The 65,000-nt window shown below is 48.3% G+C and overlaps 2 protein-coding genes across 3 annotated transcripts in view; both read left to right on the forward strand.

Moving 5' to 3' along the window:
- The first annotated feature begins 7,428 nt into the window (after nucleotides 1–7,428).
- On the forward strand, nucleotides 7,429–34,602 carry CFAP97D1 (CFAP97 domain containing 1). 2 transcript variants are annotated; one of them, XM_075580130.1, is made up of 5 exons: nucleotides 7,429–7,593; nucleotides 28,916–28,986; nucleotides 29,897–30,015; nucleotides 31,888–32,014; nucleotides 34,519–34,602. In XM_075580130.1, the coding sequence occupies exons 1-5, from the start codon at nucleotides 7,515–7,517 to the stop codon at nucleotides 34,597–34,599; spliced, it is 477 nt and encodes a 158-aa protein (XP_075436245.1). In that variant the 5' UTR covers nucleotides 7,429–7,514; the 3' UTR covers nucleotides 34,600–34,602. The 2 variants fall into 2 exon arrangements, with proteins under 2 accessions (XP_075436245.1, XP_075436244.1); XM_075580129.1 differs by lacking the exon at nucleotides 7,429–7,593 and adding an exon at nucleotides 21,716–21,873.
- A 29,475-nt stretch (nucleotides 34,603–64,077) lies between these two features.
- The window catches only part of LOC142473151 (G protein-activated inward rectifier potassium channel 1-like), a 20,835-nt gene continuing 19,912 nt past the window's right edge, over nucleotides 64,078–65,000 (forward strand). The window contains exon 1 of the mRNA XM_075580325.1: nucleotides 64,078–65,000. This exon is cut by the window's right edge and continues 152 nt beyond it. Coding sequence (XP_075436440.1) covers nucleotides 64,487–65,000 — 514 coding nt within the window. The 5' untranslated portion in view covers nucleotides 64,078–64,486.

The following is a 65,000-nucleotide window of genomic DNA, read 5'->3' on the forward strand; positions in this document are numbered from 1 at the left end:
GGATGAAAAGTGGGATAATGTCAACCTTAACGTCCTTCTGTACTCTTCCCCGCCCCCCCCCCCCCCCCGAGGGGAGCTCGACTCCTACATATACCACCTTTTATATCATCTCTGCAGCCAGCGTGCAGCCCTTTCTAGTACCAGCCAATAACATGTCTAAGGCTGGGGCCATAGAGGGGTGAGGAGTTCCGAGCCACGCTGACGCTGAGGCTCACCTGCTGAAATCTGCGCCATTTCATGCCCATGCAGGCGAGCCAGCGGGCGCGATCGGAGGTGGGGGGGATAGACTGAGGGAGGCGGGGCAGTGACGTCGCTGGGCCAATCGCCCGCGACGCACCGACGTCAACGTCACGGCGCCGACATCACGGCGCCGTGACGTTGACGCTGCTCCGCGCTGATTGGATGTTTTCAGCCGACAGCGCTCTGAAAAACAACTTGGCTGTCGGCTGAAAAATCCAGCGCCTCAGCACGCCTGCGAACGCTCGCGTGAGCCCCCTCTCAAGGCATCCTCATTGAGGATGTAGGGGCTCAGCGCGGAGCGTCCGCATGGCTCAGCGCGGCCTGTCCTATGGACTCGGCCTAAGGCTGAGGCCCCGGTGTCGGCGCTGCACGCGCGCCTGCCAGGCCCCGGCCATGATGTCACCCGGCAGGTTCGCCCTCATTGGCGTAACCGCCGGGGGGGGGGCGTGGTCTAACGCTCCGTCGCAAGTTGTGAGCACAGAATTCCTGTCTTCGGAGAAAATCTGTCCGCGAAACGCGCCGGGCAGGGCAGCAAGTGGGCCCGGCCACATTGAGGCGCGGCCATAACGGGCACTGCAACAGGGACCTAGCCTAAGGGATTACGGGCTACAGTTACTAAGCAGTGCTACGCCATAAGGCACCTTCCATCGTGTCCAAGTAAACAGGGCCCTTTACAGCCCAACCCAGTGAAAGGGCATGAAGGTGTCTTATGGGGTAACACCATTTAGTAATAGAACATTTTCGTGCATCTCATTTACAACTACAGCTCAGCCCCCTTATAATAATGTACCATTGTGTGCATTGTACAATAAAGTATTTAAGACGCCAATAACCGTGTTGTAAAGTTTTCATACATACGATAAATTGGGAGCCACACGTGCACCGCGATATAAGCGGATCCGCGCTGTAACGGATCGCGCTATAACGGGGTTGAGCTGTATTCGCCTAGCGCAGGGGTGCGCAAACTGGGGGGGGCGTGGGCGGTTGCAGAGGCCCCGCACTCTTCCCGAGACATTTAAATTAAATGCCAGGGGACCGCACGAGGCCTCTGTAACCTGAATTTACCAAGCACAGCGTTATAAGGGGGTTGAGCTGTAATAATCATTTTTGACACAGCAGGAGCAGACGGGAGACATTTCATTGGGTTACGCGGTCGCACACGCGTGCAATTAAAAAGGCGCGCGACACGCAGCGACTGTGCCCTGCTTCCCGTATTGCTGGAGGAGAAATGCAATGCCGTGTAATTACACCGTGCCAACGCGACGCCGGGTTTCACCGGATGCAGAAAGGGGGGCGCACACAAGAGCCGATTAAAAATAAACGTATTAAGACCGAGTGGGGCGAAGGGACGGAAGGGGGAAGTCGATTATGCAACAACAACAAAAAATAATCTATAAAAGAACCACGAAGACTAATTAGATCAGGAGGACTAATGTGGAACTAATGCTTTCGTTAGCACCGCGAGCGTGCCTGTTGAATGATGGCTTGGTGGGGCCCAGTGCAGATGGGAATTCTGTTAAGGTTGAATGATATTTCGAAAGCCTGCCCCCGCAGTGGGCCCGCCGCTGAGCAAACCCTCCCGCCCGCCCCAACAGTGAGCAGCCCAGCAACCCTCCCGCCTGCCGGGGGAGAGAGTGAGGGGTGCTCCAGGGGACTCAGGAGGGACTGGAGCTGTGAACTGGGGGGACGGGGACCGAAGCTATGAACAGGGGGGGGGGGGGGGGAAATCGGATCCATGTGAAGGTGGGGACCGGATTCATGTGAACGGGGGAGAGAGGGGGGGGGAGAGAGAGGGAAGGGGGAGAAAGAGAGGGGAATGGGGACAGAGAGAGAGAGAGGGGGAGTGAGAGAGGAGGAGGAGCGGAGAGAGGGAGGGGGAGCGGAGAGAAGAGAGAGGGGAAGCGGAGAGAGAGAGAGAGAGAGGGGGGGAGCAGAGAGAGAGGGGAGCAGAGAGAGGGGGAGCAGAGAGAGAGGGGGGAGCAGAGAGAGAGGGGAAGCGAAGCGGAGAGAGAGAGAGAGAGAGAGGGGAGCGGAGAGAGAGGGGGAAGCGGAGAGAGAGGGGGGAGCGGAGAGAGAGGGGGGAGCGGAGAGAGAGAGGGGGAGCGGAGAGAGAGAGGGGAGCGGAGAGAGAGAGGGGGGGAGCGGAGAAAGAGGGGGAGCGGAGAGAGAGAGGGGGAGCGGAGAGAGAGAGGGGGTGCAGAGAGAGAGAGGGGGAGCAGAGAGGGGGGGGAGCGGATATTTATAAACATATAAAACATGAAATCCCGGGCAACGCCGGGTATATAAGCTAGAACATACACACACACACACACACACACACACACACATATAAGCAAGTGAAAGGGAGGTGCTTGATAAATATACTAAATATATTCCTATAAATGCTGCCAAAAAGTCCTCAACCCCACATATACTGTGTGTGTGTCCAATATATATATATAATGGTTTGAGGATCATTTTGATTCCCTATGTCTTGCTGCCGGGCTCCTGGCTGCTCTCTCGTTGCCTTTGTTACTGCGATTATATCTCGGTACATCAGATATTCGGAGACGACGTCCTAGCGGCGCATTTTTCACCCTGGCTTTGTAACGGCCCTAATGATACCGAAAAAAATCCAAAACGTGTGAGACAAAAGGAGTGTTAAAAAGGAAGGCCGACGACTGCAGAAATAATTCTGTATTATTACTGGGGCACGATCTGGGATGATGAGCATGAAGCGCTTATTCGCACGATCTGTTATTTATATGACTGTCGCGTGTATTACTGCTGTGACGCGCTATGTACATTAATGGCGCTATAGAAATAAAGACACACATACATACCACAATTCCATTACAAAGTATGTTATGCATATGTTTCTGTTTTCGTCTGGTCCATGTCATTTCCATCTTTGTTTTTTTTGCCCGTGATGTCTCCACAGCCAAAACCAAACCCCTGGACTAACACCGTGGATCGACACACTGCTTGGACAGTTAAGGCAGGTGTCATCACGTCCCTCGTAACGCACACACAAAAAAACGTCTGCTACAGCCGTGTATAACGCGGGGGAACGCTTCCCTAACTCCTCCTGTTGTCACCCTTTAAATCCCGGCACAAAACTTGGGCGCAAAGACCTTGCAACAATTTGCCTCGATACATCACGCCCTTGGCCTAATAAACATGCTATTACTATTAGTTCACATTAGCCCAAGGAAGGGGGGTTACATTTGTTGGGGGATCTGATTGAAAAACACAAAGGCCCCTTATTTAAAAAAAATAAGAAATGGTGTATGGCGTCATGGCCGCGCCTCCCCATCACGAGCAATCTGAAGTCCGCGGATAGCTCGGGCGAAAGGCACGCCCGCCGCCATTGTTACTTACTTTAACAGATCTGTTGCCACTGCCAAAGCTATTTTTTTTTAAATCCGATGGTCTGTTCAGAAGATGGAGGCGTCTGACATAGTACGTCCCCGGGAGCTTAAAATGGAGCTCTCGCCAGAGCCCAGTGCAGTCTAAAGGTTACCACTGAAACTTCAGACCGCTAGACATCGCGGAGGGCCAGATACGAACATTACGGGCCACATCCACGGGAGGCACCGTTAACTCCGTGCTAATAGCGAGACGTTATCGAAATCATTAACGGACGCCATTCCCCCCCCCTCCCCCCCGCGCGAGGTTGGCGCATATCCGCAAAGTTAATCCTACGCAGAAACGACGGCCGCCGTTCCGTTGTATGCAGGTGGACGTCCGACCAGTCGCAGCGCACGTGCTGGTGAAACGCGGACTGAACGTGGAGCGTTCATGGCGGCGAGGGAATAACACCATGCTAAGTTAGCACGGCCTTGGGTTAGTACCAAATAACACGGCTCGCGTTCGGTACAGTGTTAAAAAGCCGGTCTTCCCTGCTGCAGTCACATGAACAAAGCTCCATCGCAATCGGCACCGTCACAGGCGCCAAAGGCTTTTGTTGCGTACGTGGCACTGAGGACTGTAAGTCTTGCTACATCCGTGTGGTCTCTTACCCAGAGGGCCAGTGACGTCACGGAGCTGGTTCGCTCTCATTGGGCGAACAGCTCACGTTGACCGGCCCTGCGCTCCCGTAAGCGCCGAAACTAAAATTCTCTTGTTGGGTACGCTATAGGGTTCACTAAATGGCTGTCAGTGCAGCAGAAGAAGACCAAAGATGCGCAGTTCTGTGGGGAAGATCCTGTGACCAGGCAGTCACTAGATACAATTGGTGCACTGCTAGAGAGAGGGCGGGGCTCAAAAAGGGGTGTGCCAGAGCCTGTTTCAGAAGAGACAGGGGGTGTGACTTTGTAAATGGTTGCCATAGAAACAAAAAATGCTTGTTAGATTATAATACATTAAAATGTCAGAGTTGTTAAAAAAATGCTACAAGTATTTTCTCATAGTACAGAACTGATGAATTTTAAAAACGCGCAGCGCGCGCACACACTCACACACACACACACACACACACGTAGGATATTGCTTGGTCTGCAGCTTTAAAGGAGTCATTCCTCCCAGCCACCCCACTTTCATGTAGACGAAAATAGCAGACGAACCTTTGTGGATCTGGGCTTGTAGGGGTTAAACACCTACTTCTGGGGAGGGGGGGGGGGAGAGGGGATTGCTGCTTTAATGTATACAACGCCCTAACCATTAACAAGATCCTACACGTTGTACCACCCCCCCCCCCCCCCCCCACTTCTGTGTCTTGGCCGAGGACTTTGGACAGGGGAATTTATTAGCGGAGAGTTATGCCGAGGGGAATCAATAAGTGGAGGAGCCATTGGTAGGTAAATCAATCGGGTTAAGAGCGATAACACAGGCGGATGAATAGATCGAGAAAAAGAAAATCATTCGGGGAGGGGGTAGTAACACGTACGTCAGGCCCCGGCTAACGGAGGGAAGGTCGGGCGCCAGCTTCATTCATTCCGACTGCAAGACTCGGGCGGCGGCGTCAGAGCGGCCGAAGGAAAAAGAAGGACGTGTCCTACGGCCTGACTGAGTAGGTCCCGTCCTCGCGCTTTAAACAACAATAGGGCGTCCCGGGGGGGGGCTTACAAATATAACGGGAAACGGCGTAAACACTCATCTAAACATAGGGCTTTGTGCCTGTGCTTTCCTTATTAAAAAGTATGTAAACGTCACTGGGTGCTCTCCCTCCATCCACCCCAAGCCCCCATCCCCCCCCATCCATACCTTCTCTCTCCCCCTCCACCCACCATCCTGTCTCTACCCCCCACCCACCCATCATCCCATCTTTCTCCGCACCATCGCCTTCCCCCCCACACTCAGCAACACTCTACCACCCCAACATCCCCTCCCCCCAAATCCCTTCTCCCTCCCCCAAATCCCTTCTCCCCCTCTCCATCCCCCCCAAGCCCCCATAATCCCAAGCCCCCATACCACCCATCCATATCTTCTCTCTCCCCCTCCACCCACCATCCCATCTCTACCCCCCACCCACCCATCATCCCATCTTTCTCCGCACCATCGCCTCTCCCCTCACACTCAGCAACACTCTACCACCCCAACATCCCCTCCCCCCAAATCCCTTCTCCCTCCCTCAACATCCCTTCTCCCCAAATCCTCCCAACCCTCCCACCTTAATCCCACTCCCCACTACTCCCCTCCACCACCCCTCTCCTCCCCCTACTCCCCTCCCTATTATTCTGGGGTGAATAGAGATGACACACACACACACACACACACACACACACACACACACACACACACTAAACAGTGCTTCAACAAATACGATTACATTATTCAATGCAGTACATTAAGAGCTGTGTGTAGGTGAATCTGTTAGTTCAGCGCTATGAAATGTATAGGGTAGGATCTATACTAGGTAAAACAATACTATCTATGAGTCCTATGAACAGATGAATCTATAGCTTGGGAGCTATAGATGTAGCCAACTTTATTACAACCCGTGGTGCGCTGAAGCGGGAGAAGCGGCCATTGCTGCTGTGCACAGGAGAACGTATAAAGACACGTTGTGCGCAGGAGAATGTATACAGTATGCTGAACGCAGGAGAATGTATACAGACAGCTGTATCATAAATGAACGTATACTGACAGCTGTATCATAAATGAACATATCCAGACAGCGGTATATAGGTGAACATATACAGGCAGGTGTGCGCAGGAGAACGTATACAGGAAGCTGCATCATAGATGAATATATTGACAGCAGTATATTGGTGAACATATACTAACAGCTATATATAGGTGAACATATTCCGACACATGTATACAGGTGAACATATACTAACAGCAATGTATAGGCACACATATACGGGGCTGTGATGTATAATAGGTGAACATATACCGACATCAATATATGTGAACATATACCGACCGCAATATATAGGTGCACATATACTGACAGCAATATATAGGTGAACACATTCTAACAGCAATATATAGGGGAAACCCCAACACCTGTATGTATGGGGACATATACAGACACCTGCATATAGGGGGACATATACAGACACCTGCATATAGGGGGACATATACTGACACTTCCATATAGGGGGACATATATTGACCCCTGCATATAGGGGAATATATATTGACCCCTGCATATAGGGGGACATATACGGACACCTGTATATAGGCGGACATATACTGACACCTGTATATAGCGTGACGTATACGGACACCTGTATATAGCGTGACGTATACGGACACCTGTATATAGCGTGACGTATACTGACACCTGCATATAGGGTGACGTATACTGACAGCGGTATATAGGGGAACGTATACGGACAGCGGTATATCGGGGACATATACTGACATCGGTATATAGGGGGACATATACTGACACCAGTATGCGGGGGACATATACTGACACCAGTATGCAGGGGAGCATATACAGACACCTGTATATAGGGGTTCATATATACGGACACCTGTATGTAGGGGGATATATACTGACAGTGGTATATAGGGGGACATATAGTGACAGCGGTATATAGGGTTTCATATACATACAAGAAGCTGTGCGCAGTGGGCGGGGGTAATAAAATCAGACCTGTCACATATACGGCGCGTTGTAACCGGGGTATTAGCCTTGTAACCGGGGTATTAGCATTCCCCCCCCCCCCCCCCCGAGATAAAGATGGCCGCCCCCGGGGGGGGGGGGGGTAACTCACGCGTTGCCCACGTACACCCGCGGGTACACCTCGTTACAGTGCTGGGAGGGCAGGCTGTACAGGCCGGCGGCCGCGTCCGACAGGAGGTCATTCAGCTGCTGCACCGACACCTCGTACTCCGACATGGTGACCCGGATCCTCCCCCGGACACCCGGGCAGCGTGACCCGGACACCCGGCGGCGGCGGCGGGGAGGAGGAGGAGGTGCGCGGGGGGTGGGAGCCGCGGAGGGACAAACCTAATCAAGAGGCGAAGCGGGAAAAAGAGTGTGTGTGTGTGTGTGTGTGTGTGTGTGTGTGTGTGTGTGTGTGTGTGTGTGTGTGTGTGTGTGTGTGTGTGTGTGTGTGTGTGTGTGTGTGTGTGTGTGTGTGTGTGTGTGTGTGTGTGTGTGTGTGTGTGTGTGTAAAAACCTTAACCCCTTACCATAAAACCCCTAATCTTAACCCATTACCCTAAAAACCGTAACCCCTTACCCTAAAAACCTTAACCCCTTACCCTAAAAACCTTAACCCCTTACCCTAAAACCCCTAATCTTAACCCATTACCCTAAACTTAACCCCTCATACTAATAAACGCTATTGCGCTTACCTGTGGCGGCTAAATGGCTGTGGTGAGATGCTGGCGGGGGGGGGGGGGGGGGCTGCGGTGAGATGCCGCACGCCGTGTTGGAATATTCTGCCGTTAAATCCTCTGATAACCTCTGATATTCTACGTTATAACCCAATATATATATGTCTATAATACCTGAACTTCTTCTGCCTTAAATGACATTACCAAAGTGTGTACTGATATTCTACGTTATAACCCAATATATATATGTCTATAATACCTGAACTTCTTCTGCCTTAAATGACATTACCAAAGTGTGTATGTCAACGTCCCTATGCAATAATAATGAGTACTCGCGTGGGACAACATTAGTAATGTCCAAACTTCCATTCAAGGGTATCCCCCTTCAAATAAAGGCATTATAATTGGCTCACTATTTCTTACCCCATGTCTAATTATATTAAAAGGGGGGAGGCAGAGGTAAATATCCGTAAACTACGCAATTAGCAATACATTTCAATATACAGCTCAAGCCCCTTATAACGCTGTGCTTGGGGTCCAAAGAATCACATCGCGTTATAAGTGGATATCGTTAGAAGTAATGTACAAGTGTATGCATTGTACAATAAAGTATTTAAGACGCCAATAACCCTGTTGTAAAGTATTCATAACTACGACACTTTGGGAGCCACGCGTACATCGCGTTATAAGCGGATCCGCGTTGTAGTGGATCGCGCTATAACGGGGGTGAGCTGTATTGATACGTGTATATTATCAGTGGGCATTTCCGTTTAGCAAATGGGGTGGAGGTCACAGCCATGTTCCAGTTTTCAGTTACTTCTAAAAAATTAGACTCGCATAATTATTTGTGCGGTTTATTTGTGTCGCTGCAATTCAGTATGTGTCCGGCACGTGGCGCACTGAATATATTTGCTTATTCCCGCGCCTGTGCGAACTACAATGACACCCCCACCCCAGGACTTGTGAAGAGATGACGGAGCGGTTTCTTCAGTACTTCAGACTTAGCATAGGATGGAAGCAGGGCGGGGGTCTCTCCGGAGCTGACCCACGTTAATTTCAGCTCTGGGGACCCCCTTGCTTCCAGAGATACAGCCCTCCGAAGGCGGGGCGCCGGTATTTCCTGCAAGTTTTGACGCTCCCGCCAACAAGAAGCCGCTCCGTATGACATCACGGCTTGCTATTGGTCCGCAGGGCGCGTGTTCCCTGCTAGCAGAGCGGCTGCCGCCCCCCCCCCCCCCCTTTCTCCCTATGGAGGGAAGTATCTCCAGAAGCAGGGAGGGGTGGGGGTCCCCAAAACTGAAATTAACGGGGTTTGGCTTCAGAGACCCCCTGCTTCAATCCTTCATAAAGTGATGGGGTGACTTCTGACAATAGTAATCAGCAGTAAACATCCTGGCTGTGGTGTCATGGAAACGTAGGGTAATGCAAATACTTGTTGACTTTTTTATGGATTTAGCTGCATCTCGTACAGCCATTTCGGGTGGGGGGGGGGGGCAACACCACGGTTATTCTAATTCAACTCTACAGTTGTGACAAGTATGTCATTTCTGTGTCCCGGGGTCATGTGTTCAGCCAAAGAGAAATGATCAAAGCAGAACCAATTTAATATGCACTCATTTCCCCCCAATCCCCAAGTCACAACTATTCCTCCGTAGCTTAATGTACTGGGATCTTTGATAGACTAGATTTTGTCGGTCGGCGAAAAGTAATTACAGTGTAACCCGGGCCGGGAAAAGAATGAAAAAAACATAACGTAACACCCCCCCAACTCCTCCTACTGACTCTCCCCGAGGTGCAAGCTGGGGCAGAGACGCAGAATGTGATACATCTCATTATAATGTGTGCGCTATGTAACTCCCCCCAACTCCTCCTACTGACTCTCCCCGAGGTGCAAGCTGGGGCAGAGATGCAGAATGTGATGCATCTCATTATAATCTGTGCACCATGTAACTCCCCCCAACTCCTCCTACTGACTCTCCCCAAGGTGCAAGCTGGGACAGAGATGCAGAATGTGATACATCTCATTATAATCTGTGCGCCATGTAACTCCCCCCAACTCCTCCTACTGACTCTCCCCAAGGTGCAAACTGGGGCAGAGACGCAGAATGTGATACATCTCATTATAATCTGTGCGCTATGTAACTCCCCCCAACTCCTCCTACTGACTCTCCCCAAGGTGCAAGCTGGGACAGAGACACAGAATGTGATGCATCTCATTATAATCTGTGCACCATGTAACTCCCCCCAACTCCTCCTACTGACTCCCCAAGGTGCAAGCTGGGACAGAGACAAAGAATGTGATGCATCTCATTATAATCTGTGCGCTATGTAACTCCCCCCAACTCCTCCTACTGACTCTCCCCAAGGTGCATGCTGGGGCAGAGACGCAGAATGTGATACATCTCATTATAATCTGTGCACCATGTAACTCCTTCCCCAACTCCTCCTACTGACTCCCCAAGGTGCATGCTGGGGCAGAGACGCAGAATGTGATACATCTCATTATAATCTGTGCACCATGTAACTCCGCCCCCAACTCCTCCTACTGACTCCCACCAAGGTGCAAGCTGGGGCAGAGACGCAGAATGTGATACATCTCATTATAATCTGTGCACCATGTAACCCCCCAACTCCTCCTACTGACTCTCCCCAAGGTGCAAGCTGGGCAGACGCAGAATGTGATACATCTCATTATAATCTGTGCACCATGTAACTCCTCCCCCAACTCCTCCTACTGACTCTACCCAAGGTGCAAGCTGGGCAGACGCAGAATGTGATACATCTCATTATAATCTGTGCACCATGTAACTCCCCCCAACTCCTCCTACTGACTCTCCCCAAGGTGCAAGCTGGGGCAGAGACGCAGAATGTGATGCATCTCATTATAACCTGTGCCCCTCGGGTGTAGAGGGGTGCATATCAGGGATCATAAACCACCGATCCTTACCATTGGTACCTACAAATGGTAATGCACTTTCAGTATGGCTTTGCTCACTTCGTTTAGTTATAAAAACAAATTCAAACGAAACATCATCTCGTTTTACTCAATTTGCAACGGGAAGAAACCATTGACATATTTTAGGCTCTGATTCAATGTGAAAGTGCCTTACCAGCTTGTGGACTGTACATTTATTTTTCTCCGTGTTTCAGCCTTTTACCTAAAACTTCCCAGCTCGGAAACAGCCGGAAACCCAGTTAGAAATATGTCTGCCCAAGCAGCTGCCCTAATATGTCGAGCGTCCCAGAAAAACGTACCAGTGAGAGCAGTATGCTAGCTGTTCTCATATACCATATGTTGTCATTAAATCAAATGCCACAACATGAATTGCATTCTCCAAAGCCACGTTTTAAAGCTGCAGACCGAGCAATATCGTACATGTGTGATTATTTTTTTTTATAAATCAGTTCTGTACTATGAGAAAATATTGTAGCACTTTTTTTTTGTTCAAACACCTCTGAATGACATTTTTAATGTATTATAATGCAACAAGCATTTTTTGTTTCTATAGCAACCATTTACAAAGTCACACCCCCTTCCACTTCTGAAACAGGCTCTGGCACACCCCCTTTTTGAACCCCACCCTCTCTCTAGCAGCGCACCAATTGTATCTAGTGACTGCCTGGTCACATGATCTTCCCCCACAGAACTTTGCATCTTTGGTCCTCTTCTGCTGCACTGACAGCCATTTAATGAACCCCCACGTGCCGAATCTTCACTGATACATCACAGGAGAACGGATCGATCAGCAAATTTGCTAATTACTGATCATTGTGTGGATTGTATTGATGCGCATATTAAAGGGGGGGGGGTAAAAATAAAATGTAAACGAAAACTTGTACCGCTGCTTTAATACCACACTTTCTTGCTTTTTTTTGCTTCAATAACAAAGTAATCTATCTACATAGTTACGTATGGAATATGGCCAACATTAATTAGCTTAATTAGGGTGCCAGAGACTGCCTACTGTTCATTGCCCCCTATCATATGTTCCATAGTGCTTTGTTTTAACACGGCATGTGTCTACGCTGAGTGTGTAGAGATACAGGCATATCCATAAGTAAATGTGATCTGAACAGCTCCCACCTCCATTACCTCCATGGATTGGCCTGTGGTGCGAGCCCTGCTGTTGGCATCGACAACACAACACAATAGCGTTCGCCCCACAGAGATCTACATACTATTAATCCTTGCTGTATACAGCTCAACCCCGTTATAGCGCGATCCGTTACAACGCGGATCCGCTTATAGGGCGATGCTCCCAATTTATCGTAGTTATGAATACTTTACAAACACGGTTATTGGCGTCTTAAATACTTTATTGTACAATGCATACAATGGTGCATAATTTCTAATGCGATCCGCTTATAACGCGACGTGATTCTTTGGATCCCTAGCACCGCGTTATAAGGGGGTTTAGCTGTATATATATATCGAAACCAACCAACCAAGTCCCCTGGCGCAATATAAAAAGGAATCAACCGCAACAAGTGATTGTTTCCAGTCCTGGATGTTGATACAAAAATGGCAATCCTTCGGGATCCCGATGATGTTACTCCCAGTCAAGAATAAGAGCCAGTATGGAATGGAAGCAAGCATCCAGATCCCCCCCTCCGATTTCGATGCTTAATATGTAGTATGATTTGTAGCGGTCCCTCACTCTGGGCTCTCTGGATACTTTAGTCCGGCATATATTAGCACCGCTGTCCTTTTTTTTAAGGTGTGTACACAGCAAAGGGTTAATAGTATGTGAGTCTCTGCGGGGGTTTAGCCAGATTTCATTATTGTGTTGTGAGGTCGATGCCAACAGCAGGACTCGCACCACAGGCCAATCCATGGAGGTAATGGAGGTGGGAGCTGTTCAGATCACATTTACTTATGGATATGCCTGTATCTCTACACACTCTGCGTAGACACATGCCGTGTTAAAACAAAGCACTATGGGACATATGATACGGGGCAATCAATATGGACCCTAATTAAGCTAATTAATGTTGGCCGTATTCCATTCATAACGTACATGGCGTTGAGCGGCAGCTGCCCTGATCTTGCCTCCCACAGTTACACTCAACTGGCGTGGGAAAGTATCAATTAACGCGTTTAGCTGCGACTTCTGCATTCTGAGACCTCCCACCTCTATCTCTTATTATGTGTAACCCTTATTCACTCCTCCTCCCATCCCCCCCCCCTGCTCCCCAATCTCAGATAGGGTCTCCTTGGGAAGCCAAGGCTACGTGTCTTAGTGTGGTGCGTCCCTGCTGGCAACAGGGGGGCCCTGAGTCTCCCGCGATGACATGGGGGAGAACAGGACAGGCTTCTGGGGTGGTGCCTCCCTCTCACTTACTGGTGCAGCGCCTCCATCTCCTGCAGCCCCCCAGCTGTATGGGGTGAAGTATCTCCAAGAGAATATGCCTTCGCCCTCCTCCCGATACACTTCACTCTCGGGCAGGAGTATAAGTAAAAGTGCAAGGTCTTTGTTGGTCTTCTCTACTCAGCAGCCAGATCACACATCAAGCTGTCTTCCTCAAGGATGTCCCTGACCTCACTCCCAGCCTAGGGCACCAAGAGTGGGTCCAGCTCTTCCCCTACCCTCTAGGCAGGGTAGGAGGTATGCTGTGCACCCTCTCACTCCCCGGTAGGGAGGCCCCAAGCCTGCCAGTCCTGGCAGCTCGGATTGGGTTACCCTTGTCCCTCTCACTCTGGCGATAGACTCCTCTAAATAGGAAGTGGAAGTACACTAAGTATCTCCAGCAGGCACCGCCCTTGTGTCTTCTGATTGGACACAGAGCCTGATGACACTGCCTTCACTGACTCACTGCACTTCCTGAAGTGGGGAAAACCCATGATTACTCCTGGCAAACCTGCCCTTACGCAGGGATTACTGCCAGGTGCAGGGCAGACCTATAGCCCAAACCACACAGGGCTACATATGTATAAAGAAGGAGCGGCTCAGTGCGTAAAGACACTGACAGGCACTGAGTGTGAAGCAGGAGAAGGAGCGGCTCGGTGAGTAAAGACACTGACTGGCACTGAGTGTGAAGCAGGAGAGGGAGCGGCTCAGTGAGTAAACACACTGACTGGCACTGAGTGTGAAGCAGGAGAAGGAGCGGCTCAGTGAGTAAAGACACTGACTGGCACTGAGTGTGAAGCAGGAGAGGGAGCGGCTCAGTGAGTAAAGACACTGACTGGCACTGAGTGTGAAGCAGGAGAGGGAGCGGCTCAGTGAGTAAAGCCACTGACTGGCACTGAGTGTGAAGCAGGAGAAGGAGCGGCTCAGTGAGTAAAGACACTGACTGGCACTGAGTGTGAAGCAGGAGAGGGAGCAGCTCAGTGAGTAAAGACACTGACTGGCACTGAGTGTGAAGCAGGAGAAGGAGCGGCTCAGTGAGTAAAGACACTGACTGGCACTGAGTGTGAAGCAGGAGAGGGAGCAGCTCAGTGAGTAAAGACACTGACTGGCACTGAGTGTGAAGCAGGAGAAGGAGCGGCTCAGTGAGTAAAGACACTGACTGGCACTGAGTGTGAAGCAGGAGAGGGAGCGGCTCAGTGAGTAAAGACACTGACTGGCACTGAGTGTGAAGCAGGAGAAGGAGCGGCTCAGTGAGTAAAGACACTGACTGGCACTGACAGTGAAGCAGGAGAAGGAGCGGCTCAGTGAGTAAAGCCACTGACTGGCACTGAGTGTGAAGCAGGCGAAGGAGCGGCTCGGTGAGTAAAGACACTGACAGGCACTGAGTGTGAAGCAGGAGAAGGAGCGGCTCGGTGAGTAAAGACACTGACTGGCACTGAGTGTGAAGCAGGAGAGGGAGCGGCTCAGTGAGTAAACACACTGACTGGCACTGAGTGTGAAGCAGGAGAAGGAGCGGCTCAGTGAGTAAAGACACTGACTGGCACTGAGTGTGAAGCAGGAGAGGGAGCGGCTCAGTGAGTAAAGACACTGACTGGCACTGAGTGTGAAGCAGGAGAGGGAGCGGCTCAGTGAGTAAAGCCACTGACTGGCACTGAGTGTGAAGCAGGAGAAGGAGCGGCTCAGTGAGTAAAGACACTGACTGGCACTGAGTGTGAAGCAGGAGAGGGAGCAGCTCAGTGAGTAAAGACACTGACTGGCACTGAGTGTGAAGCAGGAGAAGGAGCGGCTCAGTGAGTAAAGACACTGACTGGCACTGAGTGTGAAGCAGGAGAGGGAGCAGCTCAGTGAGTAAAGACACTGACTGGCACTGAGTGTGAAGCAGGAGAAGGAGCGGCTCAGTGAGTAAAGACACTGACTGGCACTGAGTGTGAAGCAGGAGAGGGAGCGGCTCAGTGAGTAAAGACACTGACTGGCACTGAGTGTGAAGCAGGAGAAGGAGCGGCTCAGTGAGTAAAGACACTGACTGGCACTGACAGTGAAGCAGGAGAAGGAGCGGCTCAGTGAGTAAAGCCACTGACTGGCACTGAGTGTGAAGCAGGCGAAGGAGCGGCTCAGTGAGTAAAGTCACTGACTGGCACTGGGTTTGAAGCAGGCGAAGGAGCGGCTCAGTGAGTAAAGACACTGACTGGCACTGAGTGTGAAGCAGGAGAAGGAGCGGCTCAGTGAGTAAAGTCACTGACTGGCACTGAGTGTGAAGCAGGAGAAGGAGCGGCTCAGTGAGTAAAGTTACTGACTGGCACTGAGTGTGAAGCAGGAGAAGGAGTGGCTCAGTGAGTAAAGACACTGACTGGCACTGAGTGTGAAGCAGGAGAGGGAGCGGCTCAGTGAGTAAAGACACTGACTGGCACTGAGTGTGAAGCAGGAGAAGGAGTGGCTCAGTGAGTAAAGACACTGACTGGCACTGAGTGTGAAGCAGGAGAAGGAGTGGCTCAGTGAGTAAAGACACTGACTGGCACTGAGTGTGAAGCAGGAGAGGGAGCGGCTCAGTGAGTAAAGACACTGACTGGCACTGAGTGTGAAGCAGGAGAAGGAGCGGCTCAGTGAGTAAAGCCACTGACTGGCACTGAGTGTGAAGCAGGCGAAGGAGCGGCTCAGTGAGTAAAGTCACTGACTGGCACTGAGTGTGAAGCAGGAGAGGGAGCGGCTCAGTGAGTAAAGACACTGACTGGCACTGAGTGTGAAGCAGGAGAAGGAGCGGCTCAGTGAGTAAAGTCACTGACTGGCACTGAGTGTGAAGCAGGAGAAGGAGCGGCTCAGTGAGTAAAGACACTGGCTGGCACTGAGTGTGAAGCAGGAGAAGGAGCGGCTCAGTGAGTAAAGACACTGACTGGCACTGAGTGTGAAGCAGGAGAAGGAGCGGCTCAGTGAGTAAAGACACTGACTGGCACTGAGTGTGAAGCAGGAGAGGGAGCGGCTCAGTGAGTAAAGACACTGACTGGCACTGAGTGTGAAGCAGGAGAAGGAGCGGCTCAGTGAGTAAAGCCACTGACTGGCACTGAGTGTGAAGCAGGCGAAGGAGCGGCTCAGTGAGTAAAGTCACTGACTGGCACTGAGTGTGAAGCAGGAGAGGGAGCGGCTCAGTGAGTAAAGACACTGACTGGCACTGAGTGTGAAGCAGGAGAAGGAGCGGCTCAGTGAGTAAAGTCACTGACTGGCACTGAGTGTGAAGCAGGAGAAGGAGCGGCTCAGTGAGTAAAGACACTGGCTGGCACTGAGTGTGAAGCAGGAGAAGGAGCGGCTCAGTGAGTAAAGACACTGACTGGCACTGAGTGTGAAGCAGGAGAAGGAGCGGCTCAGTGAGTAAAGTCACTGACTGGCACTGAGTGTGAAGCAGGAGAGGGAGCGGCTCAGTGAGTAAAGACACTGACTGGCACTGAGTGTGAAGCAGGAGAAGGAGCGGCTCAGTGAGTAAAGACACTGACCGGCACTGAGTGTGAAGCAGAAGGAGCGGCTCAGTGAGTAAAGTCACTGACTGGCACTGAGTGTGAAGCAGAAGGAGCGGCTCAGTGAGTAAAGTCACTGACTGGCACTGAGTGTGAAGCAGAAGGAGCGTCTCAGTGAGTAAAGTCACTGACTGGCACTGAGTGTGAAGCAGGAGAGGGAGCGGCTCAGTGAGTAAAGACACTGACTGGCACTGAGTGTGAAGCAGGAGAGGGAGCGGCTCAGTGAGTAAAGACACTGACTGGCACTGAGTGTGAAGCAGGAGAAGGAGCGGCTCAGTGAGTAAAGTCACTGACTGGCACTGCGTGTGAAGCAGAAGGAGCGGCTCAGTGAGTAAAGTCACTGACTGGCACTGAGTGTGAAGCAGGAGAAGGAGCGGCTCAGTGAGTAAAGACACTGACTGGCACTGAGTGTGAAGCAGGAGAGGGAGCGGCTCAGTGAGTAAAGACACTGACTGGCACTGAGTGTGAAGCAGGAGAAGGAGCGGCTCAGTGAGTAAAGACACTGACTGGCACTGAGTGTGAAGCAGGAGAAGGAGCGGCTCAGTGAGTAAAGTCACTGACTGGCACTGAGTGTGAAGCAGGAGAGGGAGCGGCTCAGTGAGTAAAGACACTGACTGGCACTGAGTGTGAAGCAGGAGAAGGAGCGGCTCAGTGAGTAAAGACACTGACCGGCACTGAGTGTGAAGCAGAAGGAGCGGCTCAGTGAGTAAAGTCACTGACTGGCACTGAGTGTGAAGCAGAAGGAGCGGCTCAGTGAGTAAAGTCACTGACTGGCACTGAGTGTGAAGCAGAAGGAGCGGCTCAGTGAGTAAAGTCACTGACTGGCACTGAGTGTGAAGCAGGAGAGGGAGCGGCTCAGTGAGTAAAGACACTGACTGGCACTGAGTGTGAAGCAGGAGAGGGAGCGGCTCAGTGAGTAAAGACACTGACTGGCACTGAGTGTGAAGCAGGAGAAGGAGCGGCTCAGTGAGTAAAGTCACTGACTGGCACTGAGTGTGAAGCAGAAGGAGCGGCTCAGTGAGTAAAGTCACTGACTGGCACTGAGTGTGAAGCAGGAGAGGGAGCGGCTCAGTGAGTAAAGACACTGACTGGCACTGAGTGTGAAGCAGGAGAGGGAGCGGCTCAGTGAGTAAAGACACTGACTGGCACTGAGTGTGAAGCAGGAGAAGAAGCGGCTCAGTGAGTAAAGTCACTGACTGGCACTGAGTGTGAAGCAGAAGGAGCGGCTCAGTGAGTAAAGTCACTGACTGGCACTGAGTGTGAAGCAGGAGAAGGAGCGGCTCAGTGAGTAAAGACACTGACTGGCACTGAGTGTGAAGCAGGAGAGGGAGCGGCTCAGTGAGTAAAGACACTGACTGGCACTGAGTGTGAAGCAGAAGGAGCGGCTCAGTGAGTAAAGACACTGACTGGCACTGAGTGTGAAGCAGAAGGAGCGGCTCAGTGAGTAAAGTCACTGACTGGCACTGAGTGTGAAGCAGAAGGAGCGGCTCAGTGAGTAAAGACACTGACTGGCACTGAGTGTGAAGCAGAAGGAGCGGCTCAGTGAGTAAAGTCACTGACTGGCACTGAGTGTGAAGCAGAAGGAGCGGCTCAGTGAGTAAAGTCACTGACTGGCACTGAGTGTGAAGCAGGAGAGGGAGCGGCTCAGTGAGTAAAGACACTGACTGGCACTGAGTGTGAAGCAGGAGAGGGAGCGGCTCAGTGAGTAAAGACACTGACTGGCACTGAGTGTGAAGCAGGAGAAGAAGCGGCTCAGTGAGTAAAGTCACTGACTGGCACTGAGTGTGAAGCAGAAGGAGCGGCTCAGTGAGTAAAGTCACTGACTGGCACTGAGTGTGAAGCAGGAGAAGGAGCGGCTCAGTGAGTAAAGACACTGACTGGCACTGAGTGTGAAGCAGGAGAGGGAGCGGCTCAGTGAGTAAAGACACTGGCTGGCACTGAGTGTGAAGCAGGAGAAGGAGCGGCTCAGTGAGTAAAGACACTGACTGGCACTGAGTGTGAAGCAGGAGAAGGAGCGGCTCAGTGAGTAAAGACACTGACTGGCACTGAGTGTGAAGCAGGAGAAGGAGCGGCTCAGTGAGTAAAGACACTGACTGGCACTGAGTGTGAAGCAGGAGAAGGAGCGGCTCAGTGAGTAAAGCCACTGACTGGCACTGAGTGTGAAGCAGGCGAAGGAGCGGCTCAGTGAGTAAAGTCACTGACTGGCACTGAGTGTGAAGCAGGAGAGGGAGCGGCTCAGTGAGTAAAGACACTGACTGGCACTGAGTGTGAAGCAGGAGAGGGAGCGGCTCAGTGAGTAAAGACACTGACTGGCACTGAGTGTGAAGCAGAAGGAGCGGCTCAGTGAGTAAAGACACTGACTGGCACTGAGTGTGAAGCAGAAGGAGCGGCTCAGTGAGTAAAGTCACTGACTGGCACTGAGTGTGAAGCAGAAGGAGCGGCTCAGTGAGTAAAGACACTGACTGGCACTGAGTGTGAAGCAGAAGGAGCGGCTCAGTGAGTAAAGTCACTGACTGGCACTGAGTGTGAAGCAGAAGGAGCGGCTCAGTGAGTAAAGTCACTGACTGGCACTGAGTGTGAAGCAGGAGAGGGAGCGGCTCAGTGAGTAAAGACACTGACTGGCACTGAGTGTGAAGCAGGAGAGGGAGCGGCTCAGTGAGTAAAGACACTGACTGGCACTGAGTGTGAAGCAGGAGAAGAAGCGGCTCAGTGAGTAAAGTCACTGACTGGCACTGAGTGTGAAGCAGAAGGAGCGGCTCAGTGAGTAAAGTCACTGACTGGCACTGAGTGTGAAGCAGGAGAAGGAGCGGCTCAGTGAGTAAAGACACTGACTGGCACTGAGTGTGAAGCAGGAGAGGGAGCGGCTCAGTGAGTAAAGACACTGACTGGCACTGAGTGTGAAGCAGAAGGAGCGGCTCAGTGAGTAAAGTCACTGACTGGCACTGAGTGTGAAGCAGAAGGAGCGGCTCAGTGAGTAAAGTCACTGACTGGCACTGAGTGTGAAGCAGAGGGAGCGGCTCAGTGAGTAAAGTCACTGACTGGCACTGAGTGTGAAGCAGAAGGAACGGCTCAGTGAGTAAAGACACTGACTGGCACTGAGTGTGAAGCAGAAGGAGCGGCTCAGTGAGTAAAGTCACTGACTGGCACTGGGTTTGAAGCAGGAGAAGGAGCGGCTCAGTGAGTAAAGTCACTGACTGGCACTGAGTGTGAAGCAGAAGGAGCGGCTCAGTGAGTAAAGACACTGACTGGCACTGAGTGTGAAGCAGAAGGAGCGGCTCAGTGAGTAAAGTCACTGACTGGCACTGAGTGTGAAGCAGAAGGAGCGGCTCAGTGAGTAAAGTCACTGACTGGCACTGAGTGTGAAGCAGGAGAGGGAGCGGCTCAGTGAGTAAAGACACTGACTGGCACTGAGTGTGAAGCAGGAGAGGGAGCGGCTCAGTGAGTAAAGACACTGACTGGCACTGAGTGTGAAGCAGGAGAAGAAGCGGCTCAGTGAGTAAAGTCACTGACTGGCACTGAGTGTGAAGCAGAAGGAGCGGCTCAGTGAGTAAAGTCACTGACTGGCACTGAGTGTGAAGCAGGAGAAGGAGCGGCTCAGTGAGTAAAGACACTGACTGGCACTGAGTGTGAAGCAGGAGAGGGAGCGGCTCAGTGAGTAAAGACACTGACTGGCACTGAGTGTGAAGCAGGAGAAGAAGCGGCTCAGTGAGTAAAGTCACTGACTGGCACTGAGTGTGAAGCAGAAGGAGCGGCTCAGTGAGTAAAGTCACTGACTGGCACTGAGTGTGAAGCAGAAGGAGCGGCTCAGTGAGTAAAAGACACTGACTGGCACTGAGTGTGAAGCAGGAGAGGGAGCGGCTCAGTGAGTAAAGACACTGACTGGCACTGAGTGTGAAGCAGAAGGAGCGGCTCAGTGAGTAAAGTCACTGACTGGCACTGAGTGTGAAGCAGAAGGAGCGGCTCAGTGAGTAAAGTCACTGACTGGCACTGAGTGTGAAGCAGAGGGAGCGGCTCAGTGAGTAAAGTCACTGACTGGCACTGAGTGTGAAGCAGAAGGAACGGCTCAGTGAGTAAAGACACTGACTGGCACTGAGTGTGAAGCAGAAGGAGCGGCTCAGTGAGTAAAAGACACTGACTGGCACTGAGTGTGAAGCAGGAGAGGGAGCGGCTCAGTGAGTAAAGACACTGACTGGCACTGAGTGTGAAGCAGAAGGAGCGGCTCAGTGAGTAAAGTCACTGACTGGCACTGAGTGTGAAGCAGAAGGAGCGGCTCAGTGAGTAAAGTCACTGACTGGCACTGAGTGTGAAGCAGAGGGAGCGGCTCAGTGAGTAAAGTCACTGACTGGCACTGAGTGTGAAGCAGAAGGAACGGCTCAGTGAGTAAAGACACTGACTGGCACTGAGTGTGAAGCAGAAGGAGCGGCTCAGTGAGTAAAGTCACTGACTGGCACTGGGTTTGAAGCAGGGGAATCTGGTTCAATTCTCAGTGTCGGCTCCTTGTGACCTCGGGCAAGTCACTTTATCTCCCTGTGCCTCAGGCACCAAAAACATACATTGTAAGCTCCACGGGGCAGGGACCTGCGCCTGCAAAATGTCTCTGTAATCAGAAGCTCAATCTTCAACTGGCCAACCCCAGTCCTCAAGTCCCCCATCAGAAAGGTCAGGTTCTAAGGCTATCCCTGCTTCAGCATAGGTGCCTCAGTCACTGATTGTGCCACCTGTGCTGAAGCAGGGATATCCTTAAAGACCTGACCTGCTGCTGGTGGCTGCTTTGGCTCAGACTGAGCTTGCCTGCGCTGAAGCAGGGGATATCCCTCAGCACCATTGCAATGGGCCACCCCCCCCCCCCATCACCGATGTCACAATTCTCATTGCCACGGTAACCATTCCCGGTTGTGTGTGCTGCTGCTGCGCACTTCTTACCTGTGACTGTAAGTAGGTGATGGAGACTGTAGACTATCTGGCGTTCCCTGTCATAGTGGCGAACCTGCGACAGAAGTACCTCCTGAAGAAGAAATGGGACGCCTTCCACTATCAGCGCCATTTAGACAGAGTGCAGACGGGTATGTGTCCATCGAAGCCTCTGGTTCTTGTATACACCAGCCTACTGCTTTCATTTAAGGCTAAGCATATACAGCTCAACCCCGTTGTAGCGCGATCCGCTACAACGCGAATCCGCTTATAACGCGGTTCACGCGTGGCTCCCAATTTATCGTACGCATGAATACTTTACAACACGGTTATTGGAGTCTTAAATTACTTTATTGTACAACGCATACAGCTGCACATTATTTCTAACGCCATCCGCTTATAGCGCGATGTGAATCTTTGGACCCCCCCAAGCACAGGCGTTATAAGGGTGGTTTGAGCTGTATTCGTCATCCACACTGAATGAAGGTCTGTCCTTCAACGCTGAATGTGATAATGTGATGGGAACATTGGCAATCAATGGTAATCAATGCAAATGGGCTATTCTGTATGATGCATTTGCTGTCGGGCAATAACCTGGATCGATCATTGACTGCTGAGAACGTCATTGTCCTGCTGACCAATGGTTTCCAGTTCCATTCGGAATGGAAAGAATGAACCCAGTGTTCTAGTGCTGTCTCACTGTAAGTTCTCTGGCTGATGGATGTTTGGTGGGACCAAAGCACGCAGGTAACAAAGCCTCATACAGAATTGTACTCTTGTACGTTTGCTGTAGCCGTTTCCCCGTTTGATTCCTACGCAGGGTGTTGCTGCCGACGTTAGCGAGATCGGCTGCCTCTCCCGAACGCCGCGGCTGGTAAAGCAAAAGAGCCCCGCGGGCTCCGGGAACGGCCACGGTCGCACCGCAGCGGGTAATTCTCCAGCACGGTGGGGGGGGGGGGGGGGGGGGGGAGGGGGCAGCAGCGGTTGCGTGACCGCAGTTTACCCCGGTAACAATTAAGTCTTGCTACATCTGTATTAACTTCCAATGCTGCTTCTTGGCTGCGGGTAGACGATGTTAACATATATTATCTTTAACTGTACATGCAATGTCTTGTGTATACAGGCATACCCCGCATTAACGTACGCAATGGGACCGGAGCATGTATGTAAAGCGAAAATGTACTTGAAGTGAAGCACTACCACTTATCGATGCATGTTCTGTACGGCAATCGTCATATACGTGCATAACTGATGTAAATAACGCATGCGTAACAGGCTCTACAGTCTCCCCGCTTGCGCACAGCTTCGGTACAGGTAGGGAGCCGGTATTGCTGTTCGGGACGTGCTGCCAGGCGCATGCGTGAGCTGCCGTTTGCCTATTGGCCGATATGTCCTTACTCGCGAGTGTACTTAAAGCGAGTATCCTTAAACCGGGGGTATGCCTGTATAAGGTATAAACCCGCTCACTTAATGTAACCGTGGTATCTGTCATCATAGCTCTGTGCCCAGGACATCCGTGAAAACGAGAGGTAACTCTCAATGTATTACTTCCTGGTAACACATTTTTATAAATAAATACGGATTTAATGCGCTCTATCTGTTACATCTGTAGGTGCAGTATTAAATAATTGTGTCAGTAATTGTATGGGGGATGGACAGCAGTTGTATGTATGTATATATCTATATTTTTTTTTTGCATTACTTGTGGAAAGGAGAAATCAGACTAACGGTTCAATTATTCATCGGCGCTGCAGAATGATGTTAATATGCAACCTGATGTTCGGGATGACGTTTAAAAGACGATGGGTGTTTGTTTGACGTACGGAAGCATGTAGGAATTGCACAATCTAATACAATGAAGCCGGGCAGGGGGCCAGTATAATGCTTTGAAGTTACAATCTCACATAGCCAGGCAGAAAGCAACCGTTAAAAGAATCTAACAGTCTTCCTTAAGCAAATATAACCATGCTAATAGCAAATATTTGGCTGTTTTAAATGCATTTCTTAGGGGGCCTGGGAACAGGGGTGTTGTTTGTCAAGTATGTGTATTCTTTAACCTTGGTCCACCCTGTCCTTATCACAGAGCCTTTAAAGATAAGAGGATGGAGGGGTTTGCCTGTGCAAACTCCTGTTGAACACACAGGGACATTAGTACACTTTGCCCCTAGGAGAGACTGGCCACTTAAACATGCCACTGCCATTAGTATACTTTGCCCCTAGGGGGGACTGACCCCTTAACCATGTCACTGCCATTAGTACACTTTGCCCCTAGGAGAGACTGACCCCTTATACATATCACTGCCATTAGTATACTTTGCCCCTAGGGGGGACTGACTCCTTAACCATGTCACTGCCATTAGTACACTTTGCCCCTAGGAGAGACTGACCCCTTATACATATCACTGCCATTAGTACACTTTGCCCCTAGGAGGGACTGACCCCTTAACCATGTCACTGCCATTAGTACACTTTGCCCAGAGGAGAGACTGGCCACTTAACCATGTCATTGCCATTAGTGTACTTTGCTCCTAGGAGGGACTGACCCCTTAACCATGTCACTGCCATTAGTAAACTTTGCCCCTAGGAGGGACTGACCCATTAACCATGTCACTGCCATTAGTACACTTTGCCCCTAGGAGGGACTGACCCCTTAACCATGTCACTGCCATTAGTACACTTTGCCCCTTGGAGGGACTGACCCCTTAAACATGTAACTGCCATTAGGACACTTTGCCCCTAGGAGAGACTGACCCCCTAAACCATGTCACTGCCATTAGTACACTTTGCCCCTAGGAGAGACTTACCCCTTAACCATGTCACTGCCATTAGTACACTTTGCCCCTAGGAGAGACTGACCCCTTAACCATGTCACTGCCATTAGTACACTTTACCCCTAAGAGAGACTGACCCCTTAACCATGTCACTGCCATTAGTACACTTTGCCCAGAGAAGAGACTGGCCACTTAACCATGTCACTGCCATTAGTGTACTTTGCTCCTAGAAGGGACTGACCCCTTAACCATGTCACTGCCATTAGTACACTTTGCCCCTAGGAGGGACTGACCCATTAACCATGTCACTGCCATTAGTACACTGTGCCCCTAGGAGGGACTGACCCCTTAACCATGTCACTGCCATTAGTACACTTTGCCTCTAGGAGGGACTGACCCATTAACCATGTCACTGCCATTAGTACACTTTGCCCCTAGGAGAGACTGACCCCTTAACCATGTCACTGCCATTAGTACACTTTGCCCCTAGGAGAGACTGACCCCTTAACCATGTCACTGCCATTAGTACACTTTGCTACTAGGAGAGACTTACCCCTTAACCATGTCACTGCCATTAGTACACTTTGCCCTAGGAGAGACTGACCCCTTAACCATGTCACTGCCATTAGTACACTTTGCTACTAGGAGAGACTTACCCCTTAACCATGTCACTGCCATTAGTACACTTTGCCCCTAGGAAAGACTTACCCCTTAACCATGTCACTGCCATTAGTACACTTTGCCCCTAGGAGAGACTGACCCCTTAACCATGTCACTGCCATTAGTACACTTTACCCCTAGGTGGGACTGACCCTTTAACCATGTCACTGCCATTAGTACACTTTGCCCCTAGGAGGGACTGACCCCTTAAACATGTCACTGCCATTAGTACACTTTGACCCTAGGAGAGACTGACCCCTTAACCATGTCACTGCCATTAGTACACTTTGCCCCTAGGAGGGACTGACCCCTTAACCCTGTCACTACCATTATTACACTTTGCCCCTAGGAGAGACTGACCCCTTAACCATGTCACTGCCATTAGTACACTTTGCCCCTAGGAGAGACTGGCCCCTTAACCATGTCACTGCCATTAGTACACTTTGCCCCTAGGAGAGACTGACCCCTTAACCATGTCACTGCCATTAGTACACTTTGCCCCTAGGAGAGACTGACCCCTTAACCATGTCACTGCCATTAGTACACTTTGCCGCTAGGAGGGACTGACCCCTTAACCATGTCACTGCCATTAGTACACTTTGCCCCTAGGAGAGACTGACCCCTTAACCATGTCACTGCCATTAGTACACTTTGCCCCTAGGAGAGACTGACCCCTTAACCATGTCACTGCCATTAGTACACTTTGCCCCTAGGAAAGACTGACCCCTTAACCATGTCACTGCCATTAGTACACTTTACCCCTAGGAGAGACTGACCCCCTAACCATGTCACTGCCATTAGTACACTTTGCCCCTAGGAGGGACTGACCCCTTAACCATGTCACTGCCATTAGTACACTTTGCCCCTAGGAGAGACTGACCCCTTAACCATGTCACTGCCATACTTTGCCAGAGGGGCCGTGGCACGCCGGGGGTTAACAAAATGAAGAATACTTAATCGAGAGGGACTACTAGTGCATTGTGACAGGTGGCACAAATCAAGTGACATCTGTGCAGCCTACACAGTGACAGAAAACTGCAAGGCAATGATTTGACCAGTTCATTGGTTCAGGTTTTACATGCACGTTATTTAACGCAGTATTGCTCTGTTATGCGTAACCGGAAGTAACAAGGCCGGCTACACATGTAGCACTATATACATAGCAAATGACACACGGCAGGCTTGCCCCCTGTCATCACTACTATTTGTACTCTCTATTGCTCCTTTGGCGGTCGCTCTCAGGTGAGACCCCAGTGTGTCCGGTATACGAGTCGGGAACACAGAATATAAACTGTCATTTGCTGATGACAGATTACTGACCATATCCAAACCACTTTACCACTTAACCCTACATCTTAGGGTTAATTTGAATCCGTCCCGAATCGGCTGGTTCCTTTTGGATTTCCCCAGATTTCTCTTAAGAGTTGGAATTTCTTCTTCTTTTTTTTCCCCCCCAGAACAGGACGCACAGTGCTCTGTATTATTATAACAGTTCACGCTTCAGAAAGATTACTTAGAAATGCAGGCATGTACTTATTAGTGCAGAGGAAAAAACATCTTGTCTTTTTATTTCAGTTTACACCACACTTGATTCCCTATTTTAAGCCACTTCTCCTCAAAGTAATTAGTCACAACGACAGTGGTAATTGAAGGTCTTTCTTTAGAGTAAGAGCACAGTAGCTACAAATCCTGTTAAAATGAGAGCGCTGTCTTCCGACAGAGATCGTCTTGCGCGGTATATTTTCCTCTGGCAAATTAATTTAAGGGGGTTGTTTGTAAGCCTCTTGGTTTCAAAACTGGGGCAAAAAAAAGAAAAAAAAACCCAGACTCCGTATTTATTGAAGAATAACATTCTCGCTGGAAAACCAATGGGATTTTCTTGCTTGATATATCTGCTAAAACATACACTTAGAACTATGCAACTAATTTTGACAGATCTATCTATATATTTCTCAAACCGTTGTATGCGTGTCTGTTTGTCCTGTCCCTAGGGGCAATCGCATTGGACCTTTGGCCTGTCACTCCGCCTCTCTCTCTCTCTCTCGGAGGGGGAAGCGCGGCGCGGCCCTCCTAACCCAGCCTCCGGCGCTCCCTCACCTCCCCGGCGCTACCTCACCTCCCCGGCGCTACCTCACCTCCCCGGTGCTCCCTTACCTCCCCGGCGCTACCTCCCAGGCGCTACCTCACCTCCCCGGTGCTACCTCACCTCCCCGGTGCTCCCTTACCTCCCCGGCGCTCCCTTACCTCCCCGGCGCTACCTCACCTCGCCGGCGCTCCCTTACCTCCCCTGCGCTCCCTTACCTCCCCGGCGCTACCTCCCCGGCCGCTGGGTGGGCCAAGCAGCCTCCTCGGATCTGCGCCAGTCCCACTCTCCACCATCTCTCACTCCCGTCGTGTGTGTGTGTGTGCGTGTGTGTGTTTTACCCCTGCCAACAATTTGTGCCTCACTTTCACCCCTACCCCTGCCCTTCATCCCCCCCTACCCCTGCCCTTCACCCCCCCTACCCCTGCCCTTCACCCCCCCACCCCTGCCCTTCACCCCCCCTACCCCTGCCCTTCACCCCCCCCACCCCTGCCCTTCACCACCCCCACCCTTCACACCCCCTCCATTCACCCCCCCTACCCCTGCCCTTCACCCCCCCTACCCCTGCCCTTCACCCCCCCTACTCCAGCCCTTCACCCCCCCTACCCCTGCCATTCACCCCCCCTACCCCTGCCATTCACCCCCCCCGCCCTACCCATGCCCTTCACCCCCCCTACCCATGCCCTTCACCCCCCCTACCCCTGCCCTTCACCCCCCCTACCCATGCCCTTCACCCCCCTACCCCTGCCCTTCACCCCCCCAACCCTAGCTTTTTGCCCCAGATTTGCCCTGTTTTTACCCCCTTTTATAAATGACGCACTTATGGCACCTCGGAATACCCGTGTGATGGCGCGGGATTACTTCCAACCGTACCGCCTTAAGACGCGAGTGTAGGCGAGTGCAGAAAATGGCATTTGAGTGTTCTGGCTTTTAAACACCTGAAAGTGACATAGTGGCACAGCGCTGCACACATCACAATTCATTCATTTCATTGCACACAATCCATGAAATTCAAACAAAGCAACCGCGATAACCACGTGTGCCCGGGGCGATTGGCCTGCGTTCATGCCGCGTGGACTACAGCAGCGCACGTGAAAAACGGCGCCGTGATGCCTTAAAATAACGGCCGCTGCATCTGTAGCAATAGTGCCCAAAGTCATGCAGTAGCTGCAAAGGCAAACAGGATCTTATCTTGCATTGAACTGCACTGGATGCTGTTGCTGGAACGCACGCTCCAGTTACACCAATGGAGCCCAAACTGGTGGCTCCAAGCGGTCCCTGCTTCAGCACAGGTGGCTCAATTAGTCCTTGCGTCAGCTCAAAGGGATCCAAATCAGGAACTGGGGCGCAGCCTCACCAATGTAACGTGCGTCAGCAACAGGAGGCGCAATCGGGTGGCTCAGCCTCTTTGACTGAACTACCTGTGCTGAAGCAGGGATATCCTTAACACCTGACCGGCCGGTGGCCCTTGAGGACAGGAGTTTGGTTACCACGGAGTGAGGCCATACAACTGGGCTGTGTGTCTTCAGTGAGCTGCCGCCTCTCTGATAGTCATTTGAGGCGCAGAGTAAAGCAGAGAAACGCGTCGGAAACAAACTTTCCACTTTCTTTACGTTAACACGTCTCTCCCCGTGTGCGTTGTGAACTTTTTGTTTGTTTTTTTTTGTTATCGTTTCACAGCAAAGGCTCAAATTGACAACAAACCACCCCGGACATTTTTACATAATCATGTTCAAGTGAAAAAAATTCAGGTATGTATTACAGGTTTTTTTTTATTTTATTTTTACACTCTTGGGCCTGCGGAGTTGCATTTTTGATTAAAAATCAAAATTTTACATTTTTAATTTTAATTAATTTTGCCATTTTTAATTTTATTTAATTTTTAATTTGTCATTTAATTTAAATTTAATTGCGCGTCTTTCTGTTGGGGAAATCCTGGGCGCATATTCACGAAGATAAGAGATAGGGTCAGCGCTGATCCTGGGGTCTCCCAAAAAGACGGGGGGGGAGGGGTGTGGCGAGCACGCACGTTCTAAGTGAAACTTCTTGGTGTTTTGTGTCACTGAAAGCGTAGTTTGATTTTGATGTTGTTGATTGAATGAAAGACTTTTGAGAGTATAACATGTGCTGTTACTGTGGCAGATTTGGTTATATCCAGCAAGGATTTTTAGTGCTGTGAGATTAGCCAGGGGGGGGGGGCGCATGCGCCTTACATCCATTACGCATTTTCGTCTCCATGAAGGCGTGTTAGTCCTATGAGATTTAGGTGGGTGGCAGCAAAGAAGTTTCACTTCAAAAGAACTACTATAAATGCATAGTACAGCTCAACCCCGTTATAGCGCGATCCGCTACAACGCGGATCGCTTATATCGCGATGTCAGCGTGGCTCCCAATTTATCGTATTTATGAATATTTTACAACACGGTTATTGGTATCTTAAATACTTTATTGTACACTGTACCATCTCTGCTCAAAACCCCCCAAACTTAAATAAAATGTTAAAAAAAAGTGATAAAAATGTGCAGGCCTTTATGCAGCAGGATGTGAGTTATGGTTTTTTTCCCAGCGCGCGCTATTTATTATTCTTGTAGATTGGGGCAGCAGGATTTTAAAGCAGGCTGTGTAGATGTGCATGGCACAACGTTCTTCTGTTTTCCGCAGCTGCAACAGGACAGACTTGCGTACATTGAAAAAGATAACAAGTTGATGCTGGAGAGAATAGCGCAGATAATGCGTTCAAAGGGACTGGTGGACAACTGGAACGATTGCTATTTGAGAAGGTAAGAAGGTATATAGACAGAACATACGGACCCTACCTATGGACCCTACATATGGACACTATCTACATACCCTACCTACAGACCCTACCTATGGACCCTACCTACAGACCATACCTACAGACCCTACCTACGGACCCTACCTACGTACCCTACGTATGCATCCTACCTACGGACCCTACCTACGGACCCTACCTACTTACCCTACCTTCGGACCCTACCTACGGACCCTACCTACGGACCCTACCTACATACCCTACCTACGGACCCTACCTACTTACCCTACCTACCCTCCCATTCCCCCCCCCCCCTGGGTTAACGCTGTGGGTGGGGAATGAGAACCCCTTATCGTTCATCCTTCAGCGCCATCTGTGTGGAAGCCAAAACCGCATAGAGGGGACACGTCACTCTCTTCTACGGGAAAGAATGAGTCTCCGTGAGTGTGCCCGGTGCCCAGAGCAGCTCAGGTGTCACCGTCTCCGTGTCTGTCCAACCCCCTTGATGACGTACAGTAGATGACCTAATATGGGTATCTACGTCATGAGGGGGGGATAATATAGGACCATATCCTGTCATCTACTTCATCAAGGGATTTGGACAGGATATTTAACACGGTACTCTCCCCTTGATGATGTAGATGACCGAAAATGTTCCTACAGTATTTCCCCTCATGAGGGTTATCTACATCAAGGGTGCACAAACCTGTCTCCTCTCCCCTCTGGCTCGCGCTCCCCCCCACCCTGCACGGCTCCACGTCAAATGTCGGCGCGGGGTCATGTGACGCCACATTGCCATGGCAACGTGATGTCACCTGACCCCGCAGCGCCATTTGACGTCGGTTCCCATGGAGACGCGCCGCTGGAACGCCAGGTAAGTGAAAAGTTACAGAGGCCTCCCGCGATCCCCGTAACAGCCCCTGTAACAGCCGCACCCCACCCTCCCCCCAGAAAATCTCGTGCCCCCTCTTTGCGCACCCCTGATCTACATCATCAAGGGGTTACACCGACACAGAGACTGCTTCTTACCTTCCTAGGCCAGTGGTGCGCAAACTGGGGGTCGCGAGATTTTTTTTTTTGGGGGGGGGGGGCAGGCTGTTGCAGAGATCCCACGCTCCCCTCCCAGACATTTAAATGAAATGCCGGGGGGGACCGCACGAGGCCTCTGCAACCCCTACTTACCGGGATTCAGCCGGCGTCAGCATGCGTGACCATGGCAATCAGACGACGCCGCGGGGTCACGTGACGTCACGGTTGCCCTGGTTAACACGACGTCAAATGACGCCGCGGGTCACGTGACGTCACCCGAGGTAAGGACGGGGGGGGGCGGGGGTGGCCAACGGAGAAGGTAAGGCGGGTGTGCGCCGCAAAAAAAAGTTTGTGTGCCCCCCCTGTTCTAGGCTACGCTACAGTACTCTGGGGCAGGGCACGCTTACGCAGACTGATTCTGTGGCGTAGTATAGCGTGCCGTGTCCCTCTGCGCGGTGCCCCGCACACGGACGGGCCTGTCAGGATTAACTCTGCGTGGGTCCGATTCAGAAGCATGGAACCCCGCAGCACTAATCCTGCCGGGCCGCCGGCCATCCCTGAAGACACTGCCCTTGGCGCCACAGAATTTTGGACTTGCTCATCCGCAGGTGAGATGACAGTACGTCTTGCTACATCTGTATGTCCTTCCTGCCCCGAACTTGCCCCAATTTTATGGAAATATAGATTGTGCTTTAATCTAAAACAATGATATGGGGGGGTTTTTTTTGTTTTTTTTTTCTCCTGCTTCATTCATTCATCTAAACCAGGAGATCTAAGCAATTTTCTACGTCCAACTAAAACCCCTTTATCTTTCTTTGCAATGTTTTCGCGCTCACCTGATGCTTTCCAGGAGCCGTAACTGTGGGAAACGCAACAGAGATATTGTGAGAATCACCATGGATAATCAAGCGCTGCTCAAAAGAATTCAGGAGACCAAGCCCGACTACGAGTACAAGAAATGGGAGAAGGAATGGCAGGTGATTGTAGCAAATTTTTTTGTTGATGATTTTATGAGTTTTTCGCATTGTTGAATGTTTACATTCCCTCTTCCCCTACCTTAGGCCGCGTCCATGTTTAATGCTTGCGGGCGGAGGCGCGCTTCCGCTTGCCGGAGCGCAGGGCCGGTCACGTGAGCGGTTCGCCCAATGAGGGCGAGAAAGCTCCGTGACGTCACTGGCCCGCCCGCCGACACGCCCACGGACGGCGCGCTGTCTAAGGCCAGGAAAAGCACCCCTCAGCCTCAGCGCGCCTCCTCGCGCGCCAGCAAGAACCATGGACGCAGCCTAACACAGAGGACGATCCTGAGTGGGTTCCAAAATCCATCTTCCTCTTGCTTCGGACTACTTCATATGACTCCTACTTATATACAGCTCCAGCCCATTGTAACGCGATCCGCTACAACGCGGATCCGCTTATAACGCGATGCACGCCTGGCTCCCAATTTATCGTATTTATGAATACTTTACAACACGATTTATTGGTGTCTTAAATACTTTATTGTACAACGCATACAATGGTACATTATTTCTAACGCGATCCGCTTATAGCGCGATGTGATTCTTTGGACCACAGGCACAGCGTTATAAGCGGGGTTGAGCTGTATATGCTTGACTTACCCATGCCTCGAGTTTGGGGGTGGGGTTTTTTCCTCCGTGACACCCGACACTCACAGCAATCAATAACATAACCGTAAATAATACACAGACAATGTCTTGGAAGAAATTGGTCGCGGCTTTAATTATCAACACAAAATGTACACAAAACTAGGGGTACCCATCTAAGTTGCTCCGCCCCAAATAGTATAAAGCTTGGGGGATACCCCTGGCTTGTTCCTCTACATGCCAACAGCAACCCAGGCCATTTGGTTCCAAAATACACCACACCGCTGGAAGGACACGCCTGATTCCGGCCGCCGGAGCCAGGTACGGCAATGCCTTCCCCATATCCACCAATCGGTGTGGCACCTTAGACCTCCCTATAAGGAGCCAACTTTTCTCGGTTCTCCCCAACACATCCAAACTTTACCACCGAGCCGAGCCTCAACAACAAACTTGGAACCCCAATTCTTGAAAAAAAAAACAAGGAGGGAGGGTGGGTTCTTCAAACTGGTCTGGATGACGTAGACGTAGGTGGAAACCCTTGACCGCCGCCTATATACCCTTCCTATAACTCCTCCACCCCTTCTTTTCATTCCCAATCAAAATCTTACCCTAACCCTAGCACACACCCCTTTTTATCGATTAACAGATATTTTGTGTCTAAGATATATACATTATATGAGCAAGATTATTGTTGTAGACTCTCTGTATTTATATTACACTGTGACCACCCACCGCCGGTTCTGCTTCAATCCACTTTGTGCTCTTACGTTTTCTATGTTTTCCCTTTTCCCATCTTTGTCCCTCTTGCTTGTTGTATCTTTCCCCCACACATGCAAAACATTTATTAAAGAGAAAAAAATTAAAATATATAGCCACAGCTCAACCCCCTTATAACGCTGTGCTTGGGGTCCAAAGAATCACACCGCGCTATAAGCGGATCGCGTTAGAAGTAATGTACAATTGTACGCATTGTACAATAAAGTATTTAAGACGCCAATAACCGTGTTGTAAGGTATTCATACATACGATAAATTGGGAGCCACACGTGCACCGCGCTATAAGCGGATCCGCGCTGTAACGGATCGCGCTATAACGGGGTTGAGTAGTATATCATTATCGGACCTTTAAACGGCTCTGTAATTCGGGATGCTCTAAATACAAGTGTGAGAACTTTTCCCCCTACGATTATGAACCTGGTGAAAAGTGCATTTTTATTTTGTCGAAAGTGATTTTAGTAGAATGGACATTAACTTATATACCTCCCAAAACGCTCATCTATAGCACACGTAGAGAAATAGCTGAGACACCCGAGATATCTAGGAAATACAACAGAAGACAGAAACGCCACCTCCAATGTGACAAAAATACACAGTGAAATACTTATATATTCCCTTGAAAAAGGGGTCATTTAGTTATACCCTCTGGTCAAAGCGTTATAAGCCTGCAAGCCACATCAAGGCATGACCAGTGAGCAGGTCCTAACACTACCTGATTACAATTCTCATTTACCTCTATTTGGAGGGCGAATGACCACATTGGATCTGTCCAAACCCAGGAACATGAAAAAGACCTGCTAACATAGAAAGTGGGGAGGGGCGAGCTTAAACCCTTGGGGCGGAGACGGGGGGGGGGCACTAACCTCCAAACAACTGATACCAGCTTTTATTGTGTGTAAAAATAAAAATAGTGTGTTTATATCAAGGTAATAACCTACTTTGAGTATGCAAAGTACTGTATATATAAATAAAAAAATAACCCTATTGGTCACTATTATATAAGCCTCTCTCCCTCTCCCATTTCCCACTCCCCTCTCCCTCTCCCTCTTATTCTCTCTCCCTCTCTCCCTAGAGTATCTTATGCTCTTTTTCTTCTTCTTTAAGGCATCCAGAAACCACCTCAAGCTTAAGATTATCTACCCTGACGCCACGAAGACATATCCCGATGCCACCAAGCAATATTAATCGGTATGCAATAAATGTCGGATTTATAAAATATTACGCACGGAAAAGGTCTAACGTCACGTCTGCTGTTTCTCCCATTCACGGCCCTCACTGTTCCCACACGGACACCGAAGTAAGAACCGCAGACATTTTTAGGAAGCTATGTATCGGGGGTATGCAACAGGGCGGGTCGCACGGGCCACCAGCCCGGTCCAGTTCTAAGTGTACCCCTGCTTGAGCATAGGTGGCTCAATCAACCAGCGCTGAAGCAGGGATATCCTCAAAGCCTGACCTGTTGGTGGCACCCCCATGCAATAGGGCATTTATGACAATAAGTGTTTTTTTCATCACGGAAATGTATTTATTTTATTTATAAAATGTGTTACCAGGAAGTAACACAGTGAGAGTTACCTCTCGTTCTCACGCATGTCCTGGGCACAGAGTTATAACATGTGTTACAGGCAGTAATACAGTGAGAGTTACCTCTCGCTCTCACGCATGTCCAAGGCACAGAGTTATAACATGTGTTACAGGCAGTAATACAGTGAGAGTTACCTCTCGTTCTCACGCATGTCCTGGGCACAGAGTTATAACATGTGTTACAGGCAGTAATACAGTGAGAGTTACCTCTCGCTCTCACGCATGTCCAAGGCACAGAGTTATAACATGTGTTACAGGCAGTAATACAGTGAGAGTTACCTCTCGTTCTCACGCGTGTCCTGGGCACAGAGTTATAACGTGTTACAGGCAGTAATACAGTGAGAGTTACCTCTCGCTCTCACGCATGTCCTGGGCACAGAGTTATAACGTGTTACAGGCAGTAATACAGTGAGAGTTACCTCTCGTTCTCACGCATGTCCTGGGCACAGAGTTATAACGTGTTACAGGCAGTAATACAGTGAGAGTTACCTCTCGTTCTCACGCATGTCCTGGGCACAGAGTTATAACGTGTTACAGGCAGTAATACAGTGAGAGTTACCTCTCGTTCTCACGCGTGTCCTGGGCACAGAGTTATAACGTGTTACAGGAAGTAATACAGTGAGAGTTACCTCTCGTTCTCACGCATGTCCTGGGCACAGAGTTATAACATGTTACAGGCAGTAATACAGTGAGAGTTACCTCTCGCTCTCACGCATGTCCTGGGCACAGAGTTATAACATGTTACAGGCAGTAATACAGTGAGAGTTACCTCTCGTTCTCACGCATGTCCTGGGCACAGAGTTATAACGTGTTACAGGCAGTAATACAGTGAGCGTTACCTCTCGTTCTCACGCATGTCCTGGGCACAGAGTTATAACGTGTTACAGGCAGTAATACAGTGAGAGTTACCGCTCGTTCTCACGCATGTCCTGGGTACAGAGTTATAACGTGTTACAGGCAGTAATACAGTGAGAGTTACCTCTCGTTCTCACGCGTGTCCTGGGCACAGAGTTATAACATGTGTTACAGGAAGTAATACAGTGAGAGTTACCTCTCGTTCTCACGCATGTCCTGGGCACAGAGTTATAACATGTTACAGGCAGTGATACAGTGAGAGTTACCTCTCGTTCTCACGCATGTCCTGGGCACAGAGTTATAACGTGTTACAGGCAGTAATACAGTGAGAGTTACCTCTCGTTCTCACGCGTGTCCTGGGCACAGAGTTATAACATGTGTTACAGGAAGTAATACAGTGAGCGTTACCTCTCGTTCTCACGCATGTCCTGGGCACAGAGTTATAACATGTGTTACAGGCAGTAATACAGTGAGAGTTACCTCTCGTTCTCACGCGTGTCCTGGGCACAGAGTTATAACGTGTTACAGGCAGTAATACAGTGAGAGTTACCGCTCGTTCTCACGCATGTCCTGGGCACAGAGTTATAACGTGTTACAGGCAGTAACACAGTGAGAGTTACCTCTCGTTCTCACGCATTTCCTGGGCACAGAGTTATAACGTGTTACAGGCAGTAATACAGTGAGAGTTACCTCTCGTTCTCACGCATGTCCTGGGCACAGAGTTATAACATGTGTTACAGGCAGTAATACAGTGAGAGTTACCTCTCGTTCTCACGCATGTCCTGGGCACAGAGTTATAACGTGTTACAGGCAGTAATACAGTGAGAGTTACCGCTCGCTCTCACGCATGTCCTGGGCACAGAGTTATAACATGTGTAACAGGCAGTAATACAGTGAGAGTTACCGCTCGTTCTCACGCATGTCCTGGGTACAGAGATATAACGTGTTACAGGCAGTAATACAGTGAGAGTTACCTCTCGTTCTCACGCATGTCCTGGGCACAGAGATATAACGTGTGTTACAGGCAGTAATACAGTGAGAGTTACCTCTCGTTCTCACGCATGTCCTGGGCACAGAGTTATAACGTGTTACAGGCAGTAATACAGTGAGAGTTACCTCTCGCTCTCATGCGTGTCCTGGGCACAGAGTTATAACGTGTTACAGGCAGTAATACATTGAGAGTTACCTCTCGTTCTCACGCATGTCCTGGGCACAGAGTTATAACGTGTTACAGGCAGTAATACAGTGAGAGTTACCTCTCGTTCTCACGCATGTCCTGGGCACAGAGTTATAACATGTGTTACAGGCAGTAATACAGTGAGAGTTACCTCTCGTTCTCACGCATGTCCTGGGCACAGAGTTATAACATGTGTTACAGGCAGTAATACAGTGAGAGTTACCTCTCGTTCTCACGCATGTCCTGGGCACAGAGTTATAACATGTTACAGGCAGTGATACAGTGAGAGTTACCGCTCGCTCTCACGCATGTCCTGGGCACAGAGTTATAACATGTGTAACAGGCAGTAATACAGTGAGAGTTACCGCTCGTTCTCACGCATGTCCTGGGTACAGAGATATAACGTGTTACAGGCAGTAATACAGTGAGAGTTACCTCTCGTTCTCACGCATGTCCTGGGCACAGAGTTATAACGTGTATTACAGGCAGTAATACAGTGAGAGTTACCTCTCGTTCTCACGCATGTCCTGGGCACAGAGTTATAACGTGTTACAGGCAGTAATACAGTGAGAGTTACCTCTTGCTCTCATGCGTGTCCTGGGCACAGAGTTATAACGTGTTACAGGCAGTAATACATTGAGAGTTACCTCTCGTTCTCACGCATGTCCTGGGCACAGAGTTATAACGTGTTACAGGCAGTAATACAGTGAGAGTTACCTCTCGTTCTCATGCATGTCCTGGGCACAGAGTTATAACATGTGTTACAGGCAGTAATACAGTGAGAGTTACCTCTCGTTCTCACGCATGTCCTGGGCACAGAGTTATAACATGTGTTACAGGCAGTAATACAGTGAGAGTTACCTCTCGTTCTCACGCATGTCCTGGGCACAGAGTTATAACATGTGTAACAGGCAGTAATACAGTGAGAGTTACCGCTCGTTCTCACGCATGTCCTGGGTACAGAGATATAACGTGTTACAGGCAGTAATACAGTGAGAGTTACCTCTCGTTCTCACGCATGTCCTGGGCACAGAGTTATAACGTGTGTTACAGGCAGTAATACAGTGAGAGTTACCTCTCGTTCTCACGCATGTCCTGGGCACAGAGTTATAACGTGTTACAGGCAGTAATACAGTGAGAGTTACCTCTCGCTCTCATGCGTGTCCTGGGCACAGAGTTATAACGTGTTACAGGCAGTAATACAGTGAGAGTTACCTCTCGTTCTCACGCATGTCCTGGGCACAGAGTTATAATGTGTGTTACAGGCAGTAATACAGTGAGAGTTACCTCTCGCTCTCATGCGTGTCCTGGGCACAGAGTTATAACGTGTTACAGGCAGTAATACAGTGAGAGTTACCTCTCGTTCTCACGCATGTCCTGGGCACAGAGTTATAATGTGTGTTACAGGCAGTAATACAGTGAGAGTTACCTCTCGTTCTCACTCATGTCCTGGGCACAGAGTTATAACGTGTTACAGGCAGTAATACAGTGAGAGTTACCTCTCGCTCTCACGCATGTCCTGGGCACAGAGTTATAACATGTTACAGGCAGTAATACAGTGAGAGTTACCTCTCGCTCTCACGCATGTCCTGGGCACAGAGTTATAACGTGTTACAGGCAGTAATACAGTGAGAGTTACCTCTCGCTCTCACGCATGTCCTGGGCACAGAGTTATAACGTGTTACAGGCAGTAATACAGTGAGAGTTACCTCTCGTTCTCACTCATGTCCTGGGCACAGAGTTATAACATGTTACAGGCAGTAATACAGTGAGAGTTACCTCTCGCTCTCACGCATGTCCTGGGCACAGAGTTATAACGTGTTACAGGCAGTAATACAGTGAGAGTTACCTCTCGTTCTCACGCATGTCCTGGGCACAGAGTTATAACGTGTTACAGGCAGTAATACAGTGAGAGTTACCTCTCGTTCTCACGCATGTCCTGGGCACAGAGTTATAACATGTGTTACAGGCAGTAATACAGTGAGAGATACCTCTCGTTCTCACGCATGTCCTGGGCACAGAGTTATAACGTGTGTTACAGGCAGTAATACAGTGAGAGTTACCTCTCGTTCTCACGCATGTCCTGGGCACAGAGTTATAACGTGTTACAGGCAGTAATACAGTGAGAGTTACCTCTCGTTCTCACGCATGTCCTGGGCACAGAGTTATAATGTGTTACAGGCAGTAATACAGTGAGAGTTACCTCTCGCTCTCACGCATGTCCTGGGCACAGAGTTATAACATGCGTTACAGGCAGTAATACACTGAGAGTTACCTCTCGTTCTCACGCATGTCCTGGGCACAGAGTTATGATGACAGATACACGGTTACAAGTGCAGTTACATGAAGGGAACAGGATGATACATTATATACAAGACGTTGCATGCTTGTTAATTTGCTCTTTGGCGTGCAAAGCTCTTGGGTGTGTAACACACACGTGTGCAATTAGTTTAAACGAGATTTTTAAAGCTCTCTCATTGGTGGATTGGTGTTTTTTTTTCTCGTTTTTTGCACAATTCGACTAGGCAAAAGGGTTTAAATCAATACAGCGAGATACAAACGCTGCCCAGAACGGCAGAGAATCACAGTTTAATGACACAAGCCCAAGCGATTGTTAAAAAGGAAATCTATTAACCCTTATTTATCATTTTTTCTGTTCAATCCGTTGTTTGATCTGTTTATTATTTCTGTAAAAAAAAAAATGAAATAAAGTGTTTTTAAAAAAATAATAATTTAAAAAAATCTCAGAGTAACTATTTGATGCCATATGCCAGGGGGCGGGGGGGGGGGGGCGACTCTGGTCCTCAAGGAGCCACCAACAGGTCAGGTTTTCAGGATATCCCTGCTTCAGCACAGTGGAAGGCTGAGCCGCTGATTGCGCCACCTGTGCTGAAGCAAGGACGGATTGAGCCACCGGTGCTGAAGCGTGGGACTGACTTGAGCCACCTGTGCTGAAGCGTGGGACTGATTTGAGCCACCTGTGCTGAAGCGTGGGACTGATTTGAGCCACCTGTGCTGAAGCAGGGATATCCCTAATACCTGGTCTGTTGGTGGGACACTTCTGGACTGGGGTTGCTCCCCCTCCCACCACCCCCCCCCCCTTGGGTTAGCATATTTATTTCTCCCCGTAGAAAAGACGAAGACAGCCGACGCGACGTCCAACCTGTGACATCACCGCCTGACGATCCGCGGAGGCTGCAGTACACTGTTTCCCTGGGAGATTGGTTTGTTCCATTTCTCTGCCGCCGTAGGGGGGGTCTTCGGTAGAGATAAGATTAAAGATTTCGCAACGCCTTACGAGTTTTTTTTTTTTTGTCCCCCTTCAATTTTCATTCCCCGTCGAACGTTTCCGCCGAACCTCCGATGGCTCGTGGTGTTGCCAAATGAGTACGCTTCCGGTTTAACCATCACCGGGGCGGTGAGCGAAACATGGTGTATGCCAGGTGGGGGGGGTGCGTTAACTTTTCCCACGTGCGCACCCCCTGCTTGCTCTCCTCGGCTCCTCGCGCCCTCCCCCCCCAACCCCTGCTCGGCCCAGGGGTCATGTGACGTCACGTCGCCATGGTAGCGTGACGTCACGTGACCCAGCTCCGTCATCGGAACACCGGGTTACCAGGACGACGCAATGCTGGAAAGGAAGGTAAGTGTATTATAGAGGCCTCGCGCAGTCCCCCCCCCCCCAGAAAATCTAGTATCCCCCCAGTTTGTGCACTAGCCTCATGTAGGGCCGGCTGCGAATATTGCGGGTCTCGGTGCGGGGGGCTCTTACCTTCTCCTTCACGATGTCTTCCTGCAGGGTGCCCCCCTCAAGGCGCAGCGACGATGGTGAAGGTTTCGCATAACGCCAGTCACCAGAGTTCCCATCAATGCATTTTTGCTCGGTTACAGTACTTTAGGGGTGCCAGGTGTCCAGTATTGAACAGGACGGTCCTGTATTTGGACACTCCAGTAAAAAATGAGAGGTGATACTGAACATGTGTGTGTATACCGGTATTACCTCTCTGGGCGTGTATGTGTATACCGGTATTACCTCTCTGGGCGTGTATGTGTATACCGGTATTACCTCTCTGGGCGTGTATGTGTATACCGGTATTACCTCTCTGGGCGTGTATGTGTATACCGGTATTACCTCTCTGGGCGTGTATGTGTATACCGGTATTACCTCTCTGGGCGTGTATGTGTATACCGGTATTACCTCTCTGGGCGTGTATGTGTATACCGGTATTACCTCTCTAGGTGTGTATGTGTATACCGGTATTTCCTCTCTGGGCGTGTATGTGTATACCGGTATTTCCTCTCTGGGCGTGTATGTGTATACCGGTATTACCTCTCTGGGCGTGTATGTGTATACCGGTATTACCTCTCTGGGCGTGTATGTGTATACCGGTATTACCTCTCTGGGCGTGTATGTGTATACCGGTATTACCTCTCTGGGCGTGTATGTGTATACCGGTATTACCTCCCTGGGCGTGTATGTGTATAGCGGTATTACCTCTCTGAGCGTGTATGTGTATACCGGTATTACCTCCCTGGGTGTGTATGTGTATACCGGTATTACCTCTCTGGGTGTGTATGTGTATACCGGTATTACCTCTCTGGGCGTGTATGTGTATACCGGTATTACCTCTCTGGGCGTGTATGTGTATACCGGTATTACCTCTCTGGGCGTGTATGTGTATACCGGTATTACCTCTCTGGGCGTGTATGTGTATACCGGTATTACCTCTCTGGGCGTGTATGTGTATAACGGTATTACCTCTCTGGGCGTGTATGTGTATACCGGTATTACCTCTCTGGGCGTGTATGTGTATACCGGTATTACCTCTCTGGGCATGTATGTGTATACCGGTATTACCTCTCTGGGCGTGTATGTGTATACCGGTATTACCTCTCTGGGTGTGTATGTGTATACCGGTATTACCTCTCTGGGCGTGTATGTGTATACCGGTATTACCTCTCTGGGCGTGTATGTGTATACCGGTATTACCTCTCTGGGCGTGTATGTGTATACCGGTATTACCTCTCTGGGCGTGTATGTGTATACCGGTATTACCTCTCTGGGCGTGTATGTGTATACCGGTATTACCTCTCTGGGCGTGTATGTGTATACCGGTATTACCTCTCTGGGTGTGTATGTGTATACCGGTATTACCTCTCTGGGCGTGTATGTGTATACCGGTATTATCTCTCTGGGCGTGTACGTGTATACCGGTATTGCCTCTCTGGGCGTGTACGTGTATACCGGTATTACCTCTCTGGGCGTGTATGTGTATACCGGTATTACCTCTCTGGGCGTGTATGTGTATACCGGTATTACCTCTCTGGGCGTGTATGTGTATACCGGTATTACCTCTCTGGGCGTGTATGTGTATACCGGTATTACCTCTCTGGGCGTGTATGTGTATAACGGTATTACCTCTCTGGGCGTGTATGTGTATACCGGTATTACCTCTCTGGGCGTGTATGTGCATACCGGTATTACCTCTCTGGGCGTGTATGTGTATACCGGTATTACCTCTCTGGGCGTGTATGTGTATACCGGTATTACCTCTCTGGGCGTGTATGTGTATACCGGTATTACCTCTCTGGGCGTGTATGTGTATACCGGTATTACCTCTCTGGGCGTGTATGTGTATACCGGTATTACCTCTCTGGGCGTGTATGTGTATACCGGTATTACCTCTCTGGGCGTGTATGTGTATACTGGTATTACCTCTCTGGACGTGTATGTGTATACCGGTATTACCTCTCTGGGCGTGTATGTGTATACCGGTATTACCTCTCTGGGCGTGTATGTGTATACCGGTATTACCTCTCTGGGCGTGTATGTGTATACCGGTATTACCTCTCTGGGCGTGTATGTGTATACCGGTATTACCTCTCTGGGCGTGTATGTGTATACCGGTATTACCTCTCTGGGCGTGTATGTGTATACAGGTATTACCTCTCTGGGCGTGTACGTGTATACCGGTATTACCTCTCTGGGCGTGTACGTGTATACCGGTATTACCTCTCTGGGCGTGTACGTGTCTACAGGTATTACCTCTCTGGGCGTGTATATGTATACAGGTATTACCTCTCTGGGCGTGTATGTGTATATCGGTATTACTTCTCTGGGCGTGTATGTGTATACCGGTATTACCTCTCTGGGCGTGTATGTGTATACCGGTATTACCTCTCTGGGTGTGTATGTGTATACCGGTGTTACCTCTTTGGGCGTGTATGTGTATACCGGTATTACCTCTCTGGGCGTGTATGTGTATACCGGTATTACCTCTCTGGGCGTGTATGTGTATACCGGTATTACCTCTCTTGGCGTGTATGTGTATATCGGTATTACCTCTCTGGGCGTGTATGTCTATACCGGTATTACCTCTCTGGGCGTGTATGTGTATACCGGTATTACCTCTCTGGGCGTGTATGTGTATACTGGTATTACCTCTCTGGGTGTGTATGTGTATACCGGTATTACCTCTCTGGGCGTGTATGTGTATACCGGTATTACCTCTCTGGGCGTGTCTGTGTATACCGGTATTACCTCTCTGGGCGTGTCTGTGTATACCGGTATTACCTCTCTGGGCGTGTATGTGTATACCGGTATTACCTCTCTGGACGTGTATGTGTATACCGGTATTACCTCTCTGGGCGTGTATGTGCATACCGGTATTACCTCTCTGGGCGTGTATGTGCATACCGGTATTACCTCTCTGGGTGTGTATGTGTATACTGGTATTACCTCTCTGGACGTGTACGTGTATACCGGTATTACCTCTCTGGGCGTGTATGTGTATACCGGTATTACCTCTCTGGCGTGTATGTGTATACCTCTCTGGCGTGTATGTGTATACCGGTATTACCTCTCTGGGCGTGTATGTGTATACCTGTATTACCTCTCTGGGCGTGTATGTGTATACCGGTATTACCTCTCTGGGCGTGTATGTGTATATCGGTATTACCTCTCTGGGCGTGTATGTATATACCGGTATTACCTCTCTGGGCGTGTATGTGTATACCGGTATTACCTCTCTGGGCGTGTATGTGTATACTGGTATTACCTCTCTGGGTGTGTATGTGTATACCGGTATTACCTCTCTGGGCGTGTATGATTATACCGGTATTACCTCTCTGGGCGTGTCTGTGTATACCGGTATTACCTCTCTGGGCGTGTCTGTGTATACCGGTATTATCTCTCTGGGCGTGTATGTGTATACCGGTATTACCTCTCTGGACATGTATGTGTATACCGGTATTACCTCTCTGTGCATGTATGTGCATACCGGTATTACCTCTCTGGGCATGTATGTGCATACTGGTATTACCTCTCTGGGTGTGTATGTGTATACTGGTATTACCTCTCTGGACGTGTACGTGTATACCGGTATTACCTCTCTGGGCGTGTATGTGTATACCGGTATTACCTCTCTGGCGTGTATGTGTATACCTCTCTGGCGTGTATGTGTATACCGGTATTACCTCTCTGGGCGTGTATGTGTATACCTGTATTACCTCTCTGGGCGTGTATGTGTATACCGGTATTACCTCTCTGGGCGTGTATGTGTATACCGCTATTACCTCTCTGGGTGTGTATGTGTATACCGGTATTACCTCTCTGGGCGTGTATGTATATTACCGGTATTACCTCTCTGGGTGTGTATGTGTATACCGGTATTACTTCTCTGGGCGTGTATGTGTATACCGGTATTACCTCTCTGGGCGTGTATGTGTATACCGGTATTACCTCTCTGGGCGTGTATGTGTATACCGGTATTACCTCTCTGGGCGTGTATGTGTATACCGGTATTACCTCTCTGGGCGTGTGTGTATACCGGTATTACCACTCTGGGCGTGTGTGTGTATACCGGTATTACCTCTGTGGGCGTGTATGTGTATACCGGTATTACCTCTCTGGGCGTGTATGTGTATACAGGTATTACCTCTCTGGGCGTGTATGTGTATACCGGTATTACCTCTCTGGGCGTGTATGTGTATACCGGTATTACCTCTCTGTGCGTGTATGTGTATACCGGTATTACCTCTCTGGGTGTGTATGTGTATACCGGTATTACCTCTCTGGGTGTGTATGTGTATACCGGTATTACCTCTCTGGGTGTGTATGTGTATACCGGTATTACCTCTCTGGGCGTGTATGTGTATACCGGTATTACCTCTCTGGGCGTGTATGTGTATACCGGTATTACCTCTCTGGGCGTGTATGTGTATACCGGTATTACCTCTCTGGACATGTTGCCCTGACTGACTTGGGGGTGGGGGGGGGGCGTGGTATTTCTCCGAGCAGGGAGAGAGCAGAGCTGCTACTAGAGGGCTGGGCAGTTTCCTCCATCCTGATTGGCTGCTGCTGGGTAATACCAGCCAATCAAGAGGAGGTGTGAGGAGCCTGGGGGTGGGGCCAAGGAGAGCAGGAAACAGCATGGAGCGGAGACAGGTGAGAAGAGGGTGTGTGTGTGTCCTTAAAAAAGAGGCTCAATGGATTTACAAGTTAAACACCCAATATCCTAGTGGCATAAATGAACGAGGCACCTTCATTCCATTCATTTAGCCTCACCATGCATGCAGATAGTTGTAAAATGACTTATACAGCTCAACCCCCTTATAACGCTGTGCTTGGGGTCCAGAGAATCACACCGCGCTATAAGCGTATCGCGTTAGAAATAATGCACCATTGTATGCGTCGTACAATAAAGTATTTAAGACGCCAATAACCGTGTTGTAAAGTATTCGTAATTACGAAAATTGGGAGCCACACATACATCGCGCTACAAGCGGATCCGCGTTGTAACGGATTCGCGTTATAACGGGGTTACGCTGTACCTTTACGATAGATCCTTGATCGTAATAGACAGTCCTAATAAAGACTCTAAATAAAGATCTATTAAAATATTTGGACGCTTCTTCAATTCTGCCGTCAAAATATCTATTTGAATGCATTTTTTTCCCCCATTGATGTTGCTTTTCTTTGTGTTTTCAACTTGCAAGCGATCGATCAGTGCTAAGTATACAGTTGCATCTAAGTGGTGGCATCATGTTGCTATGCAACCAGAGGGCATTTAATCCAGCTGATCAGGCCTGACGACACCGCCCTTGACAAAGTCCCTGCCGAGGGGGGCGAAACGTGCGTTGGGAGATTTTAGCGTGACGTCGGAGCTCTGGGGCTGTGGAGGTGTGTGATGCTTCCCCAACGCCGCAGTGCGTCTGTGGATGATTATCTGAGCTCTGGTTAGCAGGGCGTCTAACCCCGTAGTGCTCTTTGGCGGTACATGTGGATAATACATTAATTATTTATCGGTAAGAGCTGCAGCACTCTAGCAGCTTCCCACTGACAAGAATATTGTCAGTTGTAGCCAGATATCGCAGCATAATGCATCTACTGCACCGACACACTTTATTCGAGCAAATACCCAGTATGTACCTGGCAGATACCTGGAATGCGCCGCTCCTCACCTCTGACAAGCCCCGTTGCGTTTGCCTTCCCAGCCTGGGTTCATGCCTGGCTGACGGGCGGCTGATCTGTTAAATGATAATGATTAGGATTTAATAGGCTGCAATGCTTCGCGTGTCTACCAGATGGCATAAATTCATGAATTGTAATGCAGTATATATATATATACTATGCAGTATTGCAGCCAGCGGGAATAAAATGCTTCAATCCCTTGCTTGAAAATAACCCAATGCACTCAGGCAGAAAACAGTCACAAACCTCAATACACCCGGGTATACCCGAATTCGTGGGACTAGCCGAGCTCGAATAAAGTGTGTCGCCAGTGTAAGCTGCCGTTTTTAAAATGAAATGTTTTTTTATTTTTCCCCCCCTTTATTACGCGTATCAATGCAGCCCACACAATGATCAGTAATTAGCTTAGTTGCCGATTGATCCGTTCTCCTGTCATCAATTGGCGAAAATTCGGCTCGGGGTGGGGGTTCACTAAATGGCCGTCGGTGCAGCAGAAGAGGACCAAAGATGCAAAGTTCTATGGGGGGAGATCATGTGACCAGGCAGTTGCTAGATACAATTGGTGCGCTGCTAGAGAGGGGTGGGGGGGGTAAGGCTCAAAGGGGGGGTGTGCCAGAGCCTGAAACTAATTATTCCTCGGGCTTTAAGCCTTGGAGTGCTGAAGGGGTCCCCAGTTCCACGCCCCCTCCCCCCCCCCCCCCCGGCACAGTGCGGCCACATTCCAGGACACAGAAGAGGACCCCCCCCCCCGCCTCCGTTTCACTACCGGGCAGATCCATGGGGGAATAAAGGACGCATTCTAAGCATGAACAAACAAACCTTCGGGCGTGATGTAGCGGGCAGGGGTAGACAAATGGGTCCTAAAGGGCCACTGATTGAGCCAGCTGTGTGGATGCAGGGATAGTTCTTCAAATTCAGGGGGGCGCGTGGGAGATAGTCAGCAGAAAAAGAAGAAGAAAATACAAAACATCTAAGTGTTTTGATCGCAAAGTGATTTGCAGGAGTCTTGCAGCGCCTACTTACAGTGTAAATACATTTAATTCGCCACTCCAAACGGTGGTCATGTAGTTCCTTGTATAGATTCAGAAGTGATGCACCGCAGTGTGGGAGAAATGGTATAATGTGGGAGAGGGAGTGTGTCAGTGAGTAAAGACGCTGACTGGCACTGAGTGTGAAGCAGGAGAGGGAGCGGCTCAGTGAGTAAAGACACTGACTGGCACTGAGTGTGAAGCAGGAGAAGGAGCGGCTCAGTGAGTAAAGACGCTGACTGGCACTGAGTGTGAAGCAGGAGAAGGAGCGGCTCAGTGAGTAAAGACACTGACTGGCACTGAGTGTGAAGCAGGAGAGGGAGTGGCTCAGTGAGTAAAGACACTGACTGGCACTGAGTGTGAAGCAGGAGAGGGAGCGTCTCAGTGAGTAAAGACACTGACTGGCACTGAGTGTGAAGCAGGAGAGGGAGCGGCTCAGTGAGTAAAGACACTGACTGGCACTGAGTGTGAAGCAGGAGAAGGAGCGGCTCAGCGAGTAAAGACACTGACTGGCACTGAGTGTGAAGCAGGAGAAGGAGCGGCTCAGTGAGTAAAGACGCTGACTGGCACTGAGTGTGAAGCAGGAGAGGGAGCGGCTCAGTGAGTAAAGACGCTGACTGGCACTGAGTGTGAAGCAGGAGAAGGAGCGGCTCAGTGAGTATAGACACTGACTGGCACTGAGTGTGAAGCAGGAGAAGGAGCGGCTCAGTGAGTAAAGACGCTGACTGGCAGTGAGTGTGAAGCAGGAGAAGGAGCGGCTCAGTGAGTAAAGACACTGACTGGCACTGAGTGTGAAGCAGGAGAGGGAGCGGCTCAGTGAGTAAAGACACTGACTGGCACTGAGTGTGAAGCAGGAGAAGGAGCGGCTCAGCGAGTAAAGACACTGACTGGCACTGAGTGTGAAGCAGGAGAAGGAGCGGCTCAGTGAGTAAAGACGCTGACTGGCACTGAGTGTGAAGCAGGAGAGGGAGCGGCTCAGTGAGTAAAGACGCTGACTGGCACTGAGTGTGAAGCAGGAGAAGGAGCGGCTCAGTGAGTAAAGACGCTGACTGGCACTGAGTGTGAAGCAGGAGAAGGAGCGGCTCAGTGAGTAAAGACGCTGACTGGCAGTGAGTGTGAAGCAGGAGAAGGAGCGGCTCAGTGAGTAAAGACACTGACTGGCACTGAGTGTGAAGCAGGAGAGGGAGCGGCTCAGTGAGTAAAGACGCTGACTGGCACTGAGTGTGAAGCAGGAGAAGGAGCGGCTCAGTGAGTAAAGACGCTGACTGGCACTGAGTGTGAAGCAGGAGAGGGAGCGGCTCAGTGAGTAAAGACACTGACTGGCACTGAGTGTGAAGCAGGAGAGGGAGCAGCTCAGTGAGTAAAGACTCTGACTGGCACTGAGTGTGAAGCAGGAGAGGGAGCGGCTCAGTGAGTAAAGACACTGACTGGCACTGAGTGTGAAGCAGGAGAGGGAGCAGCTCAGTGAGTAAAGACTGACTGGCACTGAGTGTGGAGCAGGAGAGGGTGCGGCTCAGTGAGTAAAGACACTGACTGGCACTGAGTGTGAAGCAGAAGGAGCGGCTCAGTGAGTAAAGACACTGACTGGCACTGAGTGTGAAGCAGGAGAGGGAGCGGCTCAGTGAGTAAAGACACTGACTGGCACTGAGTGTGAAGCAGGAGAGGGAGCGGCTCAGTGAGTAAAGACACTGACTGGCAGTGAGTGTGAAGCAGGAGAAGGAGCGGCTCAGTGAGTAAAGACACTGACTGGCACTGAGTGTGAAGCAGGAGAGGGAACGGCTCAGTGAGTAAAGACACTGACTGGCACTGAGTGTGAAGCAGGAGAGGGAGCAGCTCAGTGAGTAAAGACACTGACTGGCAGTGAGTGTGAAGCAGGAGAAGGAGCGGCTCAGTGAGTAAAGACGCTGACTGGCACTGAGTGTGAAGCAGGAGAAGGAGCGGCTCAGTGAGTAAACACACTGACTGGCAGTGAGTGTGAAGCAGGAGAAGGAGCGGCTCAGTGAGTAAAGACACTGACTGGCACTGAGTGCGAAGCAGGAGAAGGAGCGGCTCAGTGAGTAAAGACGCTGACTGGCACTGAGTGTGAAGCAGGAGAAGGAGCGGCTCAGTGAGTAAAGACACTGACTGGCACTGAGTGTGAAGCAGGAGAGGGAACGGCTCAGTGAGTAAAGACACTGACTGGCACTGAGTGTGAAGCAGGAGAAGGAGCGGCTCAGTGAGTAAAGACGCTGACTGGCACTGAGTGTGAAGCAGGAGAAGGAGCGGCTCAGTGAGTAAAGACACTGACTGGCACTGAGTGTGAAGCAGGAGAGGGAGTGGCTCAGTGAGTAAAGACACTGACTGGCACTGAGTGTGAAGCAGGAGTGGTAGCGGCTCAGTGAGTAAAGACAATGACTGGCAGTGTGTGTGAAGCAGGAGAAGGAGCGGCTCAGTGAGTAAAGACACTGACTGGCACTGAGAGTGAAGCAGGGGAAGGAGCGGCTCAGTGAGTAAAGACACTGACTGGCACTGAGTGTGAAGCAGGAGAGGGAGCGGCTCGGTGAGTAAAGACACTGACTGGCACCGAGTGTGAAGCAGGAGAGGGAGCGGCTCAGTGAGTAAAGACACTGACTGGCACTGAGTGTGAAGCAGGAGAAGGAGCGGCTCAGTGAGTAAAGACACTGACTGGCACTGAGTGTGAAGCAGGAGAGGGAGCGGCTCAGTGAGTAAAGACACTGACTGGCACTGAGTGTGAAGCAGGAGAGGGAGCGGCTCAGTGAGTAAAGACACTGACTGGCACTGAGTGTGAAGCAGGAGAAGGAGCGGCTCAGTGAGTAAAGACACTGACTGGCACTGAGTGTGAAGCAGGAGAAGGAGCGGCTCAGTGAGTAAAGACACTGACTGGCACTGAGATCGTTGCCTGGTTCAATTCCCGGTGTCGGCTCCTTGTGACCTTGGGCAAGTCACTTTATCTCCCTGTGTCTCCGGCACCAAAAACTTAGATTGTAAGCTCCACGGGGCAGGGACCTGTGCCTGCAAAATGTCTCTGCAACGCGCTACGTAAAACTAGCAGCGCTCTACTAGAGCATGCTATTATTTTTATTATATTTTATTATTATAACCTATCACAAATCAGTAGATAATGAATTTGATGTCATAAAAGAATAAGAACCGTAGTAACACTCTGCACGGTCAACGAAAGCATTTCACAATTGTTTTATTTTATTTATAAAATGTGTTACCAGGAAGTAATACATTGAGAGTCACCTCACGTTTTCAGGTATGTCCTGGGCACTGTCAGGGCACTGCGAGTGATAACCACTGCGAAACGCTTATATTGACCGTATAACTCCACTGCCATCGCTTGGACTCCTTTTCAAAACCTACCATCGACTTCTTCATGTTTGAGCGCAATAAGGTTTTTTTTCCCACTTGTATACATTTGGATCGTTACTGGGTTCTGTGCAAACCGTGCGTATTGGCAACTTACTGCGTTACTCGTTCATCCATACGCTGTACATAGTTGCATACCGTACATATGGAAACAAAATGTTGATACTAAAGAGAAAACGTTTAGACTTTAGTGGACGTATTTTTCTCAGCCTTTGATACGTGCAAATGGCCGGAAGGCTCAATCCTTCTTTGGAATGGATTTTTTTTTTCTCTCTCTACTGTTCTCTAACGAAGAGCTTTCTGAGTGTATCTTGTGGTTTGTGAAAGAATGCCCACAGCTTAGTTTCACTGCAAAATAACGCACGCTTTTGGCATTCTCACTGGTCGGCTCGTAACCCGGGACCGAAGCCGTGTGCCTGAGTCATTCCTACATTGTCCATGTGTTTGCAAACACACGCAAGCCCTGCACGCTCAGAACCCAAACCCCTCACACCATATATATTGGTGTTAAAAAGGAATGCTGCTGGGGTTGTAGCCTCATGCGTATAACAAGGCAAAAAGTCCAGATGCTACATCCAATATGACACATGATATAGTTAAAAGGTTATCTGTCTTGTCATACGTAAGGGTCATTTAGTCAATTTTTGGGGGGTCAAAGTATTTTAAGCCTGTAACAATTCCACGGTATCCCCTTTTTACACTATCCTAACACTATCTGCAAACTTTCTCTTCACCTCTCTGATGGAGGAAGAAGTATTAATAGATGGGGGGTATCACAAGACTTCTTAATTAAAAGTGGGCTGGGCGAGCTTAAAATCAGGGAGGAAGGGGTCGCAACCCTCCAAACAATGACCCTTACTTACGAGAAGAAAGACAGATAAGTACAGCTCAACCCCGCTATAGCGCGATCCGTTACAAAGTACGGATATAGGATAAAGTATCTGTCGTCTAAATTTTAACATCGGTTGAACGTGATGGACGCGCGTGCTTTTCCAATCTCATCAACTATGTAACTACAGCTCAACCCCCTTATAACGCTGGGCTTGGGCTATAAGCGGACCGCGTTAGAAATAATGTACCGTTGTATGCATTGTACAATAAAGTATTTAAGACGCCAATAACCGTGCTGTAAAGTATTCATACACACGATAAATTGGGAGCCACGCGTGCACCGCGCTATAAGCGGATCCGCGTTGTAACGGATCGCGCTATAACGGGGTTGAGCTGTATGTAACTTTCATACTTTTGACTCAAACAGAAAATGGAGCAATGGGTCAAAACAAACTTCGGGTTGGGACTGTCTTTACGCTGATCCATCTCCGTCTTGTTGTCTAACAGGAGCAACGTGCGGTGTGGGTGAAGTCAACCTCCTGAGCGGCCATGACACCCTGTCTGCTTGACCACAGCCTGTGTAACTACTCAGTGAAATTAAAAAAAAACACAGGCTGTTCTGTCCCAGGTTTACTGTGGCTAGTGAGTTGAGACAGGCAGTTGACTAAATTCCTTCTTCTATAGAAAATGGAATATTCTTAAGGCTGCAGGTCAAGCTGCTATTTAAAAAATTACATATATATATATACCATTCAATATGTGCAATGTACAATCTGCACACTGACAAGTGATTAGCTAAGTTGCAGATCGATCCGTTCTCCTGTAATCGATCGATTGCTCGGGGTTATTAAATTCAGTCATTGCTGCAAAAAAAAACGTACCCACGATGCAAAGTGCTGTGTGGAAGATCATGTGACCAGGCAGTCACTAGATACAGTTGGTGCACTGCTAGAGACTGCTAGAGAGAGAGGGCGGGGCTCAAGAGCCAGCACCTGTCTCACAAGGGGAAGGGGGTGTGACGTTGTAAATGGTTTCTATAGAAAACAAAAATGCTTGCTTCATTAGAATACCGCAAAAATGTCTTTAAAAATTGTTAACAAAAAATGCTACAAGTGTTTTCTCATCATAGTACAGAACTGATGTATTAAAAAAAACACCACACACGTAGGATATTGCTTGAACTGCAGCTTTAATTTCTAAAGTATTTATTTATAATACCAAGCAGAAATAAAAGGGGAACAAACGTTTTGGGGATGTATACAAAATAACAAATAGGTAGGTGTAACCCCCCTGTTGGGCTGACTATTCCTGTTTTCCTATAAGAGGTTAACATCAGTAGGTTGTTGCAGTAAGCGATGACATTTAATTAATTGTTACAAATAGTGCAACTGCCAGCTAGGCTCCGCCCACCTTCTAGAAGGTGCCCACACTGTCATCCAGAGTGGGAGTAGGTGGAAGGGTCCAAAACACTCCCTGCTGTAACCATGGTGACTTATGATGTCACCGTTGTATATAAATACTGGGGTGGGCGTCTAAGACTTTAGACCTCAGGAGGATCCTACATGTCATCAGGATAGAAGAGGTGTTCATGTGTAACTTTACGTTTAGAAGTCTGTAAGAGTATGGTCACTGTTTATTATTTTCTCAGATAGGGAAAAGTCCCCCTTTACCTTAGAAGGGAGAAACACACTTATCCCTCTGAACAAGAAGGTCTACTCAAGGCCTGGGAGCCCTAGAAAAAGGGATCCACTCAGGGGAGTGCCCGTTGGACTCTGCATGTAACCGTACTTTCCACTCCAGGGCACTCCAGTCCACCATTGGTAGGAACGAGGGGAGACCAATACACAGGGTGACGGGTAAGGGGAGCCCTGAAGGAGGTGTACCCACCTGCATGCTCTGGTAAGGGACTGGAATTACCTTCTCAGCATTGACGTAAATGGATGTGCAAAGTCTAGGGTGGACAGGTGTCTGTTTTTGAACCAGACAGGCCAGCAATTGTGCAGTGTGTCCGGTCAAAAAATTTGAGGGAATGCCGGACACATATGGCCAGAGCGTCTTAAGCCTGCTGCCACTTCAATGCATGACCGTTAGCAGGTCCTAACCCTCACCTGGGTTAAAATTCTTATGTACCTGTATAATTACAGGAAGAATGATCACATTGGATCTGTCGTAACCCGGCAAAATGAAACTGACCTGCCAGCTTGGAAAGTGGGGTGGGGCGAGCTTAAACCTTGGTGGGGAGGGGCCACTACCCTCCCAAAAGCAGCTGAGACCAGCTGCACACAGTTAATAAACACACAAGATACCCAACAAGCTCTGAGAAACCCCTACCATTACCACATAATATATATGTATATATAAGTGTCAAAAGGAGTGCTAGTGGGCGTGGCTAAATGTATACAACAACAAAAACAAACAAAGATGCCCAAAGCTACTTTCAATGTGACAAAAGTACACAGTGCAATACCTATATATTCTCTTGAAATGTCAACAGCCCCACCAGAACGCCCAAATCTTCCTGCAGTTGTTAGGCTGACATTTAATAAGACAATTCCGCTGTCCTTCCGTTATTCACCATTCAGTTAATGATTCTGCGCTGCAGGGTTATCTGGGATAGATACGTCAGTCACAAGCCTGCCCGGGCTTGTGCTACCTGGAGCAGGTCCAACCCAGCTTTTTCCCGTCTATCTCGGATGCTCATTAGTATTGGGAAAAAACCACCAGAGCCTCTGCTAGAGGCAATATATAATACAACAGCTTTGCATTACACTGCAGGAAGGGAGAGAGAGAGTCTGCTCGCACAACCTCTGGAAACTGCCAAGAAGTCCTTACCCTGGGCGGTTTTTGCTGGACTAAAGAGTTATGCTGTCAGATAAAAAATATCTTAAATAGACTAGGCTGTTGAAATCTTTTGACAAAAGTTTAGGTCCTGCTTTTTTGTTTAGAAATAGGAGGTCAGGTCTGTTTGTATTGTGTTGTATGTCTTTATTTATATAGCGCCATTAATGTACACAGCGCGTCACAGCAGCAATACACGTTGTAATCATATAAATAACAAATAATATAAATAACAGGTCATGGGAATAAATGCTTCAGACATAGAAGTAACATTAAGGAAGAGGAGTCCCTGCTCCGAGGAGCTTACAGTCTAATTGGTAGGTAGGGAGAACGTACAGAGACAGTAGGAGGGCGTTTTGGTAAGTGCGTCTGCAGGGGGCCAAGCTTTATGTATCATGTATAGTATTAGCCACGGTGCTACTCATATGCCTCTTTAAGCAGGTGTGTCTTAAGGTGGGTCTTAAAGGTGGATAGAGAGGGTGCTAGTCGGGTACTGAGGGGATGGGCGTTCCAGAGGTGCGGGGCAGTCAGTGAGAAAGGTTTAAGGCGGGAGAGGGCTTTAGATACAAAGGGGGTAGAAAGAAGACATGTTCTGTCTCGGGGGGGTGGGAGGGCTTATTAATCAAACTGTGATTGGGACCAGGAGTAAACAGACATTAATATGGACTTCACTCCGAGTCTTCGTGTGATAGTCCCTGATCGCCACTAGCACGGAACGACCTCCTCGAGGTTGAACATTTTCAGTTGTTATCTGTGTAATAAGCCTGGAGATTTTTGAGAATCAATAAGGTATGTATTTATATATTCCCATCCCCGTACGGCCAGTGATTTTGTACATCAGACGTCGGAGTGAAGGGAATTGCAAAAGCATTGGGCTTTCCAACGCTGATATTACAGGATAATAGAATACAAGTTGAATACAAGAGAATTCACCAAACGTGAAAATAATGTTAGTGGGGGGGGGGAGGAAAACTGAGCTTCAAATGGACTTACAGTTAGAGGCAATATAACAGATATCCAACCATCTTAATAATATGCAATTGCTGCACACAGCATAAGTCAAGCAGATCCTGTCATGTTCACAAGAAACAGGGAAGATATTGGGTCATATTTGCTAAGCGCTGCGAGTCCATAAGATGTCCCCAGTGCCGTAGGACACTTGAATGGGCCAGGAGGTGTCGTAAAGGAAAAGCACTGCTTAGTAAATATGGGCCTATTTGGCTAATACCCCTTGTCACCTTGGTCTTCACCAACGGTATTTATTGTAAATTGAAATGACATGATGAGGGCTAACATGTAGCTTGTACAGCGCAACCCCGTAATAGCGCGATCCGCTACAACGCGAATCCGCTTATAGCGCGGTGTAAGCGTGGCTCCCAATTTATCGGAATTATGAATACTTTACAACATGGTTATTGGTATCTTAAATACTTTATTGTACAACGCATACAATGGTACATTATTTCTAACGCCATCCGCTTATAGCGCGGTGTGATTATTTGGACCCCAAGCGCAGCGTTATAAGGGGGTTGAGCTGCATTTACAGAAAAGATATGGCAACTCATTCTTTATTGCACACAAAAAGTCAATATATCCCATCCCTCCTTCGGTCTATTCAAGTGGGACAATTTTTACTATTGGATCCACGTTAAAATGGAGGACTTTTTTGCATGTCATTACCCAGAATCCCTGGCTGTGATGGAAGCACTGTACGCTGAGTTATAACAGATTTGTGAACCTGTCTCAGACGTGTTCTTAATCATTGCCGTATGATGACAAATACATTTCAGCAGAGAGGATATTTTTGTAAATCAGAGTAACAGAAATGTCATTCTGCCCTGAGGCGAGAGATTACTCTGGTAATATAATTAAAAAGTGGTACTTGCATGCCAAGAAGATGTCCCGGTCTGAGCTTCTTTGTTTCTACTAAACAATGGATGTTGATCCAAAGAGAAATCTGATCGCCATTATTTGGAGTCAAGAAGGAATTTATGTATCCCTGGGGTTGTGTGTTTGCCTTCCCCTGGATCAAAATACTGTAAGTACGGATATAGGATAAAGTATCTGTCTTCTAAATTTAGCATAGGTTGAACTTGATGGACATATGGTTTTTTCAACCTCATCTGCCATGTAACTATGTAACTATATCCTCCTCCTACTATGTAACTATATCCTCCTCCTACTATGTAACTATATAACGATATCCTCCTCCTACTAGGTAACTATGTAACTATATCCTCTGCCTACTATGTAACTATGTAACTATATCCTCCTCCTACTATGTAACTATATCCTCCTACTACTATGTAACTATATCCTCCTACTATGTAACTATGTAACTATATCCTCCTCCTACTATGCAACTATGTAACTATATCCTCCTCCTACTATGTAACTATATCCTCCTCCTACTATGTAACTATATAACGATATCCTCCTCCTACTAGGTAACTATGTAACTATATCCTCTGCCTACTATGTAACTATGTAACTATATCCTCCTCCTACTATGTAACTATATCCTCCTCCTACTATGTAACTATATCCTCCTACTATGTAACTATGTAACTATATCCTCCTCCTACTATGCAACTATGTAACTATATCCTCCTCCTACTATGTAACTATATCCTCCTCCTACTATGTAACTATATCCTCCTCCTACTATGTAACTATATAACTATATCCTCCTCCTACTAGGTAACTATGTAACTATATCCTCTGCCTACTATGTAACTATGTAACTATATCCTCCTTCTACTACGTAACTATATCCTCCTCCTACTATGTAACTATATCCTCCTCCTACTATGTAACTATGTAACTATATCCTCCTCCTACTATGCAACTATGTAACTATATCCTCCTCCTCCTCCTACTATGTAACTATATCCTCCTACTACTATGTAACTATATCCTCCTCCTACTATGTAACTATATCCTACTCCTACTATGTAACTATATCCTCCTCCTACTATGTAACTATATCCTCCTCCTACTATGTAACTATGTAACTATATCCTCCTCCTACTATGTAACTATATCCTCCTCCTACTATGTAACTATGTAACTATATCCTCCCCCTACTATGTAACTATGTAACTATATCCTCCTCCTACTATGTAACTATATACTCCTACTATGTAACTATGTAACCATATCCTCCTCCTACTATGTAACTACGTAACTATATCCTCCTCCTACTATGTAACTATGTAACTATATCCTCCTCCTACTATGTAACTATATCCTCCTCCTACTATGTAACTATATAACGATATCCTCCTCCTACTAGGTAACTATGTAACTATATCCTCTGCCTACTATGTAACTATGTAACTATATCCTCCTCCTACTATGTAACTATATAACTATATCCTCCTCCTACTAGGTAACTATGTAACTATATCCTCTGCCTACTATGTAACTATGTAACTATATCCTCCTTCTACTACGTAACTATATCCTCCTCCTACTATGTAACTATATCCTCCTCCTACTATGTAACTATGTAACTATATCCTCCTCCTACTATGCAACTATGTAACTATATCCTCCTCCTCCTCCTACTATGTAACTATATCCTCCTACTACTATGTAACTATATCCTCCTCCTACTATGTAACTATATCCTACTCCTACTATGTAACTATATCCTCCTCCTACTATGTAACTATATCCTCATCCTACTATGTAACTATGTAACTATATCCTCCTCCTACTATGTAACTATATCCTCCTCCTACTATGTAACTATGTAACTATATCCTCCCCCTACTATGTAACTATGTAACTATATCCTCCTCCTACTATGTAACTATATACTCCTACTATGTAACTATGTAACTATATCCTCCTCCTACTATGTAACTATATCCTCCTCCTACTATGTAACTATATAACGATATCCTCCTCCTACTAGGTAACTATGTAACTATATCCTCTGCCTACTATGTAACTATATCCTCCTCCTACTATGTAACTATATCCTCCTCCTACTATGTAACTATATCCTCCTACTATGTAACTATGTAACTATATCCTCCTCCTACTATGTAACTATATACTCCTCCTACTATGTAACTATAACCTCCTCCTACTATGTAACTATGTAACTATATCCTCCTCCTACTATGTAACTATGTAACTACATCCTCCTCCTACTATGTAACTATGTAACTATATACTCCTCCTACTATGTAACTATGTAACTATATACTCCTCCTGCTATGTAACTCTATCCTCCTCATCCTATGTAACTATATCCTCCTACTACTATATAACTATGTAACTGTGAGTGCTTATTTGCATGTCATTACCCAGAAGTCCTGGCTTCAGTGGAAGCACTCTAGGCTAAGAGATAGAACTCGTTTTTTTTTTACATAAATCTATATGGTGTGGTAGGTCTGGCTTGTGACCTTACAGGACTGTTGTGTCTTTTAATTGGTCAACAATTGTTTGGAGGTCTGGGACTTCTCCAAGCTTGCCCTGGCCACCTTCCAATAACAAGTCTTGAGATGCAGCTGTTGAATGACCAGTCTATATTAAGCCTTCTTCATCTATGAGAGAGGCAAAGAGACCATTCACAGAGATAGTGTTAGGACTTGCAGAAAGAGGGCATACATTGACATGGTCCGCAAGCTTATAGTGCTTTGGCTAAAGGGTTTAACTAAGTACAGCTCAACCCCGTTATAACGCGATCCGCTACAGCGCGAATCCGCTTATATCGCGGTGCACACATGGCTCCCAATTTTTCGTGATTATGAATACTTTACAACACGGTTATTGGCGTCTTAAATACTTTGTTGTACAACGCATACAATGGTACATTATTTCTAACGCCATCCGCTTATAGCGCGATGTGATTCTTTGGACCCCAAGCACAGCGTTATAAGGGGGTTGAGCTGTACTTACAGTATTAGAGAAAAACTGATACGTATTTAACTATATGATTTCTCATTTTTGACGTCGCATTGGGGTTCTCTGTCTTTTGTCTAATAACAGGCCGTTATCGGAACCATTAACGGGTGTTAGCTTCCCTGTGGTTAACGCATATCCAGATGGCTAATTATATGCAAAAACAAGAGCCGTCGAATGTCTCACTAGCGTAGGCGTAACGCCGTGTTACATTAGCACGGCCTTGCTTTGGCTTCGAATAACATGACGGGAAGTACGTGTTACCGAGGTGAGGTAGCATTGCTCTCATCCAGACCCTGAAATGTGGGGTTTGTTGGAGAGGAGGACCTTTCCGGCCAAAAACAGCCCTTTCACTGTGTTATTGAGCTTGGAAGATACACATTAACACTTAACGAGGAATTAACTTAGTGCCTCGTTAAGTCAACAACAGACATCTGTGAATCTGAGCCTAAGAGCATATTATTAATATTATTAATAATGAAGGAAGAAGCTCAGTAGCAAGACGTCTAAACCAAAAACGTCTGGGATCCACTAAAGAATTAAAATGTCAAAGTGTTGAATGTGTCAAATTAGATACGAGACGTGGGAGTTTGAACCGTCTTCTTGTTAGGAAAGCTAACAAGGAGACTATACGCGCCCCCCACAGACATGAAGTCCATGTGGAGAAAATGAAGACGTCATGTTCGAGTTTTAATCAACCGTATTTCTTTCACTCTCTCTGTAGTATATTACTTATTGATTTCTGCATCTGACTTGAAGTTGTATCTCTACATTTAGTGATGGGTAACTTCAGTCTTATTGGCGGTATGGAAGAACGTGTCAACATGGTGTGAGCTTGGCGTCTCGCAAGTATCCCCCATGTTTACTACACCTGCATCAGTGTTGGAGCAGCATTGAAACATTTGTATTCTGAGCAGATATTGATTCTGTGCAGTGCTCGGAAATCGGAAGAAGGATAGGATCTAGTGCATGACAGGGCATTGATTGAAACCATTAACACACTTGCTTTATTGCCTATGCTGCAAAGCCTATCTAGGAAAGCGATGATCGGTTTCCATTTTGTAAATTCAGTTATGTCTTTAGTATCCATTTTGTGTGCAGGATGTGTGTGGTGTGGTTTCGCTTCTAAGTAGATTTACGACTGTGCCTGAAGTAATGGCCACATTCATAGAGAAAGATTGTACCAGGCACCTATTCAGAGATGTTTTAAGCCAGTTCTAACCAAGTTGAAATGGTCCGTAAAATGCTTGGTTTAAGAATTAAGGAGTGGTTAGTATAATCTGCCTATTAACACAAAGGAAATTAGGGTTAGGGATAGGAAATTAAAAACGCCTGCTTGGGCACTCCCTGGCAGAGAGTCTTATACACTTTTGAATGAGTATGATCATACGTTGCAATAAACTACTTATTATCACATGAACCCCGTTTGTCAGTTTGGAACATTGACAGTCCCCTGTACTCCAAGTTTGTGTAGAGTTATTGGCTGGCTTTGTGTTTCTCCGTGTGGGCTCTGGCAAGAATAAACTATAATTTATTTAACTCTCTTGCCCTGACTGAATTTTGCGATCCCTGCGAACGTCACTTGTACCGTGACACGACGTTGCTTAATTTTTCCTGTCAATGTAATTCTATGCAAATGAAGGTCTGTATGTTCAAAATTACAATGATAGAAGCTACGTTTTAAATTCTGGAAATATATATATATATTTTTTTTTTAAGTCATGCTAAAAAAAAGAATGATGATCATTGTGGACCGCTGCTTCAAAGGGAATTACCCGAAGGTCACTTTCAGAGAAGAACCACCACAATAATAAAGGGGATGGGCAATCTAACTTATGAGGAGATGCTAGCTAAATTAGATTTATTTACATTAGAAAAGAGGCGTCTAAGAGGGGATATGGTAACTATATTCAAATATATTTGGGGACAATACAAGGAGCTTTCAAAATAACTATTCATCCCACGGGCAGTACTAAGGACTCGGGGCCATCCCTTAAGGTTGGAGGAAAGGAGATTTCACCAGCAACAAAGGAAAGGGATCTTTACAGTAAGGGCAGTTACACTGTGGGATTCATTACCCATGGAGACTGTGATGGCAGATACAATAGAATTGTTCAAAAAAAGGTTGGACATCTTTTTAGATGGGAAAGGTATACAGGGATATACCAAATAAGTAACATGGGAAGGATGGTGACCCAGGGATTAATCCGACTGCCAATTCTTGAAGTCAGGAAGGAATTTATTTTTCCCCCTTATGAGATATCATTGGATGATATGACACTGGGGTTGTGTGTTTGCTTCCTGTGGATCAATATACTGTAAGTATAGATATAGGATAAGGTATCTGTTGTCCACATTTAGCATAGGTTGAACTTGATGGACGTACGTCTTTTTTGAACCTCATTGTAACTATGTAACTATGTAACTATGTAACTATATGTAAGAATATCTTATTTGGGGGGAAATACACATTTAAAAGTTTCCTAGCTGAAAAACTAGGACAAAGCCGGTCATAGTCAGTGGCTACAGGGAGATGGTAGGAAAGCTTTTCTTTCTTTTATCTGAACCTACAATTCACTTTTTTTTTTTTTTTTAGAGAGTAAAAGTGCTTATTTTTATCTACAGTATCTCCTTCTTTTTATATATATATAAAAAAAAAAAACCTTTGAAACCAGGAAAGAAAAAAACTGTCTTCAAGTGTACATTCTGTATATCTATTTTAAACGTTCTAATGATCAAAGCCTATATATATACTGAACATGAGGAGGTCAAATAATGTTGGAGTAGACTTTGATAGCTCAACCATTTGGGGATCAAACTATAGACCTGACAGTAAAGTGAAGAGCAGAAAGGCTTGTAATGCATCGTTGCTGTGATCTCACATGCTCTTTTGTATGATGAAGGGGTTTGATCAGTTTTGTTACTCACTATTCCTTACTTTGTGTACCGGGTTGTAACCATCCTCCCACTCAAAGCTAACAGCTGTCTGTGAGTGGGTTAACTGGCCATGCACTTCTGTAACCCAGGCTCTGCTAACATTTATTTAGGTTTCTACTAGTGCCCCAAAGTAAATGCTTTTTTGATGGTGGATCTACGTCTCTCTCATATCCCTCATCCTAAGGCCGCGTCCATAGCAGGGGAAGCCGCGCTGAGCCGCACGGACGCTCCGCGCTGAGCCCCTGCATCCTCAATGAGGCTGTCTTCAGAGGGGGCTCACGCGAGCGTCCGCAGGCGTGCTGAGGAGTTGGATTTTTCCAGCCGACAGCCAAAGCTGTTTTCCAGCGCTCTGTCAGCTGAAAACATCCAATCAGCGCGAAGTAGCGTCAACGTCAATGCCAGAAAAATCTCCCGCCCCCCCTGGGGTGGTGCACCCTTCAGTTTGCGCACCCCTGTCCTAATTCCATTCAAAGGTAAGAAACATTTATTACTTTTGGTGCAAACAGGAAACGGGGCAAATTAGAGAGGGGCACGTGGCCTGGTATTCTGGTGTTCATTCTAAATCATTATTTTGTGGATGTATCAGAAAAGGGGGGAAAGGAAACACAAAGTGATTGTGCCCCTAAAAGAATTCACTAAACTGCACACCACTTTGATTACCTGATTTATTTATTTATAAAATTACTCAATTAGTATGGTTTTGTGATCACTCCCTATCCCTTTCCTGTTGTTTCTCTTGTGTGGATGTATCTTTCGATTTATCCAAAGTCCACTTGTTTGGTTTTAGCTGTTGTTCTGCATCATGTAACACTGAAGAAAAACTAATTAATTGAAGCATAGAATTAGGGTGGCCAGGTGTCTGGTATTGAACCGGACTGTCCTGTATTTGGATTCTCTGTCCAGTAAAAAATGAGAGGTGCTGTAACACTGGACATGTACGTGTCCGGTATTTACCTCCCTGGACACAGTGACCTGACGCGCCTTTCACCATTGAGTCCAGTATTGTTGGAGAAGCTACCTGGCCACCCTAGGTTTTGGTTGTAAACATCTGTAGGGTTCTGGATTGGAACGTTCCGGTAGGTTTTGATTTCACACACCCAGTCAAAACAAAAACGTCTATTTTGCACCTTTTTTATTTTTTTTTACGTTGATACAGATGTAGCAAGCGTAAGCGTCTTCAGCGCCACGAAAAACGCAGCAGTCACGACATCGAAGGGTTAACGGGCCACCCAGAAGCATGGATCCACTGCAACTCCCGGGGCGCCACAGGCACTGTCCCGGACAACACAGACGTTTGCTTTTTTCGTCAGCAGACCCCTCCCCCCCCCCCCGGCGACTCTAATTTTTACTACATCTATTATTTATATAGCGCCATTAATGTACATAGCGCTTCACAGTAGAAATACAAATAAATAACAGATAATATAAATAACAGATCATGGGAATAAGTGCTTCAGACATAAAAGTAACATTAAGGAAGAGGAGTCCCTGCCCCGAAGAGCTTACAGTCTAATTGGTAGGTAGGGAGAACGTACAGAGACAGTAGGAGGGAGTTCTGGTGAGTGCATCTGCACCCTATATCATGCAATACCGTCTGTCCTGACTGATTTCACCGCATATTAAGTGTGTTGTGTTGGAAGATGTGTATAGGATTTTTGCTTGCGGCTTCTCTGTGTGCATTGTTCAAACCTTCTCCTGCACATCCCTACAGTGCCACCTAGAGGCCTGGCTTAAATACAGTCCTGTTTTTTAATCGGAGGATGCCAGTGATTGGCTTCGGGGCATGAAGACACACAACACGTTTCCATCAGTGCTCCCCCTAAGCAGCCTGAGCACAGCAAACCTCCGACTCAAAGCACACAGCCAGAGCTTCAGGACCAAGGCCAGCTCAGTCAGGAGATACTGTAAGGAGCCAAGCAAGACCCAATGGAGTGGATTGATGCACAGCTTTTCTCTTGCTGAATATCACTGGGATCCGAGATGCACAGACATCAGCATTATTTCCGTGGTTGACCCAAGGAAACCCAAACTTTTAAGAGGTCACTGATATATATATTAAAAATTATGGCAGCGTTAAGAAGGAAATTTGGCGAAGATTACCACGTTGTCACCACTTCAGTGGGCGGCGGGTTCTTCCCTTCGGTCAAACGGAAAAGGCAGAGGTTCGTGGACAAGAACGGGCGCTGCAACGTGCAGCACGGGAACCTGGGGGGGGAGTCGAGCAGATACCTCACGGACCTCTTCACCACGCTGGTGGACCTGAAGTGGAGGTGGAACCTGTTGATCTTCGTCATGACGTACACCGTGGCCTGGCTGGTCATGGCTTCGATGTGGTGGATCATTGCCTACATCCGAGGGGACATCAACCGAGCCCACGATGATAACTACACTCCTTGCGTGGCCAATGTGTACAACTTCCCATCCGCTTTCCTCTTCTTCATAGAGACCGAAGCTACTATTGGCTATGGTTTTAGGTATATCACGGAGAAATGCCCGGAAGGCATCATCCTCTTCTTGTTTCAGTCTCTGCTGGGATCTATCGTGGATGCTTTCCTCATAGGCTGCATGTTTATTAAGA

The sequence above is a fragment of the Ascaphus truei genome, chromosome 23 (assembly GCF_040206685.1).
Source record: "Ascaphus truei isolate aAscTru1 chromosome 23, aAscTru1.hap1, whole genome shotgun sequence".
Taxonomy (NCBI): Eukaryota; Metazoa; Chordata; class Amphibia; order Anura; family Ascaphidae; genus Ascaphus; species Ascaphus truei.

What these genes read in the sequence shown, in the direction of transcription:
- CFAP97D1 (XM_075580129.1), top strand. Translation starts at nt 21,753, where the DNA reads ATGGAGACTGTAGACTATCTGGCGTTCCCTGTCATAGTGGCGAACCTG. An exon ending in TTCAAGTGAAAAAAATTCAG is followed by an intron (nt 28,987 to 29,896) that starts GTATGTATTACA and finishes TGTTTTCCGCAG; the next exon opens with CTGCAACAGGACAGACTTGC. An exon ending in AATGGGAGAAGGAATGGCAG is followed by an intron (nt 32,015 to 34,518) that starts GTGATTGTAGCA and finishes TTCTTCTTTAAG; the next exon opens with GCATCCAGAAACCACCTCAA.